Consider the following 72,089-nt stretch of genomic DNA (forward strand, 5'->3'; position numbering starts at 1 on the left):
CGTTTTCGGCGCATGCGCAGTTCACAATTGAAGCCGCTCCGCAGCTACACTGTTTACTGCGCGTGCGCCGATTGGCTCGAACACGTATCCTGTTTACCGTGCAGGCGCAGAAGAGGTGACGAGACCATCGCAGCGGCGCCTGCGCGGGAATTCGTCAGAAGACTGAAGACGTCAATCAAGTTCCAGGAGGCGTGGATGGGCGGCGACGAGAAGAGGACCTCATGAATAAGTTGGACTCGTCCGTCGTTTCCTATGGACGTTGGACTCATCTCAGCTCATTACCATAATGGGCGGGAGAAGAAGAATCGGCGATTTCTCCGTGTCAACAACGGGATCCGGGACGGGACCGGGAGCGATGTGGTAAGTATATTGACCTTTATGTCACTGTATGTCAGTTTCTGCCGGGGGCCACAGGGTGAATGGTTCCCTTTAAGGAGGAAGCCAGGGCTTCCACTAGAGTTCCTGGAGCTATCTTTGTGTGGCTTAAACAGAGAACAGCTTTTATTAAGCTTCTATCCATTTACATCCCCTGAGACCCACTGTGTCCCCCATAACCCCACCACCACACACAAATATACATGACCCACACCAACCTTCTGTATTTTTTGCTGGTATCTTCTTCTTGTTCTCATCTCCCCATAGCAGGCTATGTCTCTCCCTGCCCCTTTCTGTTGTTTCAATCCCCTCCCCTATGCCACTGCGCAGAAGAGGGGGTCTTGCTCTTCTGTCTCTTTAAGGCAGGGCCGTTTTAATACATTGGTGGGCCCAGTGCACAGCCCTCAAGAGTGGGCCCCCCCCTTCCCTTTCGGCACATTGTATAATGTACTGAATTTGCCCCCACACTGTATCAAGAGCCCCAATACATACAGTAGTTACCTTATAACACTATTTCCACCATACAGTGATTATATATTACATAAAAACTGCACTAAACAAAACAGAAAGATATCACCATTGATACCATTACATAATACCGCCACATCATGACCCCTAACACTACAATCCTATAACAGAGTGCAGTTACATCCAGTGACTCACCGGGGGCATCTTCTCTGATCAGAGTCTGTCACCTTTTCTTTTTCTCTCCATCCAGCCTGGGCCACCTTGAAGTCTTCTCCTGGCTTTGAATCTTCTCTCCAGAATCTGCCAGACAAATATTTTAGGCTCCAACACATACAGTAGTTAGGTCCCTTGTACCCCTATACAGTAGTTACACCCCTCTGTACTCCTACATAGTTACACCCCTCTGTGCCTCCATAGTTTTAAGGTGTCCCTGTAGTATATAGCCCCTCATGTGCTCCTCCAGTTATATACAGCCCTCCTGTGCGCTCCCCCATTAGTATATAGCCCCCCTGTGCACTCTCCCCAGTAGTATATAGCCCCCCCTGTGCTCTCCCACAATAGTATATAGCTCCCCTGTGCTCCCCCATAGTATATAGCCCCCTGTGCTCCCCCATAGTATATAGCCCCCTGTGCTCCCCCATAGTATATAGCCCCCTGTGCTCCCCCATAGTATATAGCTCCCCTGTGCTCCCCAGTAGTATATAGCCCCCTGTGCTCCCCAGTAGTATATAGCTCCCCTGTGCTCCCCAGTAGTAAATAGCTCCCCTGTGCTCCCCCATAGTATATAGCTTCCCTGTGCTCCCCATAGTATATAGACCCCTGTGCTCCCCAGTAATATATAGTCCCCTGTGCTCCCCCATAGTATATAGCTCCCCTGTGCTCCCCCATAGTATATAGCCCCCTGTGCTCCCCCATAGTATATAGCCCCCTGTGCTCCCCAGTAGTATATAGCCCCCTGTGCTCCCCAGTAGTATATAGCTCCCCTGTGCTCCCCAGTAGTATATAGCTCCCCTGTGCTCCCCCATAGTATATAGCTTCCCTGTGCTCCCCATAGTATATAGACCCCTGTGCTCCCCAGTAGTATATAGTCCCCTGTGCTCCCCAGTAGTATATAGCTCCCCTGTGCTCCCCCATAGTATATAGCTCCCCTGTGCTTCCCATAGTATATAGACCCCTGTGCTCCCCATAGTATATAGACCCCTGTGCTCCCCAGTAGTATATAGTCCCCTGTGCTCCCCCATAGTATATAGCTCCCCTGTCCTCCTCCATAGTATATAGCTCCCCTGTGCTCCCCCATAGTATATAGCCCCCTGTGCTCCCCCATAGTATATAGCCCCCTGTCCTCCCCCATAGTATATAGCCCCCTGTGCTCCCCCATAGTATATAGCCCCCTTTGCTCCCCAGTAGTATATAGCCCCCTGTGCTCCCCAGTAGTATATAGCTCCCCTGTGCTCCCCAGTAGTATATAGCTCCCCTGTGCTCCCCCATAGTATATAGCTTCCCTGAGCTCCCCATAGTATATAGACCCCTGTGCTCCCCAGTAGTATATAGTCCCCTATGCTCCCCCATAGTATATAGCCCCCTGTGCTCCCCAATAGTATATAGCTCCTCCTCCCATATAACATTGAAAAAAACAAACACTGTTACTCACCTAGGTCCACGCGTTCCTCTTCTCTTCCCTCTTGTGGCCGCACTTCCTGCAGTCACAAGAGGCTGCACTCCCCTTACCCTCGCGCCGATGCTCCAGTGACGTCGGGCGCTAGAGGGAGAGTGCGGCCTCTTGTGACCGCAGGAAGTGCGGCCACAAGAGGGACTCACAGGGAGGGAGCCAATGGCTCTCTCTCTGTCAGTGTCGCTGCTGCTGCAGCGCTGACGCTCCGCAGCAGCAGCAGGCGGGGGCAGCGGCGAACGGCGGGGCCCTGCAGGGGGCGCCATGGAGGGGTAAGTAGATTACCCATCCATGGCGCTCCCCCCTGACAGGCTGGTGGCCGGAGCCCTGTGCGACCGCATTGGTCCCACATAGCAACGGCCGGCCTGCTCGGGGGGGCCCCTTTAACCAGTGGGCCCGGTGCACGTGCACCATGTGCCCTCTGGTTAAAGCGGCCCTGCTTTAAGGTACATTATAAAAAGCAGTAGAAGCTCAGAGGACATTATAGAGCAGTAATGAACAGTCTAAGCTTTGAATCAAGCTCTGAGTTGAGACTGAAAACAGTTGTGTCTGTTTGCTTATGCCCTCAGGGGCAAAAATAAGACTCTGTAGGAGACACAATGGTGGGCACATTTGTCTGTATTGAGGCAAAAAAGGGGGCAACATTACTGTAAAAGCTACATTACTACTGTACAGGGGACAATATTTCTTTTTATTTTCCATTATTACTATATCGATGCAAAAAAGGGATATTATTACTGTGTAGGGGCCATGGCACATTAAAAGGAGCACTATTAATGTGCGGTGCCTAAAAGGTAGTGATTATTATTCAGGGGCAATAAGTTCATATGTAGTGTATGTGAGCATGATTACTGTAAGTAGTATAAAAGGTGGCACTATTACTTTGTGGAACACAATGTTTGTGTAGGTTTGGAAAAGCCAGGAAGGTTACGGAAAAGCGAGGAGTCAAAGGTGGTTTGGGCAGCAAACTGCAGACACAAGTTGTGGCTGGGAGAAACCATGGTGGTTTTTACCCCTCTTATACATCTTTAAGCTCCTATTAACCTTCTACCACCCTACATCCAATAAATGGCTAAACTCTTTTATATGGTACTTAAAGGAGAAGTCAGGCGAAAATTTTTATTAACGTATTGTATTGCCCTCCCAAAAGTTATACAGATCACTAATATACACTTATTACAGGAAATGCATATAAAGTGCTTTTTCCCTGCACTTACTACTGCATCAAGGCTTCACTTCCTGGATAACATGGTGATGTCACTTCCTGGATAAAATGGTGATGTCACGACCCGACTCCCAGGTCTGTGGCTGCTGGAGAGGATGATGGTAGAGGGATGCTCAGTGTCTCTCCAGTGCCCTGTGTCCCTCAGTGTCCCCCTGCCATCATCCTCTCCAGCAGCCACAGCCCGCAAAGCTCTGGGAGTCGGGTCGTGACATCACCATGTTATCCAGGAAGTAAAGCCTTGATGCAGTAGTAAGTGCAGAGAAAAAAAGCACTTTATGTGCATTTCCCGTAATAAGTGTATATTGAGGATTTGTATAACTTTTGGGGGGCAATACAATACTTTCATAAAATTTTTCTCCTGACTTCTCCTTTAAGATATTGTATGATACATCTCCCTTACTTCTCCAGTCTTTTCCATACCCCTTGCCCCTTCCAAGGTTGTTCTTCACCTCTATGAGATGGCATCAACACAATGGTAAACATAGTTATGCGACATTAACAGCACATAGGTTATTAGATCAAATATATACATATGTATTTAGGACAGGATGATGGGGTTAACTGTCCAAGATCTATAATCTATCAAATGTCTTGGCAACTGGTTCCTGCCCCCCGATATATAACCAGATGTATAACGTTCACACTTGACTGCAGACTAGTAGAGCATTATCATATAACACACGTCAATTCAGCATATACTTTATTTGGAGCATATCAGATCAGCGTGAATATCATGCATGGACTATTACTTTTAATAATGAAGTCAGAACAAATTTGTTTTGGCCCAAAATAAAAATCATTGTAGCTCGTCCTATTATTACCTAGTCTTGGTTGCTAAGCAGTGATCCCAACATATAATTAAACTTTTTTTCCAAACTTTGGTTAATCTAAAAAAACATACTGTGAAACTTTACTCTTGACCTGAATTGCCTGTGAGGGTCTGTGGGGACGTACTACTAATTTATCAGAAGACGCTTATATAACAACCGTGTGTCATACATTACAATCTGATCTTTTCCCATTAAGTCAATTATATTCTATTTTATTTCTCCAAGTATCTAAAATAAACTTGGAGATGGCCCGGCTTTGGTTGCTTTGAAGACTTGATGGTACAAACATTTACAAGAAGACTATTGTTAAAGGGGTTATCCAGCGAAAATCTTTTCCTTTCAAATCAACTAGTTTCATAAAGTTATATAGATTTGTTATTTACTTCTATTTAAAAATCTCAAGTTTTCCTATACTTATCAGCTGCTGTATGTCCTACAGGAAATGTTTTCTTTTAAGTCTTACATAGTGCTCTCTGCTGACATCTCTGTCCAAGACAGGAACTGTCCAAAGCAGGAAAGGTTTTCTATGGGGAAGTAAATTACAAATCTATATAACTGCGCACAGTCTGTAGTAGATGTATGTACTGTTAAGTGTCTGTGGGTGCTTATACAGTGCTTATACCTGCTCTTACACATACAGAAACAAGGTAGCATTGGAGATAAATAATATATTCTTATATGATGATGACTGCGGCTTGCTACATAATGTCAGACATCGACACTCCATCTCTATCATACCCATTTATTCCCAATAGGCAGTGCCAATTTCTGAATCAAACCAATGAGTTATATCTAATGCTAGCCATTAGAGTTGAGCGCAACTTGAGCATGGTTGAGTCTGATCATTCGACATCTGAATAACAGTGGCTTAAGAAGTTGGATGCAGCCCTAACAAGTCTGGGAAAACAACACAATAGGCTGTTTCCATGTTTTCCTGGACTCCCTAGGGCTGCATCCAACTTCTTCAGCCACTGGATTGGACTCGAGCATGCTTCGGTTGCGTTCATCTCTACAAAACCTTTCAATGTCCACTACACACAATAGTCGAATGACTGTGTAACTTGGTAACCCAAAACACCTTCTTTCCATAAAATTATTTGCCTCCATCTTTGAAGAAAAAATGTTACATAATGTGAAATCCTTTTGAAATCCTGGCACGTTCGGGCCAGTGAACCTGCTGATATGAGCCAGACACTATTTACCTCAGGATTCCAGGGCTGTAAGTCATATTTCTGTGGGGTACAGTATACGGTAGTTCTCCGCTAATAGCTGATATGTTTCAGAGCATTTGGGGCGTTCCCCATGCTACCGGAGCACCCCCTCAGCCTGCCTCCTCCCAGGCCCACCCACTATGCATATTCATATTTGAATAGCTAGGCGCTTGTTACGGCGCATGGGAAAGAAGCAGCCCGTTACAAGCGGCCTAGCTATGCATATATGAATATGCATAGTGGCCAGGCCGGGAGGAGGCAGGCTAGGGGGGCCGATGGGGTGCTCCAGGAACATGGGGAACACCCCAAATGCTCTGAAACCGCTAATTAGCATATCAGCAATTAGCGGAGAACTACAGTATACCGGACCCCACAGAAATATGACTTACAGCCCTAGAATCCTGAGGTAAATAGCGGCTGGCTCATATCAGCAGGTTCACTGGCCCGAACATGCTGATAGTGCCGCTTTAATGCTTGTCATTGGGAAATCCAGAAATACTTTTTATTGCTGTGTTTATTTGATTATATGATGAGAAAGCAAATTACTAGTGGTTGATCATGTAAACCTCTAGTGAGAAATCAAACCTTCACACTTCTCTTGGACCTTCATGTTTAGTACCTACAGTATGTGCAAACTTTCCATTCAAAGCTCAATCATTTATGCCGCAAACCTCTTTTTCCCAATTCACTAACAACAAGGTGTTAATATTGTCTGACATGTTACAGATAGAGTGGAGCTGCTCCTGCTCCTTCACCACTATTTGTACAAGCCTACCGGCTCACATTACACCTTTCACTCCTCCCCTCACTATTCCCACACTGCAGTGCTTGCCCGTTTCCAACTGTGCAGATGCTGCTGTAATAACAGGACTTTATTAAGCAGTAAGATCTTTCTATGGATATATACAATGCCTGTAATTCTGATTCAGTAGGATTTCCAAGATATTTTAGAACTAGTCATCAATCTATCTAGAGGACGTAAGAACAGTAATTCAAGTTTCTTAAAGGGGTATTACTATCTGAAAGCATAGGGTAGAACAAACTGATATCTTGGGGTCTGAGCGCTGGGACTCCCACTGATCCCCTGAGAACAGGAATCCCAATGGATTCCTAATGGTTTCACAATGGAAACCCCAATAGAGAGAACGATTAGCCGATGAAAGAATCGTCGGCTGATCGTTTCTTTAGGTCTTGACCTAAAATCATCGGGCGTCGCATATCGCTACGTGTGTCCTTCTTTAGTGTCCACGGAGACCTTTCCGGTGACTGCAACTCTGTCTTCTCTGTCTTAGTGCAGAGAAGACAGAGCTGCAGACACTGGGAAGGCTTCCAAGGACACCTGGGAATGTGGTAAGGTGAGTTATTATTTTATACTAAAGGCATGGGCTCCAGGTCATTGCTAACGATGTTTGTGCAGCCCTTGCCACCTGATAGTCGGCCTGTCTATTTGCTCAGTAAACGAGAACCAATCTAGCAGATTGGTGCTTGTTTACAGTTTATGATCAGGCCGTCTAATGGTGCGTTTACACAGAGAGATTTATCTGACAGATTTTAAAAGCTAAAGCCTGGAATGGATTTGAGAAGAGGAGAAATCTTAAGTCCCTTCTTTATGTCCTTTTCCCTGTTTATAGTCCGTTTCTGGCTTTAGCTTCAAAGATCTGTCAGATAAATCTGTCTGTGTAAACGCACCCTAATACGACCCTAATGCTGCGTTTACACAGACAGATTTATCTGACAGATCTTTAAAGCCAAAGCCAGGAACAGACAAACAGAGAATGGGTCATAAAGGGAAGCCTGAGATTTCTCCTCTTTTCAAATCCATTCCTGGCTTTGGCTTCCAAAATCTGTCAGATAAATCTCTCTGTGTAAACGCACCATTACAGATATATTGCAATTTTTCTCTTCAATTGTGGTGGTCATTTTTGCAAAACACTGCCAATAACAAAGCGTTTGTCTTACCATTATTAAAGGAGTATTCTGAGTTAAAAAGCATCACCTATCTACCAGAGCTGCTACCTTTGGCAGCTTTAAATTTAGTGAATAAACATTAAAAACAACAATTTGGGACCCCATTCCTAAGGTCATCATTGGGGTCTCAGTGGTTAGGCCCCCCCCCCCCCCCCCCACATTCTGACATTTCGGATAACATAATTCAGAAGTGGTAACCGATATACCGACACAATGCTCTGCTGGGCAGATGGCCTTGTCTGAAAGCGCCACTCTTCTTTGCGCAAATAAGAGATTTCTTTTTGATGCTTTTTTATTACTTTATATTATTCTAAAAGTATTCATGCAATATGCTCCAATACACAGAAAGATGATGGGTGGTATCAGTTGGTTGGCCCTTCTTCATCTTATTCTTAACATAAAGATAATTTGTTAACAGGTACAGAGAGGCAATGTGTCGCCGTATAGCATCACCGCCTAAAATTGTAGAAAACCTACAAAATCTATACACAGAAAAATAAGTACAGATAGTCACTTTTTTTTGTATTTTTATATTTCTAGTGTTACAAAACCATTGGTTCATAACAAATAGCTTTTAGGTGATTTTATAAAAGACGGTAAAAAAAAACAAAATAAAACACAAACACTGTCCACATAAAAGAAGCTTTAATTTGACCGATAAGGTGGGTCCCAATCTCCTCCATAAATTAGGGTAAACCAAGAAGTATTACTCATTTCAGCACCATATAGGGTGGATATTGAGGTTACTCAATGATACAAGGCACTTGGAGTTAGGTTAGAAAGGGCATACGCTTCTCTCCAACCCCAAATACTGTGCAATCTCTGACCCCCAATCTCTATGCTCGAGGAGAGGAGGGTGAACGTGTGCCAACTCATTGGAGAAGGGATCAGTGGAGCACAATCTAGACAAGATCTATAGTGATCCACTGACCCCTCCGGCAGTGGACAGGTGGGAAATGCAAAGCGGCCTGACCTGCAGGAGCTGCCTCATTATCAAATAATAATTATTATAATAATAACCAAAAATATAAACCAAAGATACAGAGAAAGACAGGAAACAAGCAATTGTTACCCCCCCACCCCCCGACCGTACCATGTGATCTGCCCTTTTTAACCTGACCCAGTCAGAAACCCCTCCCCCCAGAGCTGTGGTTAACCCCTTCTCTGCAGAGCAATCATTTTCTCCCTTACAGGGGGTGTTAAGAAAACTGATTTACCCCATCACTGCCAGAGACCTACAAGCAGGCATTAACTTAAGACAGAGACAGCCCAAAATCTGTCTCACAGATACCCGCAAAGAAAGTTTCAGAGCAGTGACTACTCCTTCCATCGCAGAAAACCACCATAATACTGTCTGCCGGGACCTGTAAAACAGTAACTAATATTTTGTACAGATACCAGCAGATAACCCTGAGAGTTGAAACTTTCCTTTTAATATTTGACAGAATACAGGGGGTGGCGGAGGGCAGAGGCGCCACCGTACAAACACAATGTGTTTGCGGAGATACAGGGCGCTTTTCAGGGCAGTCGGGGAGCTTACTGATACTGACCTTACATTCATCTATCCCATCCTTTTCAGAGATTCCTGCTCTGCACAACTTGCTTAACTATCTCCTTTTTTCTCTAGGTCACATATCATAGACAGTACTTTATATTGAACACCAATAACAATCAATGTCCTTATTACGCACAGTTTAAGTTTCTTTATCTTATAGAAATACTTTGGTCCCAAATGATACTACTAGTTTTTCGTGGAGATCTATAGGTCACAACACAGCTGTGACAATACTTATTGACTCCTTCTATTAATGTCCATCTTTTGGATGTTCATAAATCTAATTGTGCTACTGGCAACACAGAAGCCACAACCTCTTGGCATGTAGACAATAGAGCTTACATGGTCAGACAGGTTGCTCTCCCCCAACTCGCATTGAACTTTCCTGTACCCATCCAAAAAAACAAGGCAGCTGTTTATAAATTTCCCCCCATTGTTAGAAAGACCGATTTATGATGGGGTGGTGGTAGGGTCTGGAATGGTTATAAAAACCACAACCGGTCAGAAACTTGTAGGTTTAGGTTTAGTTTTCTGACCTTTGGAGGGCGTCCATCTCTGCTCTGAATTTTGCAAGTGGCTGCTGTATTGAGAGCACTGCCTGACCAATAGCCAATGAAATGTAATATATGTACCCCTGAAATAACCGTTATGGAAGACAGAGCTCCAATCTGGCAGTGAAGGGGTTAAACATAGCAATGTCCACCACATAAAAGCGGCAAGGTTGGTGTAAACAGCTTCTCTCCCTTCCTCCCCTTCCCAGGTGATTGATACTGCTCCCCATGATATCTGTGTGTGAGGGTGGTGTGGGAGGGCAGGAGAGACTGTGATGGGGGGCAGGGTCCAGATCCATGAGGTCTCACACTTTGTCCAGCAAGGAACGCTGCCAATATAGAAGCCTCTTGGGGGTGCCGTATTGCCTGAAGATGAAGACGGCCAGTCCGAGGAACAAGACACAAAGCAGGAGGAGGACAGGAACGACAACGGCTGCCGTGCTCACTCCTCCGCTAGCTTCATCGACTTCAATGATCACAACTTCAGTTTCCTCATCCGTATCTTCAGGTTGGCGGACAGTGCATCCCATCCAGTCCTGAAGGACAGACTTCGGGAATCCAGATTCCGTCTTTAGCTGCTGGTTATTAAACTTCCAATACTTATTGCCCTTGTAGAAATATGTAAAAGCTGAAAAACAGAAAAAAAGGGAGTTGTTTGAAATACAATGTTAAATCAGGTGTAAATGTTACCCATTAACAACATATCTGCCTTGACTCAAGAGCATATCCAGTCAATCCAAACTTGCACATGCACTCCTCATTATAGTCTATGAGGGATACAGTCATGGAGACATGTATGAAGACATACAGTTTGTTTCAAAACCATCTGTGACTGTTATGTGAATTAATATGAGTGTCCCTGTGTCCCAGAATTCGTTCCCCGACAGATCAATGTTTCATGATCTGTTTTACATATGGTTGGAAAATTCCTTGGGAATATACACTTAAATTAGGATCTTATTTCAGAAAATGGTTCCCATATAGTTATTCTCCTGATGGCCAAACCTGCTGCTAGCAAAGGGTTCAGTTGTAGGTATAAACTATGTGGGGCTCTCCCAATATTTCACCGACAGCTGATGTTGGTGGACATAGGGGTCAGATGTGGTGGAAAATCACTGCCCAACTGCTTTGTTCTATGAGAGATAAGCTGCCAGCAGAACTAACAATTGTTTTGGTGGAAATTGTCTACTTTCAACAACTTTAATCTGAGGTGTCTGGTCACCTTTAAATTGACCATTCACTAGACAAAAAGATGGAATCCACATCGGCAGATGACTAAATGTGTATGGGGACATTCGATGATCCCGTAACAGAAGGAAAGAACAGTCTGTTGGATCTCAAACATAATTATCTTTTGTTCCCTGGGAGATAACTGCTGTCGAGGAGTCTGAACATAGCCTAAATTCCTCTCACTCTTAAAAGGAAAAAAAAGGTCAGCTAAGCCAAGCATGGCCAAGTAATTTGCTTTATTTTATTGTCTTCCCTACCTCCATCACTCCCCACGAATGACCCTCGAATAGAGTCAGGGATTCCTTCCCACACTTTAATAGGTTTTGGATAATCTGCATCTACTTCGCCGAGCTCCTCATTGAACCTGTAATACCTGAATTAACAGAAAAGAGAAAAATTGTTAGAGTAAAATAGCCTTTTTGTGATGATTTCAAGGGAACCTGTGAGATGTTTCATGCTGCTCGAAGCACAGGCAGTATAAAACATACACAGGATCCCTCATTACAATGAGCTATGGTTTACTATAAAATACTACACTGTTCCAGAGAAATCATAGCTTTAAAGAAGAGTCAGGAAAAAAAGCATAGGGTGGCTCAAGGTGGCCAGCTTTCCCTGACTGAAAGGTCTCTCTCTCTACAGATGGGGACAAACCTGTCAATCAAGCCTAGCAGGGCAGGCTATTGACTTCTTACAAACGTCACAACATTTCAAGAATGTCTATGCCTATTTCATACCACCTTTGCTTTGGGCAGCATGAAACACCTTGCATGTTCATTTTAAAGCGAATGTAGCAGCAGTACATTCGCTTTAAGATTTCCACATAAATAGAACGGCACCAGCGCGGAGAAGCCGGTGCCGCAGTCCTTCCTCCATGACAAAGCTCCATTAGAATCATAGAGGGGAGGGGGTTTCCTCCCACTGGGAATGGGCTGGCCCGCCTCCAGTGCTTCAGCTTCGGAAGGTGCCCAGGAATAGAATGGTGCCGCACACGGGAACCGGGCCGCGGTTAAGAAAAAGGGACCGCCGCATTGTACTACTGGTACTACTGGTACATTTGTTTTAAAGTGTAACTGTCGTTATAACTTTTAAAATCTAAATCAACAGTAGTGATATAAAGCAGGCAGTACTTACCCAAAATCCAGGTCCAGTCTCCTAAAGCTTTTTAGACTTGTGCTGGTTGAAAAAACAGACTAACCACAGGAATTCCAGCCAGTACAGAGAGTCACGGCTCAATGAGCCCATCAGTCACATGATTGCCTACTTTCTGTGAGCGCTCAGATGGCCTGAAATACACAGGACTTCCTGTTTTTTGACTCTTTGAGAAAAAAAGATTCAGAAAACAGGAAGTGCCGTGTTTCCATGATAACTAAATAATGACTGTAAACTGCAAACTTGCTTTATATCACATCTACTGTTGATTTAGATTTTGAAGGTTATAACGACAGGTACACTTTAGGTCAGTGCTTCTCAAACTGTGAGGCGGGCCTCACCAGTGAGGCGACCCCTAGTTGTTGGTGAGGCCCAGCTGAGGAGCCAGTTTTCACAACAGTAACTATAATCTACACAGTCCTTTTGCTGTTTGCAAAAATCTCTATTTTTATTATTTTTTATTAACTTTTTTGTACTTGCTTTATTAGTATATAGAGCTTAGGAGATGGGTGAAAGCTAGCCCTAGCATTATTTTCAGCTTTTAAATGGACTTTTACCACAGATGGTGAGGCCCAGGCACCCTCTTGGTCAGTCTGGTGAGGCCCAGGCATTGCCTTGGTCTGTTGGGTGAGGCTCCAGTAGAAAAAGTTTGAGAGGCACTGCTTTAGGTGATATGTTACACCATCACTTACTTGTTTCCTCTGAAGTAGTAGGTCTTTCCATTGGGTGTCCAGTAGAGTGCAGCATCAATTCTATCAGTCGGTAATCCTTTTCCCAACTCCTTCAGGGTCTTGGGATACCCAGGTTGAAGAATGGCTTCATTAAACACCCAATGCTTGTCCCCTAAAGACACATAAATATGCCCAAAAGTTTACAAATATTACACATTTCTATTATTTAAAGCAGAATGGAAGAAAGTTAGCTTTTGATTAATTACCTTTGAAGAAAACAAATTTCCCATCATTTCTTTCATAAGCTGCGTTTATAGAATTTGGAAGTCCACGCCAGAATTGTCCAATAGGCAATGGGTATCCATCCATGACACGGTTATTCCGTACACGCCATAACCAACGTTCCTAGAGTGATATAATTTAGTAAGCAAGAGAGAGGGAACAATTGACTGATTGTTGAATTACAAAGAGACAATGGCTGCCAACTAACCTTAAAGACAAACATCTCTCCTCTTAAAACAGCGATGGTGTCAAAATTGCCTTGACAAATATCTGGTCCATAAGGCACATTGGGGTCATCAGGAATATCAGGATGAGGTGGAGTAGGTCTAGGTGCCCGTGTGGGACGAGGAGGACGTGTTGGTGGCCCTTCTCCATGGCCTAAGAAATAGTTTTAAAGTTATACTCAGGGAAGTTGAAAACAATTACATTACACAAGCATTACTGCAGGTTAAAGGGAAACTATCAGCAGGTTAGATGAATCTAACCTGCTGATATGTCTCTTTTGTGAACATGGCGCTGAAGATGGAGGTAAGTTTCTTAGTTCCATCCTCTACGCCATTTCTGTGCAGTTATTAGTCAGATCCTTATGCTAACTGGACAGTTTAGAGCAATGGAGGCGGGACTACTGCCCCCAGAGCACCGATCCAGGCCGCCCCCGGCTGGCCTGGTTCATTGATTTTCATTATGAGAGGCAAGCCAAAGTGGGGCGGAACAGCGCTCTGGGGGCGGTAGCACCATATATATAATACTGGATTGAAACTGTAACATAAGATGTCCAAACATTTCTCCTCTTAAAACATATATTTCTAATGCTTGATGTTAAACTTTGGCTAAGCCACCATATTATAGTCATCAACCAAGCATTCACACTTACTTAAGTCCACCCAACTCTTACTTACCACTTCCATAGAGCTGCTGAATACCTCTGCGGTCATCATCTGGTAGCTGAAAGTTCTGAGTATCCATCCACTGGTAGAATGGAGCCATTATAGCTGATGGATCATTGGAATGTTCTAGACCCAGTGCATGGCCCAGTTCATGAACAGCCACCAGGAACAAGTCATTTCCTATTAGAAAATAAAAACACTAAATAACTACCAAATAATTTCCTATATCTTGTTTAGTTTTACAACAATTGTGGTCTTTTTCTTACCATCTAGATCATCATTCCTGGATGTCCAAGGTTCTGCAGAATCAAAGTGAGTGTCTCCACCAATACCAGGCCCAGGAAAGTATGCATGTGCCAAAAAGCCACCTTCTCCATCAAAAGGAGTGCTATCCCCATGGAACCCCTCCGCGAAGAACAACATTATGTCAGCATGCTTGGCATGACCATCCTGTATGTCCACATATCGAACCTCACGGAAATGCAGTGGAGTTACACTCTGCCATACTTTAAAAGCTCTTCGGATTGCTTCATATGTCTCATATTCGCCAACTTTTGGAGTATAGTTCTGTATGCTAAGAGAAAGCAGTTGTAAACCATTAAAAAAAAAAAAAAAATCACTTTTAAACAAATAGACTAGCATTATGCTGACTTACCAGAAAGTGATGTCCCGGTGCTGCCATTTCAGACCCTGAATTGCGTATCTTTTTCGTCTTACATTTGCTTTAATTTCGGTGCCAAATTTATCTGGCACACCACAACGTGGTCTCTTCATTGCCCTGAAAAGAGAGTTTTGTTTAGTAAGTTATTGCTGTGAGAACAGCTACATTATAGTTGTCCATAAACCTGCTTGTATTAGTGGTCTACGAAATTCATTTCCCTGCAGCTGAGATGAAGGAGCAGAGCGAGGGTTCTGGCCAGCGCCTGCCCCTTTATTCTAGCGATCGGCGGGGTTCTCAGCAGCCGGACCCCGACCGATAAGCACTTCTGAGATGTTGCTATGACACGTCAGAAGTTTTTAAAAATGGTAGTTACACTTCAAGATTGTCTGTATGCGGAGTAACAAGTGATAATGGATGGGTCACTCAGCCCCAGCTATGACCAGTGAGTGAGTTTAAGAGACAATAAGGTATGATTATGTCTGATGAATACAATTTATTGTGAGTGGTCTGCGGCATTATTATTATAATCCCTATTACTTTCTTTCCTTTCTGGGGTCAGTGCTCTTTGTTCCTTTTTGCTTCACCACTACTCTGCTTTTTTTTACCTCTTCTTCTCAAATTTTCCTCTTCTCCCTTCTTTAGAGACCACTGAATCAGGGCTTCTCAAACTTTTTCTATTGGAGCCTCACTCAACAGACAAACTGATGCCTGGGCCTCACCATCTGTAGTGGATTTCCATGCAAAAACTATTGCTCTGTCTACCCTCCATGTGTCTCCCAATCTCTGTATAACATTAAACAGGTACAAAGTGAGTCAATAACGTTCCTAAACCTGAGATGGTTGCATCAAAGAAAGGTCTGTACAGCCTTTAGTCACTTTTGTGAAATCTGGCTCCCCAGCTGTACCAATAGCTAGGGGGCGATTCACAGTTTGAGAATCACTGCACTAGATCATAGTCATTTCTTATGACGCAGGGCCCTACCTTTAGACCGATGCTGGTGCGGGGATGCCGCTGCTGCGGTTCTTTTTTTGAACCGCCAGTCTACTCCCGAGCACCGACCAGGCATGAAGCACTGGGCGCGGGCCCACTGGCCCCCAGTGTGACGATCTCCCCACTCTGACTCATCTCCATTGATTCTAATAGAGCTGTGTCACAGAGGCGAAAGGGTTTCATCATTCAGGAATAGAGCGGTGCCATGCACGGGAACAGGGCGACTGTTCCAGAAAAGGACTGCGCCACCGGCATCCCCGACCCAGAGCGCCGGTCTGATCATGTATATAACACAAAGCAATGTACCTAGTGGTACATTCGCTTTAAAAAAACAAACAAAAAAAAAACTCAAGCAATGTTAGCTTCAATACCTCTCTGTTTCACTGTCCAACTTGCCAGTCACTGTCAGACCATAGAACCTCTGCATAGCTGCAACAGCTTCACTCATGGACTGTGGAGAGCGTAATGTGTGAGTACGAAGGTCCCCTGGAGGCAAATATCCATACTGTTGTAGCCAGCCCTAAAGTCAGAGAAGAATGTAAAGAAAGACTTATTATTTAACAATGTATTGAGTGCAAAGGAAGAAAAGAAACCAAATGAGATATAAAAATATTGCCATCATACCAGTGCTGAAGAATAGAAGATAACATAATAATTAACATCTATATCTATAGAAAAACTATTTGTACTAAACTGCATTATATTTGGGTTTGTAGATCAAGATAGTAGGCTAACAAACTAATAAGGGCCCTATTCCACGGGCCCGATCAACAGTGTAAAAGAGCGCTGGCCTTATGATCGTTTAGCGAGGGCTGCAGGGCTGCTACATTACCTAGCAGGGCTTCTCCTCTGCTCCGTCTTCATACCGGTCCCGCGGTGCAGCATCAGCTTCGGTGCGGCCTGACTGAGCTGTAAGACCACTCAGCCAATCACTGGCCGCAGCGGTCCCGCCAGTGATTGGCTGAGTGGTCTTACAGCTCAGTAAGGCCACACCGAAGCTGATGCTGCACCGCAGGACCCGGGGAAGAAGACGGAGCGGAGGAGAAGCCCTGCTATGCAATGCTATTCCACAAAGCAATGCGCGGTGGGTAACCGATGATTTTAGGTTTGGGCCAAAATAACGATCAGCCGATGACATGATCATCAACTGATCATTTTCTCTATTCCACCGAGTGATAATCGGCCGAATTGGGCCGATTCGGCCAATTATCGCTCCGTGGAATAGGCCCCCTAAGTCTGATGATTGACTAGGCTTTTCATACCCAGGTTCCTGTGCTCTGATGGCGTCTCACTCACAGGCTTTAAATGAATGTTAATGGTAATGTTAACCAGTTCCAATAGGTCATTGACTTTGGATAAAAATTAAAAAAATTTTTAAGTTGATTTCTCACTGCTGGGATAACCAACAACCAAATGCAATTGGTGCCATTGCAGGGATTCAGCCATTATGTAGTCTCCATGTGATTAATGGGCTGTTAAAGTATTTTAGAAACATGCCTATCCTCCAGATCCTCTAGCCTCTTTGAAGCTGCAGTCTGCTTTAATTCATAAATACTTTCACATGGTTCTCCTTCAGAGGAGACAGTTGCAGACCAGTGAAGTTTTTTTTTTTTCAACTTTGACTCAACAAAAGTGCTGGTATATGCCATTAACATCTCCGACTTGGCTTACTACAACATCATCCTTTGTGGTCTATGTGTAAAATGAAGTTAAACTGTCCTTTTTTTACTTGTATGGGGGCTGTAACGCCAAAAGGCCATATTATACGGGCTGATGTTTAGGAGCAAGTGAGCCCCGACCTGTCAGATCAGTGCTCTCTTGCTCCTCGTTCCCTGTTCGCTGTCAGTGCGAGTGGGGAATGAGGTGGGGGGGGGCCACCCAGATGATTGTTAAATCGTCTGGATGCCCATAGAACAGAGTGTCGGTCTGCTGCCGCTCCTATAACACAGAGCAATAACCAGCAGACAGATGCTGTTGTTCTAGTTTTTTTCAACATGTAGAAAGACAAGGATCAGCCGACATCATGCATGTCGGCTGAGGAGCTATTCCACAAAGCAATTATCGGCCGTTAATGGCCGATAATCGCTTGATGTAATAGGGCCTTTAGCCTGCCTAGCTGGCTCTATTACATGGAGCCAAATGATCGATCTTCCGGCAGTTTTCTCTCCCAACCGGCTCCCGTCCTCCCCATACACAGGAACATTCGGCACCGTATACTGATGGCCTAAACAACCCACCCCATCAAAAGTCTTAAGTATATGGGAATCTTAAGAATACAAGAGTTTTGTCAGCGGTTTATTATAAAGATTAGAGAGCAATAATCCACTTATTAATGTAACATTTTCTTAAACGTTGTCTACATATTATAGTCACGCTCTTGTCCAACTGCCTCGGTGCTATAATTCATAGATGGTGGTGGTACACTTTACACATAAAAAACAAGTTGGGTCCTACTAATCTAGTATCTTGAAATACCATAGAAAGCTTTCTTTGTATAGATAGATGAGCTGTGTCACTTATATGCTTACATTATTAATGGTTCTCCTCTCTGGGACTCCTTTTTGGCCCAGGAGAAAAGCAGTAACATGAACCTTTAAGTGACCTGTCTTTAATGGTAATACATTGTTCAGGCTGAAATAATAAGACACACAGTGACTTCAAAGGTGCACAACAATATAAATATATAGAATATACATTTAATAGAGCAACAATATTATTATGTATGATAAAAGTCATATAGAGCACTGGCAGTGTAGGGGTTAATCCTTCCATGTCTTTAAAGGGAGAGGAGCAGTCATCAAAGAGATGGAGATGCTTTCCAGTGTTTTGGGGGATGTTCTGAGAGGGATAATGTATTTATCTCTCCTGAGACTCCATAAAATGTACACAGCTTCAAAGAGTGTGGGGGCAGGGAATGGTATGGTGCTGTGGGCTCAGGAAAACAGTTTAAAGTTACAGGAAATCCTTTCATATATAGGACTGGGAGGGGAAAGAAGAAACAGTGAGAGGGAGAGAAGTCTGTTGTTGCACACGACTAACTCCCAAACACAGTCTCATATGATCGGTTACGTATACTGGACGGTTTTCAACAAGTTAAATTGAACTTTACGCAATCACTGATGGAACAAAAATAACCATAAAAAATAACCATGGACTCATCCAAAAACACTTCCCTTTATGTGACATGCAATACAACCACAAAGTCTACCACTTGTCACGTCTTCCCTAATCTTCAAGGAAGGTTAGATGGTAGGTTCGATATACGTTGGGTATACAGTATACAGCCACATATAGATATCACCAGGGTGGAGTGACAATATTCAACATGTTGGCAAGACTGATCTAGAATAGGAGATGAATGGAAGTAAGAATATTTTTCTTATTTTTGCCGATTGTTATTGTCTTTCTCAAGATATAGAGCCATGCTAGTACTCATCTAGAAGATCTGGAGTCATGGTACTCCAAGAATAAATGGTATAAAGCTCGTGGCCAAAAAATGTTGGAACATCCATCCGCCATCTGTCTACAGCTATCCTAACAGATGAGTGTTTATTGCTTTCCTGTGGCTATAAAGCACATTATATGTATTGTTTTTGAAACGACAGTCCCAACACAATTTACAAGTACAACTGTATAATATTAACAACACAGAAGATAGCTGCAAGCCAACCACTGACTTGACCTACTCAAAAACACCCACACGTATGTATATTCATTAGGGCCAGGAAGACAAGCTGATGCCAGACACTTTGGCAGCAGTGCACCGTGCCGGCAGAACAAAGGGCTGGAGCATTCTCAATGTAAACAACATAAATAGGGTCAGTTAAACAAGAACCCTCCCCCCCCCTTTATGCTCCGGACACACTTGGGCTATTTGTTTTCCGTCATGTTTCCACTACTCTTTTACAACCAGAAAAGCTGAGCATGCAGCACCTATCTTTCCAGGAAAATAAAATCTGAAATCTGTTAGACCTTTAAGTCAAAGATTCACTATGATGCGAAAGACTAGAGCGGGTTGTACACTGAATACAATCAACAGAATCTGACTGCGTATTCAGGAGACTTTCTGCCTAGCCATGTCTAGCATTGGCACAACTCCCAACATTTCCAGTTGAAGGAAACTGACTCTTAGTGTAAAAAAGGTCTCATTTGAGCCTTAATCCCAATTATACACATAGACATTAAACACCTAAGCAGACGTCCAGACGTAAACTTACTTAGCTTATTATGGACAGCCACAAAAAGCCACAATGTTCTACAGTGTGTTACTTTCCATTGGGTTCTTCAATGAAGCCATGTCAGTGCCTGTTTTATCCTCAATATTAAAATATAAAGATAACATGATCGTATGAGTGTACAAAACCAATACAAAGTGTAGATTAAAAGACCTGCCAGGGGCCCTACATGTTAGAAGGGTACCTTAACAATAAGCTGATCACAATGTGTCTTCCTGCTGGGACCCCCAGGGATCTGCTGTAATCTATAGGGAAATCTGGCAGGTAAATTGGCTATACACATTAAACTAACATTGCATGAATCTGCTGATTTCTGAGGGACCAGCTGACCATCTATAGGCCCATTGCTAGAAACTCTCCCCTTGATTATCAGCCCGTGGAAAAATGTCAGCGATCAGCCGAGAAACGCAAAAACACAGATCCTTGGCTGATCACATCTTTTGTTTGGTGGTAAAATTTATCGCTATCGGCCACACATCTTCCAAAGTAAACAGGGGATGTACAGCTGACAGCAATACACTGTAATGGCCACATGAACGATCACTGTATCACTGAGTGATGGTGCCTTCTAAAGGCATTGCAAACAAGCACAGAGCTTGCTGATTGGCGTTCCATTGAGTCCTTGCACTGCCTCATATCGGGCTGTGTAAAAAGACTGTAATATGTTGGAAAGTCCCCCCAATCCCCCTCAACAACAGATGTTGGGGGAGAGAAGGATCAGGCAGTTGAATGTCTGATCCATTAGTTTATGCCTGTGTATGGAGGAGTTAGCAGAGATAGCTGCTGGCTGAAGCAGCGTTTAACCAACAGCTACCTCGAATAGGTTATATGAAAATTATTTTTTTAAACTGGATAACTGCTCTATAAAGTATATTTACCTCTGAAAACCAATTTACAGCTTAAGGCTATGTTCACACAACGTAAAACTACGGCCGTAGTTCTCGCCACAGAACTACGGCCGTAGTTTTGCGGGGTGGGACATAGCTTTATTTTTAATGGGATCCCGGCCGGAGAGTACATACATGGTGTGCGTCCTGGCCGGGAACCCGTTTGGTGCTAGAGAAAAACTGACATGTCATTTTTCTGCGGCCGGAATTCAGTGAATTCCGGCCGCAGAAAGACCTGTCAGTTCACACAGTGAAGCAAGCGGCTCCGGCCGCATCAGAGCTCCGCGGCCGGAAAGATCATCCGGCCAGATGATCCGGGGTCACTGAACGGCCGGTTGTTCACGTAATGTGAACATAGCCTAAAATGGGATGATTCTACATAAAACAGTTGTTAAAGGAGAAATTTTTATTGTATTGTATAGCCCCCAAAAGTTATACAAATCACCAATACACACTTATTACGGGAAATGCTTATAAAGTACTTTTTTCCCTGCACTTACTACTACATCAAGGCTTCACTTCCTGGATAAAATGGTGATGTCACGACCCGACTCCCAGAGCTGTGCAGGCTGTGGCTGCTGGAGAGGATGATGGCAGAGGGATGCTCAGTGTCCCTCCAGTGCCCTGTGTCCCTCAGTTTCCCTCTGCCATCATCCTCTCCAGCAGCTACAGACGAATCTTTTGAGATGGGGGGAGACTGCACCACCAAGCCGGGGTGCTGCCCAAACCTACTAGATAAGCAATCACAATCTTAAAGAACAAAGGGATAGGTTTAAACCAAAACAGGCGCACACCCTCATAATGAAAATTAAATGTACCTTTATTGAACAAGTATCAATGATATAACACAACAACAATGAAACTAGAATCCCTATACATGATTAAAAACAATTAAAAACCAACAAACAACATGGCAGTACCAGACAATACAAGGTAACCGCCCCCCCCCCAGGTCTACAACCCAATTATAAATATCAACCAAGCCTTCCCAAATAAATAAGTATCCAGATGCACAAAAAAAAAGTTTACAACTATAAATCTAAAGTGCTATGGCTCAAAAGTGCACAGAGAAAAAATCATCATCCTAATTCAAAAAAAAAGGGGGCGCAACACGAAAATATATGTGTATATATAAAAGCTAATAAATTCATATCACCATGTGCATGGGAAGGGATGGGAAATTGGGGTGACCCATGATGCCCTACGTGTTACGTCCACCAGGAACTTCGTCAGAGGTGGCTGATAATTACCTCATGTTATACAGCGCATGATCTTGCATCTTAAGCCACACTGTACAGTTGAGAGAGGCCATTAGGCTGAAACGATCTTGTTGTTGCCTGTCTGTGATGTACTACACTGAATAAATAAGCAGCTATCAATGTTCGTGAGTGCCGCCTTCCTACTGTAACAGGTCTCCAGAGCTGGCCACAGTATTCCAGATGTGGTCTCACTAGAGCTCTATACAGCGGGATCTCAATCTCCTTCTTCCTACTGGTTATACCTCTAGCTATAGTCAAAGAAATCAATGAGATTAGTTTGACATGATCTGCCCTTAGTACAGAAGTCTGTCACCGTAATGGCTGTATTCAATGGCCCAACTCGTCTCATAGTCTCAGGACGGCATCATAATTTAGTGATGTTTGCATCTCTTATTACATGGAAGATTATCTTTAAACATGTTGAAAGAAGACAAGTTGAAGTTTGCTCGCTCATCAGCTGATCGCTGCCTCTATTACATGGAGATATCTGCCTGATTTGGCACATATTAGCTCGGTGTATAGGGCCTTAAGTCTGTCCCATTATTCTGGCGATATGCACTCTTGAAAGTGAAGTCTTTCAGCTCAGCTAAAAGCCCTTTACATGGCCAGATAATAGTTTAACAAGGGCTGCATGGACATCGTAACGTATGCACTTTTCAAGTCGCCAGCCGCCAGCTGACACGTATTAGACGTAGCGATGCACGGTCAGTGCCCGACAATTATAGGTCGAAACCTATATCAACGATGAGCCGATGATCGTTGTCATCGGCTGATCGTTGTGTTTATTACACGGAACGATAATCAGCCGGATAGAGCTGATTCGTCCGATTATCGTTCTGTGTATTTGTACCCTAACAATGTGAATAAGTGCAGATAAGCAAGATTTTATAGTTTACATGCGAGGAATTGTGGCTCCCATTTGCTGCGATTAGTAAACAAATGACCAATTTCTCGTTCATCAGCTGATTGCTGGCACCTTTACATGGGACGATTATCAAGAACATTGCTCCCTGTTGATTGTCGGTGATTGTCAAAGGGCCCCAGGCCTCCCACACGTTCAGTGATTTTTGAGGTCCATATAAGGGTCCGTTATATCTACTATATTTACTCCGTGATCTGTGAAATATGGTCTGTAATTGTATCTGTAGTGCATCCAAATCCACAAAAATGTTTAACTGGTGGGGAAAAAAAATGAACTAGTTTGCTTAGATTTGATTTGTGTATTTCATGGACGTCATAGATGTGCCATCTGTGACGTTCGTAAAAAACATGGATCCCTTAGACTTCTATTGTTTATCCGCAATAGAACGGAATGTATGAATAGCCCAATAGAAATCAATGGGCAATACGTTGATCCGTGATTGCAGATCCGCAATCACAGACAACTTTGGGCATGTGTATAAGGCCTTAGGCTATGTTCACACGGCGTAAGAGACCGGCCCTTCCGTGACCCGGCAGCTCTCTGCAAAGATCATCCCGGCCGGTACTAATGATCTTTCTGGCCGCAGTGTTCTGATCCGGGCGTATCAGCGCGCACCCGCATCACAACTCTTATAGCACACAATGAGCCGCTCGCTTCCTTGTGTGAACTGACAGAGCTTTCTAAGCCCGCAATTCACTGAATTGCGGCCGCAGAAAACTGACATATCAGTTCTTTGCGGCGCCGCATGGGATCCCAGGCCGGAGCGTATACTATGTGTATACGCTCCGGCTGGGATCCCATAGAAGAATAGGCAGTATTCCACACCATACAGAGTACGGCCGTTGTTGCCGATGGCAACTTTTACGCTGTGTGAACATAGCCTTAAGGTGTTAGGAATAAGCATCCACCATGTCTCCAATTTTTCAGGATCAGGAAGAACACATAAAAATGTAAAGTCATATTGTAAAGTATATGCAGCAGTTGCTCTAGGGAGAGTCGTGCTAGGGGGTTACTACAATTAAAGGGGCCTTCACGCATGGTAGTCTTTTGAGAATTGTGCCACTGCAGTTTTGTAAGCCAAAACTAAGAGTAGAATAAGAACTATAAAGAAAGGACCTTTTTTTATCCTGTTGAATCCGGTTCTGTCTTTGGTAAAAACTGCAATGGCGGTATCTATGCCCTGATGTGAAACTTCTTAGTTTCTAAGCCTCAGGTTATTATTATTCTTCTTGCTTTACACCTACAAGAGCGTGTATATATATATATATATGGAATTGTGTGCAGAACCTACAAGGAAAATGCAAACAGGGCCCCGGACAAGCATGGACCTGCATGAACACACATCCCTTGAGGCCAGGAATAATAAGTATAGACAGAGATTAGGCAACAGAAACTGTGCTGCTAGAAACTGTGTAATCTCTGCTATCACACTCGAAAAACCATCAACTATTTGTCTACTCAAGGCTTGTATGCAGCTGGTCATAGACATTAGGTAACTGCTCACCACCGATACCTCCCCCCATTAACACACATATTTGGTCCAGCTGAGCATGCAGGTTTACTGCTTAGGAGGACTTCTGGGCACCTCAGGAGACACTTTTTTACTCTGGGAAACAAAGGGATTGCTGAAACAGTCCAACGAGTTTTCCTCATTCCTTCCTCAGAGCAAATACCTCAAGCGGTGTTTCTCAACCAGGTTCCCTGAAATCTGGTCAGTGTTTACCAGCAGCACTTTTACAGTAGGAATGGTCCAGGAAGGGGCAGAGGAGGGGGTGGGGGCCATTCAGTTCTTTATTAAATAATTATGGACTCTTATTTTGTACATTATATAATAGAAGTAGGAAAAAACATATGTATATGCATATTATTATGTTGTTGGTCTGTATTATTAAGTTACTTTATGTTCGGTTACTTACTGGGCTTGGTTACATGAAAAAATGCACCAAAAACTTAAGGGTGCGTTCACACCTACAGGATCTGCAGCATATCTGCAGCAGATTTGATGCTGTGTTCAGTTATTTAAATGAAATCTGCTGCAGAAAATCAGCTGCAGATCCTGTAGGTGTGAACGCACCATAAAGATGACACAATTTTACCTAAAATAATTCCCACTGAATTTAGTGAAATGTTAAAGAACCATCTGGTTGTCAAAAGCAGTACTATAAGCCGCACAGCAGGCTCTGTGATGATTTTGAGGTGTTTTTTTAACGTAATGTTTGTAGTGAATATACCTGATATATTATTTTTTTAATTGCTAAGTTATTGCTTATCGCCGTTGTAATGTTTTACATTTTCAAATTAAAGAACTACATATTCTCATTAAAGCGGATTGTACCATCAGGTACATTCGCTTTAACATGACCCACAAATTTGCACACCTTCAGAAAGCTCTCATATTAGTCAAACTTGCTTTTGGAGTCTCCTCTAAAAGGTTGAGACTAGAAATAAGCGTGAATTGAGCGTGAATTCAGCATTTGAATACCGGCGGCTGACGAAGTTGGATATGTTCACACAATGTACTTTTTATGAAAAGAATGGTCGTTGGTGTGAATTAAAACACTGGCCGTTCTTTTCAAAGTGAAATGTGTTGCATTGAAGTCAATGCAAACAACAGGTTTTAGCGCTGAGGAATCTGTTAGCGCTATACAAATAAATATTATTATTATTGTTCACACAATGTAGTGAGCAACCGCCGTTGTGTACTACTGCTGTTGAAATAATTGACATGTCAATTATTTTCAGCCATTGTGCACAGAATTCAATGCAATTTTTTTCAATGTAACAACGCCCATTGTTTTTGTATAGCCATAGGCTGTATCCATATTTTCCAGGACTCCCTAGGGCAGCATCCAACTCGTCAGCCACCAGTATTCTAGTGCAGAGCGAGCGGACTCGATCACGCTCAAGTCACACTCATCTCTAGTTGAGACATGCTCATCTCTAGTTGAGATTATGCTCTGGTTTGGCGAATATAGTATTGTATTATTTCTTATGGAGAAGAGCTCACTTGCCTTTTTAAATAAATTTTAATCTGCTCAAAAAAGTCATTGTATTTCAGCTAGAATATAAAGTTGGTCAAGTGTAAAAAACACCCTAAAAAACATGTGGTTTGCAGTTCCTATTGACTTCAGTGGGTGCATGCTTACAACAGCATGAAAACAGAGCTAAACTGTGTTTTGGGGCTTTCTTTTTACTATTTTAAAAGGTTGTGCTTTGCTGTTATACTATCCTAATATTGTTTGTTTTTTTAGTACATATAATGGTCCAAATCTATCAATCTGTCTGAATTTGCAGCAACCAACCATAGCTCAGCCATCATTTTACCATAGCTTGCTAACATATAAAAGCTGATGTGTTTACACACATACTTACTGCATTGGTGTCATCATAATATTGCTGTTTCATGTGCCAAAAACTGCCTGCAAGGTATAATATTACAGACATGACAATCTGCTCCTGGGAATGTATCCAGGGAAATACTCGACAGCCTTTGAATGGGAGGAGAACTGAATCACTTTTGTTAAAATAAAAGAGAACGCACATAAATGAACACATAAATATGGTGCGCCCCATGTACAGTACTATGTGGGCATACAGTAAATCCAACCAACATGGGGAAACACACTTATAAACTCCACAAGACTTCCCAATGTAAGGAAAGTTATATGTTATATACAATGCAACAAAACATAATACAACATGAGCTATGCAGATAATACTTTAATCTTGAGTAGGATAGGAGAATAAGTTGGTTTATCAAACAGGGACAATTCACACAGTAAGGCTATGTTCCCACCATGTAAGTTCCGCAGAAATCACAGCTGTCGTTACTACAGTACCTGTTAGGATAATCTTTTCTGAGACCGGCCATTCTGTGACCCGGCCGGGTCACGGGACGGCTGGTCTCATACTACATGTGACCATAGCCTAAAGATATATCTACTTTCCCAACAAGCTTTACTAAAATAGCCGACAACTTAAACTTTCCATACTAAGTAACACACTTCACAGAAAAAAAAATCCACATAGCTCATGTAAAGGTTCTGGCATGTGACCCTCTAAATCCACATTTCCTGACATCATGGGAATATAAAACCTAAAGAGTATTTGCCTTTTTCAACCACAAAAAACTAATGTTTGAACTGGCTCAGTCATTAGAATTTGGCCTGTACATATATCGGAGTTCACTTCCCATTATATTTCGACTCTCTTGCATTGCAGGGTATTGTATGTAATAATGCTGATATCACAGGATAACCATTTGGTCCATGTGTAGGATGTGAATTGTGTGCAGTGTATTGTGTTACAGAAGCCTTTTTATCTGGTATATGCTGTTTACATGATATGATATATAATCACGTTCCAGGGCTGAAGAAGATCAGGGTGGGGTGAAGGGGCACAGCTGTTTTATTGTTCACACTATTGTATTGTTTAGTTTGTTGAAATGGTAAATTGTGTTAATGTAATAGCTGCGCTGTATGGCAGAAAGAAGGTGCCAGTCCTGGGTGCCCTGCCGATAAGCTGTGTAGTACAGGGGCTTGGGTGAGGAGGAGTTGCTCATACACCTTATAGAAGAGTTAGCTACCACCACCAAATGCAACAGTGGCTGATGCATAGCGCTCTCCTTGACTCCTCCACAATCGTTGGCGGCCATAATTTCTGCTCAGTGAGGATCAACTATCATCAGTGAACAGCACTGAGGCCCAGTGGTCCCTCGTCCAGCATAGAAGAAGAGCGCTATGCATCAGCCACTGTTGCCTTTGGTGGTGTTACAGTTCATCTACTCAATACAGAACTGCCCTACACTGTGTGAATGGTACAGTGACAAGCCCATACTACTTAAATAACATCAGTAATCCAGTCATTCTGCCTCTGCATGAACAACACAGGCCTAATTTCATCTTCATGGATGACAATGCTCCAGCTCATGGAGGTCCCATCATAGAGGAATGGCTGATGGAGACTGGGGGACTTCAAATGGAGTGGCCTACAATATTTTCAGGACTGAATCCCATAGAAAACCTATGGGATCAGCTGAGTTGCTGTGTAGAGGCTAATAATTCAGTACCCCAGAAACTCAATGACCTGAGGGCTATCCTTAAAGTGACTCTGTACCCACAATCTAACCCCTCCTAAACCACTTGTACCTTCGGATAGCTGCTTTTAATCCAAGATCTGTCCTGGGGTCCGTTCGGCAGGGGATGCAGTTATTGTCATAAAAACAACTTTTAATCCGTCAGCGCTGTGTCTAATGGCCGGGGCTTACATTTGTATATGCATTAGGCTGGCACACCCTCTCTGTCCTTCCTCCCCACCCTCCTCATCATTAGGAATGCTCCAGGCAGATTGCTTCCCTATTGCCCACCTGTGTGTATAATGAGCATGGGCTGGATCGTTAATACACCTGTGCAAAGCTCAAACAGCAGTAAATGTTCCTGGATCATTCCTAATAATGAGGAGGGTGGGGAGGAAGGACAGAGAGGTGCTGCCAGCCTAATGCATATACAAATGTAAGCCCCGGCCGTTAGACACAGCGCTGGAGGATTAAAAGTTGTTTTTAGGATAATAACTGCATCACCTGCCGAACGGACCCCAGGACAGATCTTGGATTAAAAGCAGCTATCCGAAGGTACAAGTGGTTTGGGGGGGTCAGATTGTGGGTACAGAGTCCCTTTAAAGAAGAGTGGGATGCCATGCCTTAGCAGACAATATGTCACAAGAGAAAATGTGAACGGAGTCTGCGTTGTGACGCTGTAATTGATGATCAAAGACATGATATACTCACCACTGGTGTTGGCTATTGTTTTAATAAATTTTTTAAGATGAGAAAATCTCCATTGCATGTTTTTCCATAAATGCCCTATGTTCCAAATATCCCTAACCTTTTGCTATATACATATATATATATATATATATATATATATATATATATATATATATGCACAGAATGTTGAACCTAGAATTTTTAAATATGGACATGAAGCTTAAGAAATTCAGCATGTTCCCCAACATCTTAATCTTCTCCAACAACATACAATAAGGAACTTTCTGGCAGAGCAAAAATCTAATGCCTGCTAAGACTAAATACAAAGCAATAGTTTGTCAGCGGGTTATACATAAGAGGCTATTTACCATTGCTTTGTCCTACAACCCTGTTTATGGTAATGGTCAAAATAAGGCTATGTTCCAGGTTCAGGAACATATTGGGATATGGCGTCCGTCTTGTCATATGGACGGCTGCCAATAAAGATCATGATCATTATTAGCAGCTGTCTATATGACAGGATAGCCGCCTTTCCCTGCTATGTCTTCAAAGTGGAAACATAGCCTAAAATTTTTTTAAGATACCATATAAGGCTGGGTTCACACTACGTATATTTCAGTCAGTATTGTGGTCCTCATATTGCAACCAAAACCAGGAGTGGATTAAAAACACAGAAAGGATCTGTTCACACAATGTTGAAATTGAGTGGATGGCCGCCATTTAATGGCAAATATTTGCTGTTATTTTAAAACAACGGCTGTTATATTGAAATAATGGCAGTTATTTACTGTTATATGGCGGCCATCCACTCAATTTCAACATTGTGTGAACAGATCCTTTCTGTGTTTTTAATCCACTCCTGGTTTTGGTTGCAATATGAGGACCACAATACTGACTGAAATATACGTAGTGTGAACCCAGCTTAAGGGTATAATTCACACGTGCGGATCCGCCAGGAGTCTCACGCACGAAGTCTCACGCACGGATTAGCTGTGGATTTCGTGCGTGAGACTCCCGGCGGATCCGCCCGTGTGAATTTACCCTAAAGGAACAATGAGGACTGGAAAAAAATGATTTAGTAATTCATTTATAAGGAAACACCTGCTGGGGACTCATGATAAGTATAATAGAATTAGTACAAGAAATGAAAGGTGACAACCTTAGTAACTGGCCATTGAGAAAAAAATAACCGCTAACATTAGATCACTTGGTGAGGGGCCTACCATATACACATGCAGTAGTTTAGTGCAGATTATTAAACAATAGCAAGATCTAAACATCTTCCATCTTGTATCTCACTACATACAATTGGAAGTCGCATCCCTTGTTATACAAGCAGCACTGTTGTTTGTGTTGAGGTGATCATAGACCTTCAATAGCTCTCACGCAAGCAGCTCTTTGTTTGGCGGACACCTATCTCTCCTTTTCACCTCAAAAACATTTTTTTTCAGCCAAAGCCAGGAATGGATGTGAAAAGAGGAGAAATCTCAGTCTTATCTTTACGACCTATTCTCTGTTTATAGTCCGTTCCTGATTTTGGCTGAAAAAATCTGTCACATAATCTGTCAGGCATCTTTTGGTGTAATAGAGCCCTTAGGCTCCCTTCACACCACATTTGGCATGGTCTCCTGACACATACAGTAAACCAAGCCATAGACTCCAATCACCCAGTTAAAGCAAATAAGTTAATTTTGGTATTCATTAGGGCATTTCCCAGTTTAGTTTGCATTTAAGTGCTGGATGGAAAGGTGTAAACTTTTAGTGCTATCCCACAGAGTAGCATATATTTGGTAAAAGTGTTTTTTTTGTTTTTTTTTTAACGTGGGAGTCCCCCAATGTTTACCCCTGCCGGACACTGTAAAAACACATCATGAAAAGTGGCTAAGGTCCCGTTTATACGGGCTGGCTAAGAACGCTCATTCAGCCAATAACTGTCTTGTGTAAAAGTGCCAGTGATCAGCCAAGGAGCTGGCAAAGGGGAAAAACTGTATAAAGAAAGATGTACAGCTGATAGCAATGAATTTAAACAGCTGCACAAATGATATAGGGATCGTTCGTGCGGCCCGGTTGCTCAATTAATTGTGTCATGTGAAGGCACTGGGAAACGAGTGCCGATCTCGCTGATCAGCGCTTGTTTGTGGTCATGCATGGCCTAAGATTGATTAGTGTAAATGGACCATTAGAGCTGTTTCTGTCAGTGTCAGCGCTTATTCTAATTATAGCATTCTGTACAGATGCCATGCAATTTAATGGAAATTATCTTCACTGACTCTCAGTTCTGATTTTCCTTGCATTCCAAAAAGTTTCTATTTCTACATGGCCTTATCACGATCACTGACAGGACTGGTAAAGCTGGTAATACAAACTAGAGAACACATTTCATTGTGGCAAGTGACTCCACTCTTATATTCATATTTTGCTTGGATAAATTATATTTAATGGGATGTTGAGTTCTAATCCTAAAGACATGGGGGGAGATTTATCAAACATGGTGTAAAGTGAAACTGGCCCCGTTGCCCCTAGCAACCAATCAGATTCCACTTCTCATTCCTCACAGACTCTGGAAAATGAAAGGTGGAATCTGATTGGTTGCTAGGGGCAACTGAGCCAGTTTCACTTTACACCATGTTTGATAAATCCCCCCATGAAGCCAAAAACTCTCCTACTAGACATACAGGGCCTCATTTGCTATGATTGTCTGATTTTCAACAACCCTACACATCATTTAGATTCCCAAACCACCAGATTTATTAATGTCTTCAATGCCCTTCGTAAATATGGCGGGTTTTTCAAATGACACAGCTAAAACCCAATCTTCCCACCACACTAGAGATGGCTGATCTTTAGAACGCAGATCCCGTGAACAAATGGCGGTTTGTTATTATAAATATGTCGGCTATGGCGGGTTTAAAGGCTCATGCCCCCAAAACACGTCAACTTTGAGTTCAGTCAGACTTCTGGTAAATCCGCCCCACAGTATACCAGAGATGTATAATTGATTACTGAACTGTTATAAGTAACTCAATAGTTCCTTAGCAAAGGGAAATGCTTAGGCTGGGTTCACACTGCGTTTCTGCAGTCCATTTTTTCCATCTGTTTTATGCATAATTTTTAAGCGTATAAAAAAACATGGTTGACTACGTTTTTGTGTACACTAAAAAACAGATGCATTTTAAACTGTTTTTGATCCTTATTTATAATAAAACTCAATGGAAAAACGGATGCGCACAAATACATGTTTTTCATCCTTTTTTTTTTTTGTATAAAACGTATGAAAAAAACAGACTGCAAAAAGGCAGTGTGAACCCAGCCTTAGTTCTATATGCATACCAAGCTACTAAAGATCTGGGGTGAAAGGAGGGCATACCACTTTATATACCTTGACTATATTTCAGGAAGTGTTAGAAACCAATGGTATTGACACAGGGATTTTGCCATGTTGAAAATCTGGCATATCTCCTCAAAGTCCCATATGAACATGCCGACCTAAGGGAGAGAGATAACTAACTGGAGCCACTTATCTCTGGACACCCACATTTCTGGCAGGTTAAAATACATCATGTCTGGTATTTCCTTACCCAAGCAGCAGATGTCTGGAAACATTAGGGATGTGCCCATTGTCAGTCCACCTTCAACTATCTAATACAGTGGTGCACAACCTGCGGCCCTCCAACTATTGCAAAACTACAATTCCCATAATGCCTGTAAACTCTTTGGGCTGTCCAGGCATGATGGGAATTGTATTTTTTCAACAGCTGGAGGGCCACAGGTTATGCACCACTGATCTAGTTTGTAGGGATGTTTTATAGACAGTAGACACTTATGTGTTCTTGTTTCTTCTTCTTTAAATACCAAGACCACTGTTCACATATGTAGCCAAGCCTTATAGGCTGCAAGAATGGAAGAGCACTCATTTCCAACAATTGTATACAGTGGAGGGAAAATGGTATAGATAGGCCAAAATACAAAGGGGACAGATAGAGTGACTATCCATAGTTGCAATATGAGAACCAAATAACTTACCGGAGCCATTGATTCTACTGACTGTTATATTAGGAAAATGAGAAAGTCTATGATGGCTTTCTTATTGTCTTACAAGGACAACCCCTGTTCATATTCCCTAATAGAGATAATGAACATCCATTATTTGCCAGAGCAGAAACCCATCAGGATAGAACAATTCCCGCCCTAGCTAGGACTGGGTTACATTAAGGTTAATCATTCATATAATTCGATGCCATCTACTATTACATTTGCCCGCTGCACGGGAAATGTGTGATTGGCAGCAACTTTCCCCAGTGCTATCAGCCGGCTGATACAGTAATATCCGGAGCTGGACTTGTGACTGACGTAAAATGGCAAACGATAATAAAAAGGCATCTGGAAAAAAAAAGTAATCTGCATTGACCAGTCATGTGCTGACCTTACTGTTCACAGTAGGGAGTGCAGCTCTGCAGTCCTGTGCTGGCAGACCCTTTCATATCGCCTATAGCACTGCAGGACATTATCTTCAAAGACCCATTTGTGTATGTGTATTGTTTGTGTGTGTATATTTGTATAGCATATGTTTAACAGAGCTAGAATCTACATGCAGGGATATATGGTTTGATGTGTGTGGGCACATGGTACATGTCTGGAAGTCCCAACCATCGTTTTGCATTATATTTCGCTCTTCTGAATAAAAAAATATGATTAATCCTGAAGAATAGTTTCTGTAAACACATAAACTGGTTAGTAATGCTGAATCCAAAGATTTCTGAGATCCGTCCTAGAATTTGCTTACTTAGGAGAAAGTTAAATGAGGATAATGTTGGCTTCCCCTACATGGCTCGGTGACCCACATTTTATATTCCCACCCATTTATTAAAAACATCTGGATTCCTTCAAGATTAAGACCCAATGAAATTCGATTAGTTAGTGGAATATATGTAGAGGCTTCTTTTGTCTTTTAAAGCTGGTGATAAATGTAAAAATCCCCCACCACACAGTTTGGCAAGGGTTTCGATATTTTTTATTATGGTGAAGCTTGTCGGGAGAATGCCTGCAGGCACAGATCCTTCCAGTAAGACACACAATATCCTAAGGGCATGGGGGTTCTCAAATCAGCACTTATCTTACTCCTGTCCCAATACAATTGCTAAGTGTTCACCCTAATTGTTGGAACTGACTCTTTTAATACAGTTAATGATCAATGGCTAATGGTAATAGCTAGGTTAAAAGACAAGTCGTAATCCCTTAAAATTCTCCTTCCATGAAAAGACTGTGGACATTACTATGGCCAGTGAATCCATACCATCATTTCCATTTTCTTTTGTCTGCAATTACAACTGATTTATCACATTCCCCTGGTGGCTGGAACATAAGCCTTTGATTTATTAACAATACATTTGCCAATAGCGTTAGGCCAACAAAATGCAGATGTGGTTAAGCAGTCACTGGATAAACAGATGATGGCGTCTGCCAGGAATTCGTGCATAGGTGAGGAGTCACCAAGGGGGACCGAAGGACTTAGCATTAGAAAAGGTTAACAAAAAAAAATCACCATCTCACAAAATGGAGGAAATCCTGGTAAGGTCTCTTCTGCAGCATTAATACTTTCCCCATTCATGGGCTTGGAATGCAGCAGAAGCTTACATAGACATTTTAGGAGAACAGTCTACAAATGGTCATTTCATATTGTTACTGGAACAATTCAATGCAAATCTTAAAACTGAATGCGTCTTTGTGTGAATCCGGACTAGAAATATATGTAGGAAATTAACCCTATAGTACTTCTATAACTAACAGAAAACTATAAATGACCTTTTAAGAGAAGTAGCACTGCTAGGAAGACCTCATGTCTCATTTAGCAAATGCAAGATACTGTGATCCTTTCTTTGTTGGATAAAAGGGGTGCACTTTAATGTGATGTAACAGGGTACCAAGAGAAAGTCAACGTCACTCGAATATATCACATTCATATCTGCTCCTAAAACATTCACGGGCATAAACCCGCACAGTGTATCAAAACTTTACTTCAATGGTCTTACACATTATCTCTGTGGATAGAGTCTTAGAAATAAATTGATTTATTTGGAAAGCCAGACACATTGCTGAGTTCACTAGACACATAGCGTGTTGTTAGGCTTCATGTCTCTGGTTAGCTAGGACAAGGAGACCAAAGAAATCTGTCCGTTCAATGGAAGATCCTCCAAGCGGCCTCTCTCTCCCCCACCTCCTCCTCCCACAATGACTCTCCTCATTCAGTCTCCTGGCTCCAATTTTCACCCCTTCTTCTCTGGTCTATTTTACTTATACAGTGCATTTTCCAAGCAGTTTTTTTTAATAACTGAAAAAAATAAGTGATATCTTTGTGAATTATAGAACTGAAAGGCGGAATTTATGAATTCTCAAACCAGCTAATTCTCTAGTAGGATAGCAATGGTTTCCCTCTAAGAAATATCTTTCTTGGAGCAAGCCTTATGACCCTGCCATGTAGTTTCACTCCTTCTTTGTGTTGTAACCCTGTTCTCCTCCTTTTCTTCCATCCCGCTCCTATCAGGCACACCTTCCCATTCCCTGGGCACTAGTTCCCCTCCTAATTCACAGTAACTCGGGGTCTCTCCCCATCACCTCAGCTCTCGCCCCAAACATTGACTCTTCTCCAGAGCGCACATTTCCAGATTTTAAGAGGATTCATGTGTGACCTCAGATTCCATAGAGAGCCCAGAATGACTTATCCAGGAAAAAAGGGTGGGAGGGAGGAAAAGTTACAGGCTTCCAGGGAATCATCAAAAAAAGGCTTTCGGAACTCTTGATATATTTTGCTAATATGCATGCATCCAAAATTATACAGATAGATAGATAGATAGATAGATAGATGCAAATGCATTATCTCACCTCTGGGCTGAACTTGGCAAGGGTGAAAGTGTATACCGAACACAGCAAGAGCCATATCCAGATAGTACTTAGAGAGTCCATTCTGAGCAGAGGGTCTGCAGTCAGTCTCTCACACTGCTGGAGGTGGGAAAGTGTTGAATAATGATCTTCTCTCCTGTGTTTCCCACCTCCACTCAGTGGCTGCTTGTCTTAGTCTGGAGGAAGTTCTTTTCCAGCAGTCATCTAATCTTCTACTTCTCCATGAACTCTGTTATCCTCTTCTGCAGCTTTTGTTTCCTAGTTTGATGTCCCTCTTTTCAACAATCTCTTTACCAACTGTGTCCTGCCTCTGACTTGCAGACGTGGTCTCCTTACTCCCACATTTGGTAGTTACTGGAAAATGTGATGGTATACGCCACCTAGCGAACAAACCGGGTATTACAATGGAGTTCTAAAATGATACTAAAGGCTGCCCTGTGGACTGATGAAGTAAAATGACTCTGCTAACAAAGGTTCTTATGGTGCCTTTACACAGAGAGATTTATCTGACAGATTTTTGGAGCCAAAGCCAGGAATGGATTTGGTAAGAGGAGAAATCTCAGTCTTTCCTTTATGACCTGTACCTGTTTTTTGGCTTCAAAAATCTGTCAGATAATCTGTCTGTGTAAACGCACCATTAGTAATGTAAATACAGATCTAAAACTGTCCAGGACTCTTATCAGGTAGATAGGACTAATTTTATATTTGGTGTTGGTACCTTGTTTCCTACTAAAATAAGGAACTGTACTTAAACCAAGATATCTATTAAGACATTTTAGTATATTCACAGGTACATGATAAGTGTCTAACATGCAGGCTCAAGTCTTGTAACAAAGACACCATACTAATGTGCCGGACACAAAATACACCAACAAAAGGTGCCAGTGACAATAGAAAGAGTACAAATATAGTGACCAGGGAAGAGACCATAAAAAGGTGCCAGCCAAAGCAGACACCATACAAATGTGCCAGCCACAGCAATAACCACACAATGTGCCAGCCACACTAATGACCACACAATGTGCCAGCCACAGTAATGACCACACAATGTGCCAGCCACACTAATGACCACACAATGTGCCAGCCACAGTAATGACCACACAATGTGCCAGCCACAGCAATAACCACACAATGTGCCAGCCACAGTAATGACCACACAATGTGCCAGTCACAACAATGACCATACAATCTGCCAACCACAGTAATGACCACACAATGTGCCAGCCACAGCTATGACCATACAATTTGCCAACCACAGTAATAACCACACAATGTGCCAGCCACAGCCATTTGGAAAAAAAATCCTATGCAACTATGCCCATAATTAAAGTGGTTTTCGAAGAAAAATTAACATGTCCCCTATCCATAGGACAAGTAAGAGATCGCAGGGGTCCAACCTCCGTAACCCCTGCCGATCCCTGTATAAGCCCCCCAGCTTCGTTGTTATGAATAGAGCCTTGGGTACAGCACGTTACCCGCAGCTCTATTTATTTCTATAGAGCCGCTGGTAAGAGCAGAGTAAACCAGAAAGTGCTTACTCGGCTCTTTCCAGCGGCTCCATAGGAATAAAGAGACGCGGGTCACGTGCTGTAGGCATTAGCAGGCCTCTGTTACAAATTTTCTATTGGGGGCCTCAAGTTACACCTCTGACCATTGTCTTCCAGTCTCTACAGTGGCTGGCAGAGATTGGCACAGTTTCTTTCCTTTATTAAGCACATAACTATTATCTAGGCACATCTATGGTAGGCACTGCAGTACGTCACAGAGTAACACGTTCTACCTCCCAATTACTCACATGTTGTATATCAGACTGATACGTCACCTCTAGTTGGTACAAAACCTGAGATTTATCTGCATACTAAATATTAGTGAAAGGAAAAATTAGGCTTTGTTAGGCATTGTCTATCAGTTGTATATGTCGGGGGAGTCCCTGATGCATGTGCCCAACACATACTTATAATGGATTCCACTTAGTGGCATCTGTCATACCTAAGGTCCAATGGTTAAAAAAAAAGGATATTATGCGGTATATGTATTTTAAGGAATCCAGCTGAATGGCATAGGGAGGAGGTGGAGGTCTGTACTATTCCATCCAGCAAGCTCAGGTGTATATCCAGAACTGAACTAGGGGGGGGTACAGTTTTATCCTTGTAAAAGCACCTATGTTATTCTATGAGCCATTTGGCTATTTAGTATTTCGGAGAAGTGTGTGTATACTGGTGCAGGTATGGAGTTTTCTTCTGGTCACCTTTATTGGGTTCAGCTTGGACAGGTCAGTATTGTAGACTACCCCTTTAACTGAAAGGTTATTTCTTCTGTACTAAGACACCTTATATTTTGTAGTACTCAGCATGCCACAAACGTTCAGCATGTTAAAACTAATACAATAACAAATGACACATACAAAGGAACTCTGAAAGGTCATGCAAGGGCTCGAATGGGAAGCAGACCTGAAAGCAAAATGTCTATACTAAGCATCCCTATGTGGTAAAAATGCTTTGTAGACAGCGGTGGTCATTTAAAAATCCCTCCTCTCAGCAGCTCTGACCAACAGCTTACCAGGAATGGCTGGTGGGGAATTTGTGTTACACCTTCTGGAAGTGAAGAGGTTACACAACAAATCATCCCAAGTTGCCATCTGTCCCATGATATGTTAGTTAGCCCCTCTATTCACCTGGCACTCTGCCTTCCCAAGGCGCTCAACCCCAGAAATCCTGTCTCAGCATAAACTTTGGGTGTGTTTTTTGCTGAACCGTCATTTCTTCTCCCCCCCACCTTTCTTCCTTCTGACCCTCATTTCCTGAAACTCCCGCCTACTTTTCCTCCCACACCCGTCTTCATTTTCACCCCCCCCTCTTTTTACTTCATTCTCTTTGTGTTTGCATCTCTGCCCTTCCTATAGCCTCTCCCCACCTTTTCACATTTACAATAACAATAAAATATAAGGGGCGTTGCAAGGCGAGTACGCCGTTCTAGAGCATTGCACTGCACTGACTTATAGCAACCAAAAGGGCCATAAGGGAAGGAATGGGGTTTGCACATATACATTTTTCGGCAATTTAACTAAACACTAGCCCCTGTGTATCAGAGATGAATTCTCTTGGAGAAAGACAGAACTTGCTGTAACATCCTTCTCTAGTAGGATCACAGAGAGTTCATCATAAGCAGCAGTATATCTTGTAAAAACTCCTCCAATCCCTGCAGAATTCATAGCAGGGCAAAATCACTGTGTAAACCTAGCTTTACAGTTACATGGTAAGATGGCTTAAAAAAGAGCCACCCTACTATACCTACAAACTCCAGATGACCAAGAAAGATATAAAAAAAAATACTATAGAAGTGGCAGCAATACAGTTCCCCATAAGGTTTAACAAATTTCATGGAAATACAGTCTATGCAACCCCACTGTCACAGGAACAAACCCCATAGCCCCGGAGAAGGCGGTCGCCAAGCAACAAAACTCTAGATCTGTACAGATCGGTGTATTACTTATATTATTCTGTTCAGTCGTTCTTCTAATATGCAGGAGAATAGAATCCTTGCCACACCTCTTCCCTCAGCTGCTGGTTGACAGTTGACTGCCTATACACAACAAGGATAGATAACTGCCAATCAGCAGCTGGTGGTGGAGTTTTCTGCTTCTCATGGATATCCAGAACTACTGGGCTCATGCACATAATAGAGAGGACTACTTATTGTCCATGTTATTTAGGAGGATATCTTTGGATCAGCTGCACAGAACAGTGTAAGTGATACATCATTCTGTCCAGCCTCTCTGTCACTAGTTTATGCTACCCTGAGATGGGACAGCATAAACCTAATTTTAAGAATATCTGAATAAGTAGAATGGAAATGAAGTTTGAGATAATCTTAAGACACAATATCTGAAGGGAGGCTGAGAGGGTGTATACAAATGAATCTCAATAGTTGAAGAAGGGTCAGGTATGCCCATGGTATACCTTATAAAACATGTAAACAAACAGTAGATGGATTTGTTCCATTGTAACGTGGCTGAAAGAGCTTGGCACATGCAACAAAGACAATCAAAATATATGTAACAACATGCTAAAGGAATTCACACACACCCAGCTGGATTTATGACTGTGTGAACGTGGGAGTGTTCTAGAATGTCCCACTAACCGTGTGTAACCTGAATATTCTACGCACAACAAAATAGGAACAAAATGGAAAGTAATATACAGATAACGATACCTATAACCCCCCTATAACCCCCTGAGATGATTGCAAGGGATATTCTACCTTTATTTGACTAGGAGGGTTACTTCTTGTTAGGCTGTGTTACAAAATTCAGGCAGAAAAGAGCAGTATGATGGTATTATATTTGGTAAAAAAGGGGTACCTGGCACCCCATGATTAGTCAATGGAATCAGGTATCACAAATAGCTCTGCCATCACTGTATTCATTTCTTATCTCATCAGCTATCTCATCGTTTGCGTGAATGCACCACTTTTCTATGCAACTTCTGGTTGCTTGTCTTCTGGACTGTTCCTGATTTTGTCCTTGGTTCCTACCTCGCCCATTAAGTAATTTGCCTGGAACGTGTCATTTTGGTCCTGATTCTTGGCTATGCTTTGGCCCTTGGATACCATGTCTAGTTCCTATACTGATTTCCTGCTAATGACCATTGGATCGGCTCCTGTGCTGAGGTCACATTCCAGCTCCTGATATCCTGGTCCAGTTCCAAACTTCACTGGGTCTGGCTCCTGTCCTGCTGTTGCCGCATCTAGCTGCTAACTAGTTACTTTTGGGGGGACAACAAACTGTGGATTCTGTTGCAGTTAAGCCCATGCCTCCTTGTGGGGGTTACCACGGGATCCCTTAGACTTCACACCCCAATCCAGCCAGTGCAAAACCAGTTCCAGCCGCAAGGATTCACTTTTATCTCAAGAGAAACAATACGCTCAAGCCACGGATCCAAGAGATGCTATGCTACTAATAACTCTATGCTTATGGACCTAAAACTTCAACAAGTCATATAACAGAAAATGTCAGTACCTGATACTCCAGCTTTTGACTGGACGATCTCCATTCTGTGTTTGGTCCAACCCTTAGCATACTTGTACTCCAATTTTGTCTGAAATGTTTTGTCCATTATGTGAATATGCCCCCATTGTCCCTGAATCGTCATAAAGTTATATAGATTTGGTATTTACTTTTATTTAAAAATCTCCAGTCTTCCCATACTTATCAGCTGTTGTATGTCGCGCAGGAAGTGGTGTTTTGTTTTCAGTCTGACATAGTGCTCTCTGCTGCCACCCCTGTCCATGTCAGGAACTGTCCAGAGCAGGGGAGATCTTTAAATAGAAGTAAATTACAAATCTATATAACTTTCTCAAACCAGTTGATTTGAAAGAAAAAGTTTTTTGCCCGAGTATCCCTTTACAACTATTCTTCCATGTATGTAACTAGTAAGAACTCAGGATTCGGATTGCCAAATGAGATTCAAACAATGCATTTTATGCTAACCCATGGTCTGAGAACAGAATATAGACAATATAGAGCTGGACATACAGATAATCTAAGGAAAGAAGTTTAATTCTAAATCTAGGTATGAACAAACATTTCTTTGTTAAACAACGCAAATAGTTTACAAATTGAGCTGACTCTCTCTCCCCCATGTCAAAGTGTGTGAGTCAGCTCAACTTTAAACTAAGGGATGCTATCCTTTGTGGCCTGGGATCCGCCATTTCAGGTTAGGGAGATTGATTAGCGGAAGGAAGTTAAGGAAAAAGTCCAGCCCCATAAGCCCTCACCTCACATATCTCCTAAGAAGATCCAGAAATGCTGACTTCCATATGGGATAATGATATTGCTAGCTCTTTTATGGAGCAAGAATATTGCTGTCATAAAGGGATATGAGCCCTGTACTGTACTATTGTAACCTTTCAATACAAATGTTATGGATCAGAACGGGAGTTCTGCGCCTTTTATATATCTACCTGTGCTTCCAGAATGTAGATAAATGATTTTAGTCAATATAGTACAAAGAGTCAAAGAGGCTTTTTGTGAGCTCCTGAAGGGCAGCTGGCTGTAACACCTTCTAAGGGGGCATTCACACGGATCATGCACGGATCTCCATATCAGGCCCCGGCTTCTGTGTAATGAATAAAGTGACAGGAACGGCACGGCACAGAACGGCTGTTGTTTGTACAGCATGTGAACATAGCCTAAATCTTTGCGCTACTGTAGTGACACAGTGTGCGGAAGGGTCTCAGCTTGCAGCTATTCAGAGCTTTGGAAAGCCTCTTTGACTCCTGGATATGTGAACGGTATAGTGTCTCTTGAGCAGCTATATAATAGTGTCAGCCATTTGGTTGGTGAATTATAGATGAGAATTAATCAGAGTAAAGTTTTTTATAAGTATTCTTCTCTAGAAGATCATTTACGCCTTCTTCCATAAGGGTGGGTTCAGACTACGGAATTCTTGAGGTTAAATTCTGCAGAATTCCGTCGCCTGTACGCGCTCACAGCCGCGCCCCTATCCGCTGGCTCCATAGACACCGTTCTATGGGCCGGCTGAGTACACATTCCGCCGAAAGAATTGATGTGAGAGAGCGTACAGGCGACCGAATTCTGCTGAATTTATCCATGAGAATTCCGTAGTCTGAACCCACCCTATCTGCCAAACCCTCAGCACTTGGGGGGAGATTAATCAAACATGGTGTAAAGTGAAACTGTCTCAGTTGCCCCTAGCAACCAATCAGATTCCACCTTTCATTTCTCACAGACTCTTTGGAAAATGAAAGGTGGAATCTGATTGGTTGCTAGGGGCAACTGGGCCAGTTTCACTTTACACCATGTTCGATAAATCTCCTCCCAGGTCTTAATTTTGCTGTTAAAACTATCTCTGGTTTCTAAACAAAATGAACCTACCCACTATTCCACCCCAGAGCCATCCTAGCTAATCTTAACCCTGGAGATGGCATCACCATCAACTAGATGACTGGTTACGGGTTTCAGGAAACATCACTTAAAACCTCTTCCGTTAGTCATAAGTTATATCCTCTCTCCGCTGATCCAGGTGTTTCTACTTTGCGACTTCCTGCGTTCTAATGAAAAGTTTAGATGACAGAAAGGGTGGGAAGGCCCTCAATAAAAGGTAAGTGTTAGTAGGAAATGAGAGATGTATGTGAGATATGTGAAGCAGAGGAATGAGTCACTATGGATTCACCACCAGCTCAACTATGGGAGAGGAAGTGATTAGACAGGACACGGCCATTTCAGACTTCCTCAAATGGTTACATGAGAATCTGCAATGTAGATGGAAATAGTTCTTTATCTGCATATACATATATATATATATATATATATATATATATATATATATATATATAAAATACAAAAACGTCTTTCCTTTATGGCTGTAGGTGTAACGGAATAATAGAAATATTTATTTACCATCATCCTTATATGGGGGGCTGCTTTTGAAAATGTGATCTAATGTACCAGAAGTCCTTGGCCCTTCGTCTTCCATTACTTTGAGGTTACCCTGGAACATATTACAATAAAACAAAGGAAAATTAGAGACATTCAATTCTATAGTTTCTTTTTTTTCTTCTTTATTTACTGGACACCTGGAGGTGATGTGGCAGTATGCACACTAGCCCTCCCAATAGACACATTATAGAGTACATGGCATAAAGAGCAATAACAGCCATTGATATTATGTACACCTATATTGGTGTCACCTTTCACTGTACGGCTGCATTCACACTTTCCGTAAAATTTTAGGGACCATTGAAGTGAATGCGGCCATTCACATGATTCGTGCAGCAACCCACACCGCAAAAAAATAGGACATGTCCTAGTGCAGATCACGGCACATATCACGCCGCCCGACAGCAGAGATGACAGGAAAGCATGATGTGTGCTCCTGTCATCTCATTTACTACTCACCTACTCCTCCAAACTGGCCGGCTTCATCTTCACCAGAAGTGGCCTGGACTACGCCGCCGCCTTCTTCTCCCTGCAGTGTAGTCCAGGCCACTTCTGATGAGCGTGTGTAGCCGGCTACACGGGGGAATAGGCGAGTAGTAGATGTGATGACGGGAGCGCACATTATGCTCTTCTGTCATCTCTGCTGCTGGTAGTGCGTGGGGGAGATCCGTGCTTGGCGGTGGAGGGGGCTCCAGCTAGTGGATCCGTGCAGCAATCCTCCTCCTGATTGCGGCTCGGATCATGTGAATGAGGCCTACTCCTGTCTGTGTTGATAAGAAGAGCACTGCTGATAAATAGTCTGTACAGGAAGTGAAGGGGTACTCTGGCAAAATTTCCTTTCTTTCAGACCAACAGGTGTCAGGTGTACTTCTTTTTAAAAATCCCAAGTCTTCCAGTACTTATCAGCTGCTTTATGTCCTACAGGAAATGGTGTATTCTTTGTAGTCTGACTTTGAACTCTCTGCTGCCACTTCTGTCTATGACAGGAACTGTGCAATAGAAAATCCCCATAGGAAGTCTCTCCTGGACAGTGGTGGCAGCAGAGAACAATGTGTACTGGAGACTGGAAAGAATACACCACTTCCTGCAGGACATACAGGAGCAGATACGTACGGGAAGATGTGAGATTTTCAAATAGAAGTAAATTTCAAAACTTCATAATTTCTGACACCAGTAGATTTGGAAGGAAAAAAAGAAACTTTGTCGGAGTTCCCCTTTAACCTAAAAGCTTGATACAAACAATAAATCATTTTCTGGTGACACATTCCCTTTAAAGGGTTTTTCCACTAAATATATTTTTAACTACATTTGCTCACTAGAACAGTTGTCCTGAGTTCCTCATTTCTCCTCACCCACACAACCACAGTAGGAAGTTTAAATGTTAAAGTGATAGAATCTAAACAACTTTACCATGGGCCAAATTGTGATGGCAGGAAAGATAAATTTTAAACTAGAGGGTCTTAAAGGTCCCTATTATGCAGCAATTCGTACTTACCAAAATTGGTCCAAGGAAGGACAACCAGGGTCACGGGTGCCTACAGCTTCTTGATGCATATGGGTAACAAACGCTGCACCATCTGGTATAAAGTAAAAAAAGAGCTACTGCAGAAATTGTTAAAAAAAAAACGCTGTTAACGCTGTCTATGTGTCAGAACACATTGGAGGGTTCCATTCCTTCTCTATGCCAGTTTTTGGCTTAAAAAAGTCTCAAATGTTTGCACAAACTATTGAGAATTATTCCTGTTACGCCACAGACACTTATGAGAAAGTGGGGCTCGGTGAAGAAGGGTGACAGTCACCATATTCCAGCGTATGTTATAGTGGGAATCTACACCGGCTCATGACTACTGCACAATAGTGCAGCAACAGATATTCCGCGTTTATTAAGGTTTGTGCACGTCTTGATTACAGTGCATCTGACACCAGTGGGCTTTTACTTAAAGGGGTTATCCAGCACTACAAAAACATGGCCACTTTATTTCAGAGACAACACCACTCTTGTCTCCAGCTTGAGCGGGTTTTGCTGCTCAGTTTTATTGAAGTGAATGGAGCTTAATTGCAAATCGCACCTGAACTGGAGGCAAGAGTCATGTTGTCTCTGAAAGAAAGTGGCCATGTTTTTGTAGCACTGGATAACCCCTTTAAGACCAGATTGTGAAACACTGGTCTTAATAACTGTACCCTCTGTGCCCCTCTGCTTGCCTTGTATGGGGCTGTATAGCCCCCAATTGTCAGGGTGCCTATGTTGACCTATCTACTGCAAAAAGCATCTACAATGGGCACATGAGCATCAAATCTGGAAGGAGGAGCAATAGGAAAAAAGTGGCTTGCACTGATTCTGTTACATTTTACATGTGATAGGACGTTAATCCAAGGATTATTCTGATTGCCATTTTGGAGTCAGGAAGGAATTTTCTACCTGTGATGGGGTAATTGAGGGCTTTTGTCTTTCCCTGGATAAACACTTTAAGGCATGGGTCTCCAAACTGAGGCCCTCCAGCTGTTGCTAAACTACATTTCCCATCATGCCTGGACAGCCAAATCCAAAGTTTTAGCTGTCCAGGCATGATGGGAATTGTGGTTTCGCAACAGCTGGAGGGCTGCAGTTTGGAGACCAATGCTCTAGAATTTCTGCAGGTTTCTGAGGACCTTGATGGACTCTTTTTTTAACATTACTATGTAACTATTGTAATAATGGCCAGCAGCATGTGGTTTACTTACTTTACCACTGATGGCACCAGAATGCCCTAATGGGCATTACACTGCCCGATCTCGTTTACATTACTTGATAATCATGTGGCCAGGGCTACAGAATCAGTAGACCTGTAAATCAGTCAGATGTGTAATAGAGACAGCGATCAACCAATGAGCGAGCAAACACTTATTCATTGGCTGGTTACAGTATTTCACCCTGTAAAAAAAAAATCTGCTGCTAGCCTCATATCTCTGGGTACGTGCACACTACGGAATTACGACAGACGTCGGAGTCAGTCTGTGCATAGAATGGAGTCTATGACACGGGCAGAGACCATGCAGCCGTCAGAGTCCGAGCTGCAGAATCCGCAACGGGTTTTCCGCCGCGATTCCATAGTGTGCAAATACCCTCTCTGTGATATTGGTGATGCACAGCCGACAGCTGAATAAAGCAAGGACTGTGTGAACACCACTAGTGATGTCCGTGCTCCTCTTCGTCGCTCCTCTCCTGTGGAATGCACTTGTTTGTTGCTCTGTATCTGACCTGAAATAAAGCATCATTTTTATGGACCTGGTGAGTGCCACTATATTTCCTACGTTTGCTGATATTTTTATATGTGTATTCCATTGATTAAACAGTAACCCTAAAATGAACTTGAAATGAACTATAATAAAATAAAATGTAACAGATAATATTTCCTGTCAATCAGAAGGTCCTCTTCAAATGGGATTATTTTGGCAAACAGAACACAGACTCAGAATTGGCATGGGTGTAGTTCCCTGAAAAGTGCCTGAGGTGGTATTCGTTTTACACTAGTACGCACTTGCTGTAATTAGCTTTATGCTGATTCTTTATTAATTGCAAGAATACACAAACTGCTGTAAGGTCAGAGCAAACAATGATGATGAATACAGCAGTGCCTGTTGGGTATTAAAATCCTCCTACACAATTAAAGGCTTTTTTTGAGTTCTGAAAACACTTGGCTAAAGGGCGGGTGATGGCATAAAATAAGAGGCATTACTCACCTGGTAACTGCTACGTCTGCCACAGCTCCAACCCTCCCTTTGTTTACTTGGCTATACATTGATGTGCCTGGGTACCCACATGGCCACTGCATCCAATCAGTGGCCTCAGTAGTCGTATGCCACACATCACTGAGGCCAGCGGCCAGCTGCAGCAGTCACATGGATACTGTATACAGGCATGTCATTGCTGCAAAGTAAACAAAGCCCAAGAGGGAGAAGTGCAGAGGTGGCAGACCAATCAGGTTAGTAAGGCCTCTATTATTTTTTGTTTCTTCCCTTCAGACTTTTTTTTACAGCTTCTGCTTTAATTAACCCTCCCCCCAGGAGTATTAAAACGCATACGCACCTGATCCCTGTCAACCATGGTCGGTGCCATCTTGTGTTGATGCCCCCTCTCCTAAGTTATCAAATGACTCACAGCTTGCTCGGCTCCGACTGGCTGATCAAGCTGTCGGTCATCTGACGCTGCAATCCGCAGAAGAAGGAATTACTAAAAAAAAAAACGACGACGGTAGCTCTAAGGACCCGCAATCCATGGGAGATTCAAATAAAGACAGACCCAGGAGTGATGGTGATGTGCTTGTCACTGTTTTTTACCCCCTCACAGGCGCCAGAGTTGTCGTTTAAGGCCCATTTTTTGGCTCTCTCAAATGGACTGCTATCTTACAAGTATTAAGGTCCATTCACACAGAGCAAAAAAGGCTTAATTTCAAGCGGAGCCCGCACTGTGGATGCTGTTTGAAATTCCGCCTGTCTCATTGTTTCAATGGGATTTCTCATGCGCCTCGAAGAATTGACATGTCAAGAGTAAGAGTTTACAGATTAAACAAAGTATCATGTCTGATTGCATGAGCTCTTATGGATATGCACATTGATGTGTGTGTGCTGTATATTTATATCTGTATGGTTCCAATTACCCACAAAATTATAATATTATTTGGCAAATCCATATCTAGAGGAATTGCATTTTGTATGGCCTTTGCAGCAAAGAGGAGCTGAATATCTATAATATACTGTAGGTTATAAATGCTTCCCCACTAGAAAACGAAGGGGCTAAATTGCTCATGGGACCATAGCTGGGTGTCACTTGTCTGCACCCAACCACAAGGGGTTAATTAATTTCCCTTGATGTAACTAACTAGTCATACTACAAACTTCCTTTATGCTGAATGGCCTACTGTTCCCATTCAAAGCCATCTGTAACAGACATCTTCATTGTGGCAGCGGAATCAGCAGGATAAAAAGCTTTAATTAATCATGGCCAGTCATGACTCCATTTCCTCATGTGTAAACTGTACATAGCTCTTCTGAGAGGTCTGGTGAACACTGACCACCAGGCAGGCAGAATACATTCTGCCATTACAAGTGCTGTTGTCAGCAGACAGCTGCTGGATTCACAGCTGTATTTAGGCTAGGGATGTATCTGCAGCTCTGGCCGCCCCATTATCAATCCGTGTAATAGGCTCTGTAAGTGACCTAGAAGATCATTGCTTGCTTACGCGGGTAAGCCGTCTAATACAGCCTTTACATGAACTGGTTGGTAATATGTGATAAACTAATTATCTGATGAACTTCATTCCATGAACTACGACCATCGATACATTGGAGCCATTCATATGAATTTCTCAGATAGAGTTTTTCTAAAATTCATACAATGAAGAACCAGTATGTGTAAATTTAAGAGCAAAAACTAAGCAAATATAATGCAGTGTAAGAAGAAATAATAAGGCCTTCAGTGTTTTTTTCTTTTAACCCCTTAAGGACTGAGCGGATTTTCGGTTTTGTGCATTTGTTTTTTCCTCTTATTTATATAACTTTTATTTTACTACTTTTAAAAATGAAACATGTTTAAAATTGCTCTTTTCTGACCCTTAGAACGTTTTTATTTTAAGGTCTATGGGGCTATTTGAGGGCTCTTTTTTTGAGCCATGATCTGTAATTTTTATCGGTACTACACTTGTGGACTTGAAACTTTTTATTAAAATTTTCTGGGATGTGATGTGACCAAAAAAAAAGCTATTTTGCACTTGGGCGTGGGTGTGATTTAACCTTTAATTATGAGATGGATCTATTTATATATTAAGAGCAATTCTATGAATGCTCATAGGGATCAATGCAGGTCCTTATGTACTGCATCACTCCATCATTTCCACACTAAATTGCTGAAGGCGGCCTGTAGCAACTGCCTGGAAGACTTAAAACCCTCTGAGCTGATTCCCCCCCCCCCCCCCCACTGGACCAGCAATAAATGTAATCCGGGCCACTTATATGCCGCTTTCAGTTTTGATAGCTGCGTTTAAATGGTTATAGCCAGCACGGAGGATCGATTCTTGCTGGCTATCCGTGGTGGCCCCCAGCTGCTATCAGGCTTAAGTCCTGAGCCCATTCTATACATTGTTGATGGCACCAGGACGAGCATACTCACTCATTCTGTGACATCAACTGGTAAAATATTAAAAAGCTGTATCAGAAAACAAAAATATAGGTTTTTTTGTACTTTTCTGTTGTTCTTCTATTCTTCTATAATAGTTCTATAATAGTTTTTATAGCCTGGTGTCAGTGTTCAGACCCTGACCCATCAGGAGAAAGAGTCAAGAGAAGGCCACACTTAGTTTTCTCTCCTGGCTTTCCAGCACTGAGTTTCTCCCCGCTCATTCTTCTGATCACTACAGGTTTGAACACTTACACCTCGACCAATAAAAAAAACTTTTGATACATCTCAGTGAAGTTTTTTTTTCCCTCCCATGAAAGGCATACTTTACCACAAATTTCTAGCAATAAACAGTAACCTTCATGTACAAACAAAAATAAGAGAAAAAAAAACACAGTAAAGACAAATATTTATTAGGATTTTGAACTTTTCTTAAATATAGCCTTGGGCTTTAGTTGATTCCTCTGCTTTAATTGTTGTTGCTCCTTCAGTGTTTCCTGTTTCTCAGTCCATTTTTTCATTCCTTGATCAACCTCATTACTAAGCATGACAATATGACTCTATAAAAGGAGAGAAATTAAAAAAAATATCATTATACAAGTCTATGGTGGCAGAGTGCTCAACCTCCAGGAGGCTTAGCAAGTTATAAGATGGAATGCATCAGACAGACAACAAATATAAATCCGTAAGTCTGACTAATTCTGCTTTAAAAATATTATATGTAGTCACTATTATTCGCCCATCAAGCTCCATCTGTACCTTCTTCCATGCAAAGAGTGTTGCTGAAGATATTTCTACCTCATTCAAAGGAACCAAAAGAGCAGTGAAATGAAGGGCGAGTACCTACAATTATTGGCTGCAGAGTTATAAAGCAACCCTGACTCCACTTCTTTGAGCAGACTGTCTAGTGCAGTCATGTCAAACTCTGGCCCGCAGTGCCATTATTTTTGGCCCGCCAGGCAATTCAGAGTTTGAATTACATCTGGCCCGCCATGGCTACTATAAACGAGACTATTGGGGAGGGCTGGCTACTATATGAGACTATGGGGAGGGCTGGCTATTACATGGGTTGGGATTTAATCATATAGCAATTTATCATGTCATTTATCATAGTGCACAGTGCACGCACACCACTGAAATGACAGTACCTCCACATTTGCGCTTCAATAATTATCAAGGTTGGCCCGCCACTTTGTCCAATTTTTTCATTTTGGCCCACTGTGTATTTGAGTTTGACACCACTAGTCTAGTGTTTTCACATGAGATGCAGCTTGACATTTCTTTCCGCCGCCTCTTGCTTGTAGGGCTATGTTTGCAAACCGTAAACTGAGACTCAGTTTGCGCCACAAAAGTAATTTTTCCAGGCAAAATGAGTGTCAAATGTTTAGATTTTTGGAGCTATTTTTTGCATTTGAACATTTTTTTTTTATTGATTTTATGAGCTGCACACTACAAACCTGCTGACATAAATGGCCCCAAAAATGGCAAAATGCTCCAAGAAACAGCAATTTAAAAAAAAAAAAAAAAATTAACAAAAAGAACTCCCTTACACATAAAACTAAAATTTCAAAATGATACATGCTTCTTAACACCTGACATTTTATGTCACCGATCTATTACATACTGCAGCTAGCTAACACTCGGAAAAGCAGTGGTGAGGAATCAAGGTAAGTGTAGGCTTCATTAGGATAGCTATATCAGGGGAAAAGGAATCAAGATGGTAAAGAACCTGTTAATGGCACATCAACTAAAACACAGTAGGTATACATAAGAGCCTCCACTGTATTCATGATATTTATGAATGCTAAAGTGGACTCTGCTATAAACAGCAAAGGCGCTTACAGCAAATTCTTTGTTCTCCTCTTTTCTCCTGTTCTGTCCTTTCCACAAAGGTGCTGGTCGTCCATCTATAAAGAGATTAATTAAAAGCAAAGTAAAAAAAAAAAAAAAAAAAAGCTAAAATTAAACATTTCTATTCCAAATTAAAAATGTACAAAAATATGTAATAAATTATGAACATTGTATACAAAAAGAAAGGACTGAATATAATACCAATATTTTTATTAATCAATCACAAAACTCAATCAAAAATTAAAAATGATATAATATGATGTTGTATGGCATTCCAGATAGACTGACATGGTGGGGTACGTAACTTAGGCTACAGCAGGCAACTACATCACTAGTAGTCAGTGTAGTAACATCAAATATATCACAGGGAGGTTTAAGTCCAAGTCCAAGCCCACCATATCCAATTACAGTGTAGTTACCTATAGCTTATAACCAAACCGTGTGCCCTGCCCTTTGAGGTGCTTTTTTCTACCTCCTTGTCTGCTACAGGATGCTGAAAAAGGTCACAACAGCAGCAGCTAAGTGCCCTCACATACTCTTCCAGTCACATTCCCTGGTATTTAAGTGCGCCTCCATGTGTCCCTAAGGTGCAGCCATAACTCAGCCCCAAAGTAGAATTTAATCACATGCTATTTGTACACAGGGCAGCCTGCTGTCCCATATCCATGTGCCTCTACAATACATCTTCCGGCTCTCTTGTACTGCTTACAGCAGACAACAGCTTCACTGTGTGATGCTGCTGCCACCTGCTGGAAGGCTTGAGCATGTCCCCTCTAAAGCACATTGAGGTATATGGATCAAAAATCTGCATAAAATCTTCAACACCTTGATAAGAAATTTATACTATAAAACAAAAATTTACATATTAATTATTGATGTGTTTTTCCAATTGAAGTCAACATGACTTCAAAGATCCCCCCAAAAAATTATGCCAAAACAGTGCAAAAAACACACAAAAAAAACACACAAGGTTATACGTGGAATTTAGATGTGGCCTGTGGTATGTTGGAAGGAAACAATACTTTTGTCTCCATGATGGCTCTTCAATAATCCTTATGCATAATATACTACATAGAGGAATTCTCATTCACCTGCAAAACTCCAATCTGGAAGATCTGTCAAGGGACCATATTCCGAACCACTGCGAGCAATGCCATGCCTAAATAAAAAAAATAAAAAAAGAAACAGAAAATGCTCAGGAAAACATGGATGTGTTATTTTCTAGATTGATAGGATAAAGTAATCCAAAAAACTTACTTAATTCTCCAGTCCTGTCCAGCACAGAGCAAAGAACTGTTATGCAGACTGCGCTTCCACGGGCATCGAACAAAACTGTGGGATATCCCTGACTGCAGACGGCTCACTGAAAACAGAGTATTCACATTTTTTTTATTTTACTGGGTAATGACAAGGAATCTGGAAATAGGATAGTGGGACTGGTCAAAGTGGACAACCTGTGATTTGGTGCTATAATTGGCTACATGGAGATAGTACTCCATGGATGCTCATCCACTCATCAGCAGACCATGCCATACCATGCATAAGTTTTATTATATATATATTTTTTTTATCATGCCTTAAAACAAAGCTATACTTACTTGTATGCAGGTCCAGTCTTTTTAGTCTTGTGCTGGTTGAAAATAGAGACTCAACACAGGAAGTCCTGGCCATCTGCTCTCACAGAGAAGGCAGTCATGTGACTGATGGACATTGAGCCGTGACACTCTTTACTGGCCAGGACCTCATGTCTCTTTTTTTCAACCAGCACAAGACTAAAGAGCTGCATTCAGGACGGAGACTGCCATAGTGTAGGTAAACTACAGCGCACAAGTTGAGCAAGTGAAAATTATTTTTATATATAATGCAAAGTGAAAAAGAAAGTCTTTGTTCCAAACAGAGTATACAAGAATATAAGGTATGAGACCATAAATCCTATATGGCAACGTCATGTTTCAGTTCTTCCTGGACCTTTCTCAGGCCATAGGGTCTCTGCGCATAATGAAAGGAGAGTCTGGTCTTGTTGAGTGTGAGGGAAGGACTGAAACGTCACATTGCCATATACCATATAGGATTTACGATCTTAAAGCGTCACTGTTATTTACATTTTTTTTTTGCAGAAATCAATAGTACATGCGATTTTAAGAAACTTTGTAATTGAGTTTATTAGCCGAAAAATGCATTTTTATCAAAGCAGTTTGAAGCTCTCCCCCCTGTCTTCATTGTTCTCTATGGAGAGGGGAGAGGTGGAGGGACATGAGGCAAATAGTTAATTTACAGCTACATCACTGGCTATCTCCTATGACAGTCATCACTGACCTCTCTGACCTCTAAATACCGGCTTTCACACAGGTCCCGCTGTGTAATCGCAACTAATCTTTCTCCTCCCACTCCCCTCTTCAGTCGAGATTTCCTGATAATGAGCATTGAATGAGAGGGAGGGGGGGGGGAGGACCTGGGGAAAGTCTTTTTGAATGCAGATAATGGCATATTTGCCTAATAAACCCAATTACAAAGTTTCTTAAAGTCGCCTGTACTATTAATTTCTGAAAAAAATAAAAAATAAAAATGAAATGACAGTGAGTGACACTTTAAACCTTATATTCTTGTATAATCTGGTTGAAACAAAGACTTTTCCCCCCCTTTGCATTATAAGTAAAAATCATCTTCATTTGCTCAACCTAACTGTGCTGTGGTTTACCTACACCCCGGATGGGAAACCTTTGGTCCTCCAGCTGCTGCAAAACTAAAATTGCCATCATGCCTGGAAAGCCGAAGAGTTGGAGTTGTGCACCAGCTGGAAGGCCAAGGGTTCCCCATCCCTGACCTACACTATTGCGATTGGTGGTTAAAGAACCATTTGCCACTAAGCACCTACTGTTCTGAGAGGTGTGCAGTCTAGAATACTGATTCAGAAGACTGCCAGCGCCATCCTGTGTCAATGTAGTTACTAGTAGAAGAAGGCTGGCCTAACTTGCGCTTCTATGTTAGGCCTCTACTACCTCGTCAGATGACTTGCAGCTTGCTCAGCTCCTATTGGCTATGAGAGCATCAGTCACCTGACAGATTTGCTGGGGCAGGGTTATTGCTCAGTTCCATCGTTTAGTTGCACTGATATCTGCAGCATCAAATCCAAAGCAGATCCTGTATATAGAAATGGACCCTAAAACAATAAAAACCTACATCTGTCACATCTTCTAGTCGTAGCTGTGTTCCTGGTCTGGCAGCTTCCAATGACGTTTCGCACATCATCATCAGAATCCACAATGGGAACATGGCACTAAGGTAAGTTTTCCATTAGTCTGGAAAACTCCTCTATAGGTGTTGTCAAACATTGATGTTACAACCATGCAGAAATTGTTCAGGCCTCATTTACATTTTCAGTGATTTTTTTCAGGAACGTATATTAAAAAGGGGTATTCCCCCCATCTTTCCAATATAAACTTATTATGGATTCTGTACAGTTTTGCTGTTATCTAGATGCATCCACCCCCACGGATTGCATAGAATCTTCATACCTCAGTCCAACCCGACATGCTCCCTGCTCCTGGCCCCCACCCTCCGAGACGGCATCACGTGTCCTCAGTCTCTTCAATGGGCCAGGTTAGCGCTTCTAACCCAGTCCACTGTCCACTAAAGAGAGGGAGGACACTGAGACAGTGACAGCTGCTGCTGTTCACCGTGTCCCTCTCTGACAGCACCCGGAGCTCACCCGCCCCGCACCCTGTATCCCCCCACCTGGAGCGTGCCCACGCCCCCCTATATTCTCAGCATTGCCATCTCAGCTCTGCTATATCCTCAGCATCGCCACCATTTCAGCTCTGCTATATCCTCAGCATTACCACCATCTCAGCTCTGCTACTTCACCATCTTTCAGGAATAAGCATTGCATGATGGGAAATGTAGTTTCCTATCTTGGTTATAGATCGGCTTTTAGAAAAACTTGTAACTCAGGAACGGCAGCAGCTAGAAAGATGGGAGACGGCTCAAAATACTCAGCGGGACCTGGCGAGTAAGACCAGCTAGGTTTGCGAGCATTACATTTTTTTTAGCTCTTGGGGGGAATACCATTCATATTCATCTGTAGTGCATCCACAGTGCATATTTTTTTGCAGATGTTACATCCATAAAGTCTGCAAAAAAGCGGATCCCACACACTTCTATTGGCCATTCCGTTCTGCAATTACAGCCCGTACTATGACATTTCCTATTTTTTTTTTTTTGCAGCATGAATTGCGGATCCATAAAACTACAGATAGTGTGAAGAGCCATATAGAAAGAAAGGTAAATTTGTCTGTAATTGCAGACACACTACCAGCCACAGAAAATGTTCTTTTTCCCCAGACAATCCTTCAATTTAGGAGGTTCTAAGCAGGGCTGTGGAGCCAGAGTTAGTTTTGGTTGGAGTTGGAAAAAATGTTTAAAATTTTATTGTTGAATATGAATTTTATAAATGTTCCTCATGAATATATTTTATGTTTTATCAATCTAAGGACCTTATTTTCTAACAACCAGAAAAACCCTTTTTTTAACAACCCTTTCTCACATACATTTAGTTACACAGGGTGAAACATTACCTCCATACATCAGTAATAAAGCACTGGCCCTACTAAATGAGGGTGGTCGGGGAGAAGTCATCGGTCACTATTTGTCAGTTTATTTCTGACCTGGAGGAGTCCATTGGGGGGGGGGGGGGGGGGGGGAGATCTGTGCTGTTCTCTTCCTGGATGCTGGATGACTGTATATGAGCAGCAGTGTAATATGAAGGTATCCTGTATAATATCGAGGAGAAGGTGGTGGAAGCAGTAACCTCTGTCCTCAATGTGGTGTTTTCTATCTGGGAGAAGATTTTGTTCTCGTCAACTATGTGTGTGTGTATGTCAGAGAGAGAGAGGCAGAGATTAAAGGGGTATTCTGCACAACAGGGTGGGGCAGGGATCAAAATAAAGAGCAGTGTCACTGCTCATGGTCCCCCACTGGGCTCCCAATCCTGAGATGTCACGGCCCCACTCAGGGTATGTGCACACTACAGAATCCAGGCAATGACCAGCCACTTGCCGCCGCGTGCATCTCCGCCTGTGCCATAGACTCCTTTCTAGGCACAGTCACATTCTGCCTTTCGCCCAAACAATAAAACTGTTCAATCTTTGCGAGGACAGCAGAATGTGCCTGACCACCATAGAAAGGAGTCTATGGCACAGGCGGAGATGAATACGTGGTTGAGCGGCTAGTTTGTGGGGCCGAGATGATTCAGGAGCACGGACACTGACAGAGAGCTAGTAAATCTGGGCCTACATCACTATGTGTGACCCCTCTCTAGGGCTGGGCGGTATACCGCAAAAATACCGATGTGACAGGCTGCACTCAGACGGCAGCGTCCCCTCCAGTGTGTGCTTTGGGCTGCTGCTGCCGGGCGGCTCACTTCTCCTAGCTTCTCTGGAAGCTGCACAGTGTGCCCTGCCCCCCCCTCTCCCGCACATACAGTTGCGGTCAGGTATGGGTCGGCACCTCCATGCTTCACTGGCCATCGCACTCTGTCCCCGCACAGGAATCCTCGGAGCCCCGTTATGTTTTGTCAGCGCTGGAAGCAGCCATGTGTGACGCTTAGTCCAGGACACAGGTATATGTGCTACATCACTGAGTGACAGGGGCCGAGGATTCCTGTGCGGGAGAGAGAGAGCGGTGCCCGGGGGAACATGGAGGTACCGACCTATACCTGACCCCCTGCAGCCACTCAGTGATTGGGGATAGATAGGAGATAGATGATAGATAGATAGATGATAGATAGATAGATAGGAGATAGATAGATAGGAGATAGATAGATGATATATAGATAGATGATATATAGATAGATAGATAGGACTCCTATCTATCTATATATCATCTATCTATCATCTATCTATATATATAGATAGATACATAGACAGAGTAAACAATATAGGCAGCACACTAAACGAACCGTGGCGGCCAGCAGTCGAATACCAAGTCAGCTAGTAAAAAATACTCTGATTGTTATCATATAACAATGTGCAGCAAACTTCACAAGTAATATACGATGTTTCGTTGTCTCCTACGCCATTTTCAAGTGGCACTTGAAAATGGTGTAGGAGACGCCAAAACGTTGTGTATTACTTGTGAAGTTTGCAGCACATTGTTATATGGAATAAATTCACGTTTGTATCACCATCGGAAAATGGGGTTTTCAAAAGGGGTGTGGCTTTTAAAAGGGGCGTGTCATAATTATTGTTCAATTTATCGTTACCGTGTCTACATGTATGATAAATCGCGATATTGATTTAGGTCATTATCGCCCAGCCCTACCCCTCTCTCTATCACTGTGTGTGACCCCTCTCTCTATCACTGTGTGTGACCCCTCTCTCTATCACTGTGTGTGACCCCTCTCTCTATCACTGTGTGTGACCCCTCTCTCTATCACTGTGTGTGACCCCTCTCTCTATCACTGTGTGTGACCCCTCTCTCTATCACTGTGTGTGACCCCTCTCTCTATCACTGTGTGTGACCCCTCTCTCTATCACTGTGTGTGACCCCTCTCTCTATCACTGTGTGTGACCCCTCTCTCTATCACTGTGTGTGACCCCTCTCTCTATCACTGTGTGTGACCCCTCTCTCTATCACTGTGTGTGACCCCTCTCTCTATCACTGTGTGTGACCCCTCTCTCTATCACTGTGTGTGACCCCTCTCTCTATCACTGTGTGTGACCCCTCTCTCTATCACTGTGTGTGACCCCCCTTTATATCACTATGTGTGACCCCCCTTTATATCACTATGTGTGACCCCCCCCCCCCCCCCCCCCCCCCCGTATATCACTATGTGTGACCTCTATATTACAGGGATCTGGCATTGTTAGCAGTGTTTCTTTAAGTATGGTGAATATTTAGTTAGAAACATAGAAGATTGTCAGCATCTAGTCTAGTTGTGAGAAGTTCAGGACATGGAGGCTGGAGACTGGCTGCATCCACTGCGCACTCAGGAGAAGCTGCTTAATATATTTCCTCACACCCTCAGAAGTCTCCCCAGGATACCCTCACAGGCCACCCTCAGTCTGCTACTATAGGCTATCCTGGCCAGTAGAGCTGGGATTCTCTGACTACCCTGGCTCTCCACAGTGTACACAGCTGCACAGTATGTGTAATCCGCAGTGAGCACAGACCGAATATACGCGCCTGTCCTGGACACATTAGAGCCCCCTCAGGCGCTTACACCCTTATGTTAGCCATGCAGTGAGAGCGACACACACACCACCCACTCACCTAACATGGGCGCCGCCATCTTGCTTTGGACGGGTAATACCTAACTTGACGTCGCGTCATTCGGTCAGGTGACTTCAGCGAGAACCAATCAGTTACATCGGTTGGTTGCCATAGAAACAGCCTAACCGGAACCGTGCGAGCAGTGATTGAAACCTATAGTTACGGGTGAGCGGGAGGGGCTTTAGAAGAAGTGACGCTGCCGTCGCCATTTTACAGTCTGCGCATGCGCATAAGCCGCCATTGCTCCTGACCTTGAGCCGTCCCCTCACGTCTGCCCGCTTCCCGTCAAGCCTTTATCTTCTCCTAGGTGTCTGTAATACTGGAGACCTAACTAGGTGAAAGGGCGGTCTGAGTCTCCGCTCAGTGTTAGATCTGGCCGCTAGGTGGCGATCTGTTCACAGTAATGCTCTTATATTAACCCTTTAAGGACCAGTACTATTTTGGGGTTTTAATTTTGTCCCCCCCCCCTCAAGCCATAATTGTTTTAATATTTCCATCAACAGAGTCATGTGATGGAAATTGTATGTATTGAGGCTCTTTGTTAAAATGTGTTGTGAATTTGAAGAGAAAAAAATATTTGTGAGGTGAAATAATAATAATAAAAAAATTTACATGGGGGACTTTTTTTGTTCACAATGAGGTCAAACTCACAAGCTATCATGATTCTTTAGGTCAGTACTATTATGACAATAACTTATTTAGGTAGATTTTTAGGATATAATAGGTTTAAAAAAAAAACAAAAAAAAAACTTTTTCTAAATGAATATGTTTGAAATTGCCCCGTTCTGATTCCTATAACTTTTTTTTTTTTTTTATCACCTGGGGAGTTACCGCAGATGGGACTGGGATACGATTTGCTATTTTTCAACATGATCAATAACTTTAACTTTATCAGAACTTCCCCCTGCACACAATAAAGCAAGCGACCGGAGCCGCTCGCTTCATTGTGTGAACTGACAGGGTTTCCTACTGCCGCAGAAAACTGACATGTCAGTTATTTGTGGGGCCGCACGGGATCCTGGCCGGAGCGTATACTATGTGTAAAAGAAGGCAAGGCAATGTGCATACTTGCGTAAAGTACGGCTGTTGTTGCCGATGGCAACAATAGACGTACTTTTACGTAGTGTGAACATAGCCTTACACCGTTTGCAAATGGTAACCAAGAGCCCCATTATTTTTGTGGGAATTTTTCTTAGCAGTTGGGGGGGCTGCTTTTAACTATTTTCATGTCTGTAGTGGGTCTGTATCTTGCCATTGAGCTGTTGCATTTTTGTGTTTTTTGTAAGTTCAGTTTATGTCCACATCCCTTTAAAGGGAACCTGTCACCCCCCGTGCCGGGGTGACAGGCTCCCGACCCCGTTACAGCCCCCTATACTCACCTAATCCCGCCGGGTCCTGTATCTGGAGATGGTCGGCTGATGGAGATATGAGCACCCGAAGCCCGGCGCACGCGCTCCTCAGATGAGTCCAACACCCATAGAGAATGACGGAGCGCCGGACTCGCCTGTCATTCTCTATGGATGTTGGACTCATCTGAGGAGCGCGCGCTGGGCTTCGGGCGCTCATATCTCCGTCAGCCGACCATCTCCAGATACGGGACCCGGCGGGATTAGGTGAGTATAAGGTGCTCTAACGGGGGGTCGGGGTCCTCTTTAAAAGATATTGAAGGGAACCTTAGAATCAAAAATTTTTAAATCCTTAATTCAATACCTCGCCTTTACCTGCATAGAAAGGGATATTTATGTAGGTGGAGTCCCAGATAGCATGGCCTTATGAATTTTAAAGAATGATGGAAGATGCAGAGAGAGAGACAGGCTTACTAATTTATACAGTGTCATATGATCTAATGTATCTTGGATCAAATTACAAAACATGTTAATCAGAGGCATTGCATAGACCAATTGGTGTGACCAAATACTCAAATGACCCACAGGAGTATTAAATGCAGTCATACACCCCTCCCCCCACAAGAGTACAGAATGAGTTGTATGCCCCCCTTTGATTTCATTTCCCTCTTATCCCTAGTGACCTGATTGAATAAGTCTAGGATGAGAGAGAGAGAATATTGATTTTTTTTTTCACCCTAATGTTATTTATTAGTAGAAATCAATGCACAATCTTAATCTTCCATCCATTTTATTTTATTTTTCAAAGAAACCACGCCGATGAGACTAATGGGTAAATGAAATCTTTATGATATATATCTTCACAGCCTGTATTTTAGCACTAGAAAGAGTATAATTCCATCCTTAAAAATTCCTCACATCAGGAGGGTGTTCAGCTCTATGAGAAGGTGAGGGAGTCACAACCTGCTACCGAAAATAATTAAATCTGATAATGACATAGAATCGGAAAAGAGACTAAGGGCCCTATTCCGGACGATTATCGTTCAGATTATCATTAAATCATTCGACTCTAAATGATAATGGTTTAGTTGAATAGCAGTTAACGACCGAACGAGAAATCGTTGATGGTTTAATAAGACCTGGACCTATTTTTATTGTTGCTCGTTCGCATTGAATAAGAAATCGTTCGGTCGTTCACAGTAGTGATGAACGCAATAGCGACAACAAGACGACCGCAAGAACGATCATAAGTAACGATTATCTTTCCATGTAAATGGGTGAACGATTTCAGGTCTTTCGTAATAGCGGTCGTTTGGATAGTTTATCGTTAACGATTATGCGAGTGATATTCGTCCCATGGAATAGGGCCCTAAATGCATATAAGACTCCACTTCAATTCAAATGAATAAAACTGGACTGTGATGGTGCAGCCAAGAAGTATAGAAATATCCAGAATTAACAATGTAAACAGATACTCCAAAATAAAAAAGGCGATGGAACAAAAACCTAGGATTAATTGTGGGGTTGGAAAGTGAATGGAAAATATCTAGCCACCTAGGTAGTCTTTCAAGAACACACTAGGCATTGAAATTTTCCTGATTGAGATGTTTTTTTTTTTAAGCAGTTCTTGAACATATGACCAGCACCCTCAGCGTAAACACAATCCCCTCTGTCTTTAAAAGGCTCTACTATCCTGAGGTAACACAGTAGAGCCTAAATGCATGGGTCACTCTAATGATTCTGAGGGCTCAAAAGGTGGCATAAAGGTACATTTTTTTCTTGCACACCTATAATATTTGGTTAAATCAGATGGTTTCCTCAAGGGACATAGGAAGAGAGTAAATTACTAGAAGATCTGAAGTGGCAGCCCGCTCAGCCAATCAATGACTGAAGCTGGCAGGTGACCCGAGGACACTGCAGAAAGACCCTGTGGGAGCACGGTAATAATAGCATGTTTAGCAGAATTGACAATGGAGAGCAGGGTCATTTGGGTGTGACCTATTTTCTGAATTCAGAACAACTGTCCTGAACAGGAAGATGGTTGTCCATAAGGTATGTGTATAGAGATATACAGTAGGTATGTGTATAGAGTTATCATTTTATATCCTTAGGGTCTATTCACACGACAGTATATTTTCCAATCCGCAATTTTGAATCCGTAAGCAATCCGCAAATTTTCATCTGTATTGCATCCGTATTGCATCTGTAAATACGGACCCTATAGAGTTGTATTGGGTGTGTCAGTTACTTTCCGTACTAGGGCCTGTCCCAGTACACAACACGGATGTGTGTATGGGTCCATTGAAATACATTGGTTCTATTTTTCTGCCGATCCGCAATTGCGGTCAGGAACAGGATGTGTGAATAGGGCCTTACAGTTTCCTGCAACTTAAAGGGAACCTGTCACCCCCCGTGCCGGGGTGATAGGCTCCCGACCCCCTGTTAGAGCCCCCTATACTCACCTAATCCCGCCAGGTCCCGCTTCTGGAGGTGGTCGGGTGATGAAGATCTCAGCCGCTGCAGCCCGGTGCGCGCGCTGAGAGATGAGTCCAACGCTCATATAGAATGACGGAGCGCTGGACTCTCCTGTCATTCTCTATGTGTGTTGGACTCATCTCTCAGCGCGCGCGCGCCGGGCTGCAGCGGCTGAGATCTTCATCACCTGACCACCTCCAGAAGCGGGACCCGGCGGGATTAGGTGAGTATAGGGGGCTCTAACGGGGGGTCGGGAGCCTGTCACCCCGGCACGGGGGGTGACAGGTTCCCTTAGAAACTAGGGAACAATTGACAGAATGCCAACCGCCTTACTGCTTCATGTAACTCAACCCCTTATGTTGGGTTTCCCCAATTTAATACCCTGAAATTTGATAACATTAGAATCCCTGTGATGCAGTCCCAAACTCGCCATGCCGCTGGTTTGTCCGTTTTCCTCTCTATGTCTCCAATATAGTGTTGAATAGATTTCTGAAACATTCAAATGTTTTTTCCCAACATATTTGGCACCGCAGATGCAGTTAATCCAATAGACTACTCCTTTTGAACCACGGTTCACCATTGATCACATTGTATATGTGTGTCCATTCCTGTAAAATGCATTTGAGGGTCTTAACGGGCCAAGCCATTGTCTAACTTTAAAAGAAATCAATAAAAATCTGTTTAAATTGAAAATCTGTATTGAAGCAGAATTTAGCATAAAAAACCCAAGATGGAGCACAGGAAATGGCAGGGCCTAGATAGTATTATGAACAAGAGAAAGTCTAGACTGTGTGGATGTAGTCTGTTATCCCTGATGTGCTCTAAATGGTCCAAACTGTGTCTGAAAAGTAAATCAAGGCTACCCTCTTACCATATTATCCACACCCATAAAATTCTAGACAACTATCCTTGATAAAAATATGCAGAATTTACTACAATTTATGCTTGTACACCAGCTTTGCGCTGCCACATGGACAGCCTCAGAGGTTCCTAAATTTATCAAGAGGTGTGTGCCTCTTTTAAAAATCCAATGTGACAGTAAACGGTCAATAAAACAGTCTAAATTTTTTACATTTTTCAGTCCCACTAGGCTAGTAACTATAGTCCTGACAACTGACAGATTAGGGTTATTGCAAATTGAGGTATCAGGGGACATAATGTTATTGGAGAAGATAGCCCACCTATTCAGTTATATAGATTATCAGTTCACCATATCTGTAATACTGATGGGGCCAAATTATGTCAGTATCTAGCCACAAGTGCATTTTCCAACTAGGCAGCTATGTAGTAGCGATACATATTAGGAACTCCCCCAGATGCCCTTGTAGGGTTTGTATGTTAAACCTTAGTAAACCTCTGTGGAACTGAAACGCTCTCTAAGAATATTAAAAATGTCTCTAAAATACGGTATACTTACAGAAAAATGGTGTTTCATTGTAATCTGAACCTATCTACACACGCAAAATGTAAACATGAATAAAGGAAACAATCTCCAGGGTTTCTCTTTTTATTAGGTGCTGAAAATGCACAATCATTTGTTATAGGCCTTTTAGTGCAACCCATTTTCAGGTTGAGCACATTGTATATGGTGTATTCACAGGCAGATTTCCAATAAGTCACTTTTCAAGTTTTCCAGATGATTGAGAGTCAAGCGGACGTTGGCAGACTCTTAGCATCTCTCTCTTTGGCTTCTGTTGTAAGACATGGGAAAGAGAGACATGAGTGATTGAGAGGAAAGTGATGCTGAGAAATTAAAAAGAGAAAAGACATAAGTACTATGACAGGCATTACCACTTAAATCACAACTACTCATTTCATATACCTGAGGTCCTAAACAGAAGGCACAATATTCTTGAAAAATGCTATTAACAGCTTGAAAGCACTCAGCAATTATATTTTTAAGGGACTTTTTTGTTGAATCTGAGTGTTCTATTACACAGAGCAATAATCTGGCAAATCAGGCAGATTTAACAGGTTATCCCTCTTTGTAAATAAGACAATGATAACCTAAAGGAACAATCATTGGCTGATTGTTGCCTTTTAATATAATTAAGAATCATTGCCCACCATCCACACGTTGCTTCATGTAAAAGTGATATCTGGCCTACAGCTGTTGCTAGGGTAAAGAAAAATAAATAAAGATTATACTTACCTGTCCAGGCCTCCCCAATGTTCTGCTGCCTTGTTCCTGTAATCTCCATTTACAACAGCCACCTCTGGCACTTCCGAACCCATCTCTGAGATGGCAGAGCGGCTTGTGACTTTAGAGACTGGATCAGAAGTCCCAGAGGCAGCTGTGGTGAATGGGGAACACAGAAAAGAAGCTGGAAGACACCAGGGGAGCCTGGACAGGTAAGTACATCTTTATAATTTTTATACCATGTTTGGGCTCAGTAAGCGAGCGCCGATCTAGCAGATCGGCGCTCGCACAGTGTAATGTACAGTGAAAAGGCAACATTTTGTTAGCATCCTTTGTAGTATTATGGGGAACATAACTATGTTTTCTGACCAAAACTACAATTAAAGGAGTCCTCATGGAATAAATTCCACATGGAGATGAGTGAACCTTGAGCACATTTGGGTTCACCAGTAAAAATAAAAAAATTACAAAAAAACGCTCCAACCCAAGGCTGGGTTCACACACAGTATATTTCAGGCAGTATTTGGTCCTCATGTCAGATCCTCATAGCAACCAAAACCAGGAGTGGATTAAAAACACAGAAAGGCTCTGTTCACACAATGTTGAAATTGAGTGGATGGCCGCCATATAACGGTAAATAACTGCTTTTATTTTAATACAACAGCCATTGTTTTAAGATCACAGCAAATATTTGCCAATATTTAAATGACGGCCATCCACTCAATTACAACATTATGTGAACAGATCCTTTCTGTGCTTTCAATCCACTCCTGGTTTTGGTTGCTATGAGGATCTGACATGAGGACCAAATACTGCCTGAAATATACTGTGTGTGAACCCAGCCCAAAGCGATTTAGACATGTGAGACGTCGAAACATGTTGCACTTTATACCTATGGACTGATTTTTATCTGTGGACTGTAATAAAGGATATTGTTTTTACGGGACTGGACTTGCTGTGGATCCCTCTCTTCTATTCATGTTCCACACATGGGTTCTTCCGATCTCGAGTGTGCGGTATTTGATTACCGGTGGCTGCAGAAGTTAGATGCACTGGAAAGTGCAAAACTGACACTGGTTGCTGTGTCATTATCACTTGCATTGGGGGCTGGCTGCTATGTACTGTATATCCGTGTATTGCAGGGGTGTCAAACTCAAATACACAGTGGGCCAAATTAAAAAAATTGGACAAAGTCGTGGGCCAACATGGTTAATTATTGAAGCACGAATGCAGCGGTGCTGGCACAGTCAGAGAAGCGCGCGTCTCCCAGCCCTGTGCACTATGATAAATGATATGATATATTGCTATGATATGATTAAACCCCAACCCATATAATAGCCAATCCCCCCCAAATTTCCCCACATATTAGCCAGCCCTTCCAATAGTGCCCAAATAGTAGCTAGCCCCCCCAAGTGTCCCATATAGTAACCAGCCCTCCCCAATAGTCTCATATAGTAGCCAGCCCTCCCCCATAGTCTCATATAGTAGCCAGCCCTCCCTCATAGTCTCATATATAGTAGCCAGCCCTCCCCCATAGTCTCATATAGTAGCCAGCCCTCCCCAATAGTCTCATATAGTAGCCAGCCCTCCCCAGTAGTCTCATATAGTACGCAGCCCTCCCCCGTAGTCTCATATAGTAGCCAGCTCTCCCCAGTAGTCTCATATAGTAGCCAGCCTTCCCCATAGTCTCTTATATAGTAGCCAGCCCTCCCCAATAGTATCATGTAGTAGCCAGCCCTCCCCAATAGTCTCATATAGTAGCCAGCCTTCCCCATAGTCTCTTATATAGTAGCCAGCCCTCCCCAATAGTATCATGTAGTAGCCAGCCCTCCCCAATAGTCTCCTATATAGTAGCCAGCCTCCCCATAGTCTCTTGTATAGTAGCCAGCCCTCCCCAATAGTCTCCTATATAGTAGCCAGCCTCCCCATAGTCTCTTGTATAGTAGCCAGCCCTCCCCAATAGTCTCATATAGTAGCCAGCCCTCCCATATAGTCTTTTGTATTGTAGCTATTGCGGGCTAGATGTAATAAATTGCCTGGCGGGCCAAAAATAATGGCACCACAGATTTGGCCCACAGAGAGCCTCTATTTCTCATTAGCACCCCGCAAAGAGATTGCGAGGTGCTGATGGTAGCCATGGCAACTGGAGGCTTCAGAACAACCTTTGGTCTGCCTGTCTGCCTAGCACCGACAGATGTGTGTGTTTAATTGTGAATTACATCTTCCTTACGTAACAAAATAGAATGCCATGACATAAAACTTTTGATGTACAAGAAATGCTGTTTATTCACTATAGTGTGCTCTTTTAACTTACCAGCCGTGTGGCGCATTCCACGGTGCAAGGCATCACCTGTCTGAGGCATTTTTTGTTCATTTGTTTGAAGTGTCAAATTGGTGCCAGCCACTAGAATGCAAAACAGCAACTAATGAGTATTGCACATTATCTTAGTAGGAAATCAATAGGTTTGTGTATAATATTAACCCCAAAAAATCAGCAATCACACACAGATGATCCCCGGCACTACCCTGTCTGAGCTTATGACATGGGAGATAACATAGGCGAACTCTCTTCCTCCGGACTTGCTGCTACTGGTGGTGCTCTCCTATCAGAGAATAGAGTAGCCAACGCAATAAGCAACTTTGAAGTAACAGTGGAGACACTCACCACGTTTAGCTTAGCCTGTTACTCATCCGCTATCTGCCTGTGTGCATTATGAAGGAATAAAGCGTATGAAATTTGCTACAACATGGTGAGTTGTTACTTCAAAGTTGCTTATTAACCCAAAAAATGTTGACCTCTCGTTTTAAGATATAGACTTAAGCCCCGTTCCCACTGAGGAAAGGTAGCGGAATTCAGCGACGGAATTGTCCGCCCGCGGAATGCCGTTAGCCTCCCGCTCATAATGGGAGTCTATGGGAGGCGCGCGCTCCTGCTCTGTACGCGCTGAAGAATGAACATGTTCATTCTTCAGCGCGGACAGGGCAGGAGCGCGCGCCTCCCATAGACTCCCATTATGAGCGGGAGGCTAACGGCATTCCGCGGGCGGACAATTCCGTCGCGGAATTCCGCTACCTTTCCTCAGTGGGAACGGGGCCTTAGGGGGACATTTATCAAACTAATTGCGCCTGTTTTTAGTCTAATATATGTAGTTTGCGCTCAAAATAAATTTAATATGGATTTATGAAGCTTTTTTAGACAAAACTATCCAAATTAGATGCGACTTTTTGAATTAGATTTTTTGTTGTTAATAAGATCAAAAGTGCGCCAGAATTCTTTTTTAGCTAAATTTATTAACTGCACATTTTTTAAAAAAAGTTGCATATATTGGCGCATCCCTACGTCTGCTCCGAACCAGGTGAATTTATTAGACTAATTAAAAGACCATTATTTTTAAGACACATTTACTATGCTATTAGACAATTTACATACATTTGACTAAACACATTAGATTGGAAATTATGCCAAAACATCTTTGACAAAACCGTGTTTTTAGATTTGTTAGTAAATATCCCCCTTAGTGTATTTGGACGCGAATTGGACCTTATCATTATACCACACCATGGTAATAATAGTTCTTACCAGAGTTTGTTGTTTCTGCTGAGTCACATGACTGCATCCTCCGAGAGCGTTGTGGCTTTAGAGGAGGCCGTCGGACTGGGGGTGCACCATCTGGTGGCAAAGAAATAGGAACATTAAGCTATTTAACTAAGGAAAACAGGGAGAAGGGGGCAAGAAGGACCTGAGAAATTAATATTGACAGCAAACAGTAAAGAGTAAAAGGAACAAATGGTTTGAGAACATTAGGATTAAAAACACATGCATAATGGAGAAATAAACATTAGGAACGTCAGATAGAACAAAGCATGCAATTATAAACTGAAACGTGAAAAAGCGAAAACAGATGCAGCTAGAGACTCTTGGGTCTATATGGTGAGTGGGAGGGTGCAGTGTATGATGTGCAGTGTTTGCAGTGAGCACTGGGCAGTTCCCACCTCCCACTGGGGGGGCCGCCTCTTTCCCAGGTTCTCTGATTCGAGGTTTGGGCACTGGGATTTCCTTCCTCGTCTCTTCTGAACATTCCGTCTCGCTGTGCCCACCCCCGTAAGACACTTTCCTACCTCGTGGGGCAGCAACTGGTCGTAGTTCTGCAGAAGGGGGGCAGGAATCAGTAAGACCCCCCTGGAAAAACAAGGGAGGGGAAGGTGCAGTGAATTGGAGGCAAACAGTCCATATTACCCTGTTATATGAGGGTACATTATGGTAGAAATAACATATAAATTGGAGAATATTTCTTTTACCAACAGAAGTATTATTGGCTACAATATTATTTGCCCAACCTTGTCTTTAAATTGGACTGACATTTAACCCAACATCCACCCAGCCGCTCAGTTTTACATGCCATATGTACATCTTGCTAATTTTTCTATCAATTCTTTTCTTTTAATACGTCCTACCCACCTAAGTTACCAAGAAAGTTTTTTTTATGAAATATGGTGTAAACTATTTTATACATTTCAGGTAACACAACATACAGAAAAAAGCATCTGTAACTGGCCAACATTCATAACCTGGTCCAATAATACTTTATTTTGAAGAAACTGAGCGTACTATAAGTAAGTATTATACTTCATATGCAATTCTTTCCTTCACCATAACCAGTAATTCACAATAATCCATCATACAAACTAGATCTCTTAATTTGACATATCTCTCATAACAACAGCAACGAACCTTATTTACCAAGTCAATAAAACATATACCAGGCTGTGGTATAACACAGTGTCACAGAACTGATTTACTTCATTCTGTTTTTCCCCATACTTCTTAAAGCTAACTAAATGCCTACGTGAGATATACTGCAATGTTCTAGTACGTTTTTTTTTTTCCCAAATAATATGCAGTTTACTCTAAACATCCTGAAATGTTCCCATCTATGAATTCTATTGTTTGTACAGTGCAGGTCTTCAGTCTTGTCTGGTGAATTGTTATTCTGTGTATATCATGTTATATGGTGCTTCTCACAGTCAATAGTCAGTGAGTATTAATGTCTTCTTGGTGTTGTAAACTCTTTATAATGTAATGTACATACAGTGGAGAAAAAACATTTTTGATACACTGCCGATTTTGCAAGTTTTCCCACTTACAAAAAATGGAGAGGTGTGTAATTTTTTTATGTAGGTACGCTTCAACTGTGAGAGACAGAATCTATAAAAAATCTAGAAAAAAAATTAATTTCAGTGCATAAAAATAAGTATTTGATCACCTATCAACCAGCAAAAATTATGGCTCTCACAGACTTTAGTTAGTTAGTTAGTTAGTTAGTTTTTATTTAAAAAGCTCCTCCTACTCTGCACTCATTACTTGTATTTATTGCACCTGTTTGAACTTGTGACCTTTATAAAAAAAAAAACACATGTCCACACACTCAATCAATCACACTTCAACCTCTTCATCATGGCCAAGACCAAAAAGCTGTCTAAGGACACCAGGAATAAAATTGTAGACCTGCACAAGGCTGGTATGGGCTACAGGACAATACAGCTTGGTGAGGAGGCAACAACTGTTTGCACAATTATTAGAAAATAAAAGAAACACAAGATGGCTGTTAATCTTCCTTGTTCTGGGGCTCCATGCAAGACCTCTCCGTAAGGGGGACCCAAGTCAATGACGTGAAAAGATCTGGTACCACAGTCTCAGAGATTATCATTAGTAACACACTATGCTATCATGGATTAAAATCCTGCAGGTGCCCCTGCTAATGCCAGCATGTATCCAGGCCCTTTGAAGTTCACCAATTACCATCTGGATTATCCAGAGGAGGCATGGGAGAAGGGCATGAGGTCAGATAAGACCAAAGTAGAATGTTTTGGTATCAACTCCACTCGCTGTGTTTGATGCAATAAGAGAATATGGGTACAACCCCAAGAACCCAGTCCCAACCATGAAGGACAGGGTTGGAGACATCATACGTTCAGCAAATGGGACAGGATGACTGCTTTATATTGAAGGGAGGATGGATGGGACCATGTGTCGTGAGATTTTGGCCAACAACTTCCTTCCCTCAGTAAGAGCATTGAAGATAGGTTGTGGCTGGGTCTTCCAGCATGACAATGAGCTGAAACACTCAGCCAAGGCAACTAAAGAGTGGCTCTGCAAAAAGCATTTCAAGGTCCTGGAGTGGCCTAGCCAGTCTGCAGCCTTAAACCCAATAGAAAATCTTTGGAGGGAGACGAAATTCAGTCCAGCCCAGCAACAGCCCCAAAACCTGAAAGCATTGAAGAAGATCTGTATGGAGGATTGGAACAAAATCCCTGCTGCAAACTTGGTCAAGAGCTACAGGAAACATCTGTTCTCTGTAATGGCAAAGAAAGATTTATTTCATGCAATAAAATGCTAAATTAATTATTAATTAATAAATAATTACAGACCTCTTCATTCTTTGTAGGTGGGAAAACCTGCCAAATCGGCAGCTGTGTATGAAATACTTAATTTTCTTACTATAACTCCCTATTTTGTGTTACTGTATCTATATACATTCTTTCTGTAAGTGTGACATCCCCTGGTGAGTTATTGTTATTACCTCTTCTGTTGATAAATTCTTCTGACTGTTTCTGTCTCCGTTGGAGAAACAAGGCTGTCTGTCCTCAAACGTAGCACCCTCCTCTGAGAGACAGAGAGAGAGAGCGAGAGACAGAGAGAGAAGGGACAGGAAGGTGTAGGGACAAAGCCGATACACATAGAAAGCACACAGAGTGGGGAAAAAATTGGGAGGAGTATCAGAAAAAAGACAAAGAGCCAGCATGGATTGAACTGCTTATGAAATTGAGAAAGGTCAGAGATATGGAATGTAACATGTGGAATGAAAGAAATAGAAAAAAGAAAGGATAGATAAGATGGGACTAACTAAATACTTACCCCCATCCCCAGAGGAGCGCCTCCTGTCATCCGGAACACAGTTAGTTCCTCCTGCCGATTCCATCTTAAATAAAGATACATCACTTTCAGGTCACCATATTATATTCAGTAGAATTATTACCTGGCATACTGTACATACATCAGTTTCTTTTTCTACTACTGGTCCACTACATACTGATCTACTACATACCTCCTTCCATGCACGAACGCCATCCATTCCAGGAAGGGGTACGCCTCGTACTCTTGCAGGCTGCACTTCTTCCCGTGGTTGCTCACAAGACTAAAAACGAAAACCCATCATTTTATATTACAGTCTTTTAATTATTGTCTAATTATCTGATTTTATGTTATTTCACTACAGTTTTTCTATCCGTTACTGATGCTGTATTGAACATCAATATTAAGCAATTACCGGTGTCCCTCTGCCTGGTAAGCCCCTCACTCCTCCCATACTGTGACCGTAGATTTCAGCACCGTTGCTGACTGGTGTTCCATTAGTAAGTGGATAGTTATCCATTTTTATGTGATCTGAAGGTTCAGGACCAGGAGAAGGTGGAGGCACAGCTCTCCCTCTGTCTCGTTCTCTCTTTGGAGTCCGGCTTCTGCGGAAATGGAACAAGCTTCTACGTCTTCTTTTTGGTGGGGCATCCGTATCACTTTGTGGAGCTGAAGATACACTGATGAACATATAACAGGTTAGGTGGTTAGGTCACATTAAAGGTAATGTAAGAGTTAAATTACTTTAAAGGGGTATTCCCACTTGGGGTAGTTATACCCTATCCACAGTTATGCCTA

General features: G+C 42.5%; 3 protein-coding genes and 1 long non-coding RNA gene across 9 annotated transcripts in view; 1 reads left to right on the forward strand and 3 right to left on the reverse strand.

The window, feature by feature from the left end:
- Positions 1–8,374: 8,374 nt before the first annotated feature.
- MMP14 (matrix metallopeptidase 14) lies at positions 8,375–36,055 on the reverse strand. Its single transcript, XM_069961630.1, has 10 exons — positions 35,670–36,055; positions 16,095–16,243; positions 14,727–14,849; positions 14,338–14,645; positions 14,084–14,251; positions 13,393–13,562; positions 13,169–13,307; positions 12,924–13,074; positions 11,340–11,455; positions 8,375–10,480 (listed from the first exon to the last, which is right to left on the reverse strand). Exons 1-10 carry the CDS (start codon positions 35,748–35,750, stop codon positions 10,158–10,160), a joined length of 1,728 nt encoding a protein of 575 aa, XP_069817731.1. The 5' UTR covers positions 35,751–36,055; the 3' UTR covers positions 8,375–10,157.
- Positions 36,056–49,689: 13,634 nt separating this feature from the next.
- Positions 49,690–58,579, reverse strand: MRPL52 (mitochondrial ribosomal protein L52). The gene is made up of 5 exons (XM_069961631.1): positions 58,418–58,579; positions 52,406–52,511; positions 52,240–52,307; positions 51,140–51,204; positions 49,690–49,857 (listed from the first exon to the last, which is right to left on the reverse strand). Exons 1-5 carry the CDS (start codon positions 58,434–58,436, stop codon positions 49,711–49,713), a joined length of 405 nt encoding a protein of 134 aa, XP_069817732.1. The 5' UTR covers positions 58,437–58,579; the 3' UTR covers positions 49,690–49,710.
- Positions 58,580–63,737: 5,158 nt separating this feature from the next.
- CARMIL3 (capping protein regulator and myosin 1 linker 3) overlaps positions 63,738–72,089 on the reverse strand; it is a 71,835-nt gene continuing 63,483 nt past the window's right edge. For 2 of the 6 annotated variants that reach the window (XM_069961626.1, XM_069961625.1), the window contains exons 33-40: positions 71,707–71,971; positions 71,485–71,574; positions 71,295–71,358; positions 70,960–71,042; positions 68,372–68,558; positions 67,959–68,048; positions 66,693–66,782; positions 63,738–63,929 (exon numbers count right to left, since the gene is read on the reverse strand). In XM_069961626.1, the coding sequence (XP_069817727.1) occupies positions 63,886–63,929; positions 66,693–66,782; positions 67,959–68,048; positions 68,372–68,558; positions 70,960–71,042; positions 71,295–71,358; positions 71,485–71,574; positions 71,707–71,971 (913 nt within the window). In that variant the 3' untranslated portion in view covers positions 63,738–63,885. Of the gene's footprint in view, positions 63,930–66,692; positions 66,783–67,958; positions 68,049–68,371; positions 68,559–70,959; positions 71,043–71,294; positions 71,359–71,484; positions 71,575–71,706; positions 71,972–72,089 lie in introns of those variants that run through there. The other 4 variants (XM_069961627.1, XM_069961628.1, XR_011362117.1 and 1 more) reach the window with 4 other exon arrangements.
- LOC138785562 (uncharacterized) overlaps positions 71,834–72,089 on the forward strand; it is a 29,675-nt gene continuing 29,419 nt past the window's right edge. The window contains exon 1 of the long non-coding RNA XR_011362118.1: positions 71,834–71,989. This is a non-coding gene — a long non-coding RNA (uncharacterized lncRNA). The remainder of the gene's footprint in view (positions 71,990–72,089) is intronic.

The sequence above is a fragment of the Dendropsophus ebraccatus genome, chromosome 3, assembly GCF_027789765.1.
Source record: "Dendropsophus ebraccatus isolate aDenEbr1 chromosome 3, aDenEbr1.pat, whole genome shotgun sequence".
NCBI classification, from domain to species: domain Eukaryota; kingdom Metazoa; phylum Chordata; class Amphibia; order Anura; family Hylidae; genus Dendropsophus; species Dendropsophus ebraccatus.

Bases quoted from the DNA above. Each gene is read 5' to 3' on its own strand.
- MMP14 (XM_069961630.1), bottom strand. From the start codon at position 35,750: ATGGACTCTCTAAGTACTATCTGGATATGGCTCTTGCTGTGTTCGGTA. The intron at 13,563-14,083 runs GTAAGTAAGAGT...ACTATTTCTTAG, and splicing joins TCAGCAGCTCTATGGAAGTG to GCCATGGAGAAGGGCCACCA. The intron at 11,456-12,923 runs GTAAGTGATGGT...CTGTTAATTCAG, and splicing joins TACTACTTCAGAGGAAACAA to GTATTACAGGTTCAATGAGG.
- MRPL52 (XM_069961631.1), bottom strand. The intron at 52,308-52,405 runs GTAAGTTTTTTG...TTTTTTATTTAG, and splicing joins GGACAGGACTGGAGAATTAA to GCATGGCATTGCTCGCAGTG. The intron at 51,205-52,239 runs GTGAATGAGAAT...ATCTCTTTATAG, and splicing joins TCCAGATTGGAGTTTTGCAG to ATGGACGACCAGCACCTTTG.